General features: G+C 37.4%; 1 pseudogene; it reads right to left on the reverse strand.

Annotated features, from left to right (window-relative positions):
- Positions 1-23,261: 23,261 nt before the first annotated feature.
- Positions 23,262-38,007, reverse strand: LOC122050493 (annotated as a pseudogene).
- Positions 38,008-72,089: the final 34,082 nt, after the last annotated feature.

A 72,089-nucleotide genomic window follows, 5' to 3' on the forward strand; every position in this document is an offset into this window, starting at 1 on the left:
AGATCGTACTGGTTCCACTGTACAAAAATTTTGTACAAGTGTCGAACCTTTCCTAACAACCTATTGTGTTCTTTAGAAATTAAATTCGGAATCGTAAACGCAACTTAACATTATTGATTCCAAATTTAACTTATATGTTCTTAATGGTTTAGACTTAGATCGCAAGAGGAACCTAACACTATTAATCTAAGTCCGACCTATGTTACAAAGTTAATTAAATATTTATTTCTAAAATCGGCTCCTAGGTCAAACATGATGAGGCACTAGGCCTTCTTGGGTATGGGATCATCCACCACTACCTCAACAAAGCCTTTTATAGAAATTCAATATTTAATTTCCTAAAATAACATTAAGTTTAACCGAAAATAATAATTGAATTACAAATCTGAAAAATAAAACAAAAGAAACACAAATCTGAAACTCTAGAATCATATGCCTCTTGTGTTTGGAATTCATACAAAGAAAAACTACTATGATGCGGAAAACAATTACTAGTTATACTTTTCTTTTAAAGCAAATAACGTCTTGATCTTCTACCATATTCCTCTTCTAATCTCAGACGTTGTGTGGGCAACGATCTTCCGAGACGAGAACCACCAAGCTCCTTCTTCTCCAAGCAAGATTCAGCCACCACCAATTCTCCAAGAGATGTAGAGGTCCGGCCACCACCACCTAGCTCCAAGGAATGTTAGAAATAAAGCCTCCTTTCTCTCTTAGCTAGAACCAGCCACCAAGGACTACTCTTGTGTTGATGCCGCTGACCACAAAGGAAGATGAGAAAAGGAGAAGAGCTAGAAGCAATAGGGTTAGCCACCACCAAGGAAGAGAGGGAGGGAAATAGAATAGAGTTATTAGCCATTAAGGCACCCTTACCCTCTCTTTTATAATCCTTGGTCTTGGCAAATACAGAAATTTAAATAAAAACATCCTTAATTCCTTTTGCCATCAAAAGGAAAATCTAATTGATTAAAAATCAATTTCCTTTTCTTTATCTACATGGTCGGCAACCTACAAGCTCCAAACAAGGAAAGTTTTAATACAAGAATTAAAACTTCCTAATTTGTTTCCAGAATTTTTTAATAAAAATTTCTCTAATAATTTATTCCTTCATGGTTGGTTATAAAAGGAAATTTATTTAAATTAAAATCTCTCTTTTAAAACATATGGATGATTTCCAAAAAAGAAAGTTATTTCTAAAATTAAAATCTCCTTTCAATCTACAAATAAGGAAAGATATCTAATCTTTTCTTAATACTTTGTAGAAACTTATAAAAGGAAAAATTTATGATTTTTAAACACTCTTTTAAATCATGAACATTGTTACAAAAAAGGAAAGTTTTCTCAAAATTAAAATCTTCCTTTCAATCTACAAATAAGGAAAGATATCATATCTTTTCTTAATCTTTTGTAGAAAGCTATAAAAAGGAAAGATATAAATTTTAAACTCTCTTTTAAAATCATGGAATCCACATAAGAAAATCTTAAAAAATAAAATCCTTTTAATATGATGTGGCCGGTCACACCAAGCTTTGGTTCAAGCTAGGGTCGGCCACACCATCTTACTCATCCTAATTGCTTTGGCCAGCCCAAGCTTGGGTTCCAAGCTTGCTTGGCTAGCCCCATTAGGATGGGTATAAGGTGGGTTAGAAGTGAGTATGTGGTGGGTATAATTCTCTATATATAAGAGGCTACGATAGAGACCGAGAGGAGGAATTGGATTGGGCCTCCCGATGAAATTAACCTTCCCATGTTCGCCCCAAACACTCAACTAAATTTCATCAATAATAATTCATACCACTAAAGAATTATTATTAAACGACCGCACCAATCCCAAATTACATTTTGGGCTCCTTCTTATTATGAGTGTGTTAGTCTCCCTGTGTTTAAGATGTCGGATGCCCACTAATTAATTGGGTTACTAACAATTCATTTTAATTAATATCTCAGTCCAAGAGTAGTACCACTCAACCTTATCGTCATGTCGGACTAAGTCCACCTGCAGGTTTAACATGACAATCCTTATAAGCTCCTCTTGGAGACATTATCAACCTAGATTACTAGCACACAGTTTCCTTCTATAATCAACAACACACACTATAAGTAATATCATTTCCCAACTTATCAGGCCTTTTGATTTATCGAGCTAAATCTCACCCTTTGACAAGTTAAAGAAATAAATACTAAATATATGTGCTTGTTAATATATTAGGATTAAGAGCACACACTTCCATAATAACTAAGGTCTTGTTCTTTTATTAAGTCAGTATAAAAGAACTTACCTTAAATGGTCCTACTCAATACACTTAGAGTGTACTAGTGTAGTTGATTAGTCAAGATAAACTAATATCTATTTACACTACGACTATTCCAACGATTTGTTCCTTTCCATCTTAGTCGTGAGCAACTGTTTATAATTTATAAAGAACTGATAATATGATCTTCTGTGAGTGACACCACTCACCATGTTATCTACAATATAAATTAATTGAACAACTACACTTAGCAAATAAATATAAACATATGACCAATGTGACTCTTTTATTTCAAAATAGATGTTTACAAAAATCTAGGCTATTAGTATACACTCTAACAATCTCCCACTAATACTAAAAGACTATGCTGCCATATATCCTGTCATACATCTGATTCCCAACCCTTCAACATGTCCATCAAAAGCTCTTGCCTTAAGGGTCTTAGTGAAAAGATTTCTCAGGTTATCATCTGATGCAATCTAGGCAGCAACAACTTCTCCTCGTTATACAATGTCTCGTATTGGGTGGTACTTGCGCTCTATCATGTTTACTTGTCTTATGGGCTCATGGTTCCTTCGAGTTTGCTACTGCACCAAATAATTTTGGGCAAACTAGGAATCACATCTAAGTCCATCATGAGGTTACTGAACCATTCAGCTTCTATGCTGCTTCTGAGGCTGCCACATACTCAGCTTTTATGGTGGAGTCCGAAAAAACATCTATGCTTAACACTCCTCCATTGTTATGGCTTTACCTCCTAAAGTAAACACAAAACCCCGAGGTCGACTTACTATTGTCTCTATTCGATTGGAAATAAAAACCATGTAACATACAGGGATCAAAATATCTGCCTTGTAAACTAACATATAATCTCTAGTCCCTCTGAGGTACTTTAATATATGCTTTATGGCAGTTTAGTGTCCCGGTTTTGGGTTACTTCGATATCTTCTAACTATGCCCTGGGCAAAACAGATATTCAGTCTCATATACAACATTACATACATTAGGCTTCCGATAGCCGAAGCATAAGGAACTGCCTTCATGTCCTCTATCTATTTTGATGTCTTCGGAGACATCTCTTTAGATAAAGATTCTCCATGCACAAAAGGTAGAAAAACCTTTCATGGAGTCTTGTATGCTTAAATGAGCTTAGAACAATATAAAGCTCGGAATAAGCACAACATTCTTTTCTTGTTATCCCTTTGATCTTAAGAATATGTGTGCACTCTCCTGAGTCCTTCATTTTGAATTGTTTGGACAACCATACCCATACTTCCGACAACACTTTGATATTGTTTCCAACTACCAAAATGTCATCTATGTATAGTACAAGAAATACCACTACGTTTCCATCACACTTCTTGTATACACAAAATTCCTCCGGTCACTAAACAAATCCATAGGTCTGGATTACTTTATTAAACCGGATGTTTCCAAGACCTTGAAGCTTTACTTCAGTCCATATACCGATTGAGCTTACATACATGATGCTCTTTTCCCTTTGTAATGAACCCCTCTGGTTGCTTCATATAGATTCTTTCTTCAATACTTCCTTTAAGGAAAGCTATCTTAACATCTACTTGTCAAATCTCATAATCCATATGTGCAACAATAGATAAAAGAATCCGGATAGACTTAAGCATGGCTACCGATAAAAAGTTTCCCTTTTTTCAACAAGCCTTGCTTTGAAAGTTTCAACCTTCCCGTCTGTCCTTCTTTTTCTATTGTGATCCTAATGACTTTTACAGCATTTGATTATTCTATAAGCTCCCAGACTTTATTAGAATACATATATTATAATTCTATATTCATTGCTCTTTGCCAAGATGTTGCATCTTTATCTTGGAGAGCTTCATTATATGTCCGGGGACTAGGTTCATGTTCACCAGGGGTCAAGTTCAAAGACTCTCCCAAAACAAGAATCTTTCAAGTTGCCTAACAATTCTCCCACTACGACGAGGCACTTTGTGCAATTGTGTATCATTTGTGATACATGATGCAGTTTCTTATGGTACTTCATCTTGTACTGTTGATACTAGATTAGACGCGTCCTTTATTATTTCTTTAAGAATAAATTTACTTATGGGCTTGTGGTTCATTACGTAGTCCTTTTCTAAAAATCGGACAGTGGTACATACAATGACCTTCTAATTTTTAAGAAGTGCAACCCTTCTTTCGTTTCTCTAGGATAACCCACAAACGAGTGAACTCTTGTCCAACTTCTCAATGTCTCCCTTCAGCACATGTGCTGGACTTCCCCAAATCCGAATATGCTTCCGATTAGACTTACGCCTATTCTGCAATTCTATGGGAGTAGAGAGTTCTGACTTGGAAGGTACTATGTACACTTCCGTTTCCAGAGTATATCCTTAAAACGAGTTTGGTAATTTTCTGAATAACTTATCATCAATCTACTCATTTTCATAAGAGTCCTATACCTTCTTTCTTCTACACCATTCTTGTAATGCCCGCCCCTCCTGCTAGTGGGTGCGGGGTTACTTTACTTAACCATTACTATTGCGGAAGCATACATGCATATTAAAATTTATTTCAAAAGTAAAAACATTAGAAATATCCTGAAGTCATGCGGGACAATAACATAACACACTTAGTTCATGTCATCATAACAAAATAACATAAGCAGGTCTTTTATTTATCTTAGCCGAGCCACCACCACACACATCTCCTTGCCTCTCCCGCAGCTCCCCTAGGTCATCCATTCTTTGCCTTTATCTGCGGTACAAGGAAAGTAAGTTATAAGAACACAGGCTTAGTAAGATCCTTTCCTACTCACAAAATCCATATAACAAGCATAAATACATAAGCATATAATCATGGAAATATGATCATCTAACATCATATGGTGAATACATAACATCATAACATATTATCTCATAAAGAACATCATGCTATATCACATCATAATCATCATGTCATATGAATCATAAGAGCATAGCATGTTATATCATAAATCATAAAGAACATCATGCTATATCATATCATAAATCATCATGTCATATAAATCATAAGAGCATAGCATGTCATATCATAAATCATAAAGAACATCCTGCTATATCATATCATAAATCATCATGTCATATAAATCATACAAGCATAGCATGTCATATCATAAATCATAAAGAACATCATACTATATCATATCATAAATCATTAATCATATCATGCAAGATGTCTTTTAAAACATGTGTCATGTCATATGCAAGATGTCTTAAAATATATCATATAGTACTTGAACATAATATCATCATGAGGGCCCGGCTTGTACCACATACATACATAAATGCGCGCAATCCCTAGGACAAGGTAGCTAGCCCCGAACCTACTAGGGATCTGGGTCCGTACTACGACAGTCAACCTAGGGGCGTACTAAGGAGCCCATCCCTTTACTAGACCCGTTCATAGTCCGTCAGCCTAGGGGCGCTTATGGAGCCCACCCTTGGTACAAGCCATACAAAGTAAAATAGCATATCATGGTTCATGTCATAACATAGCATATCATATCTTATCATATTATGAAGAGTGCTCTTAGTCCCCAAGGGGAAACAACTCTTAGGCCTTCACTTATCATATCATAAAGAGTTCTCTTAATCCCAACAAAAAGGGAAGCAACTCTTAGGCCTTTGCTTATCATATCATAAAGCATGCATATTTGGGCACATAGCACATCATAAGAGACATTATTATGCATGGATCATAAGCATACATAAACGAGCATGATATTTGTCATATCATAAAGCATGCATATTTGGGCACATAGCACATCATAAGAGACATTATTATGCATGGATCATAAGCATATATAAATGAGCATGTTATTTGTCATATCATAAAGCATGCATACTTGAGCACATAGCACATCATAAGAGACATAATTATGCATGGTTCATAGGTATACGTAAATGAACACAACACCTATCATAGAAAATGCATGATCATGCATGGAATCATTAAAGACATCTAGGCTCCTAAATCCATAATGGCCGAAAGTTCAAGAGTATGAACTAAAGCTCTAACCAACATACAAGCATAAGTATCTCATGTTAACTTCATATCATATCACAAGGAAGGTCATAAGCATGTTAATCAAATTTCTAAGCTTTCCTAGGTTTTGATCCTTATCATGGCCGAAGGTTCATGAAGAAGGAAAATAAATTCCAAATAACATACAAGCATGAATATCAAGCTAACTTCATATCATATCATAAGGAGATACATGAGCATGCTAGATTAAATTTTTAGCTTACTTGAACCCTACAATTGGTTCTTGGCCAAAACCTTCATGAAGAGGAAACCAACTCTAAGCAACATGCAAGCATAAATATCTAGCTAAATTCATATCATATCATAAGGAGATACATGAGCATGCTGGGTTAAATTTTTAACTTCCTTGAACCCTAAAATTGGTTCATGGCCGAAACCTTCATGAAGAGGAAACCAAGCTCTAAGCAACATGCAATCATAAATATCTAGCTAAATTCATATCATATCATAAGGAGATACATGAGCATGCTAGGTTTAATTTTTAAGCTTCCTTGAACCCTAAATTTGGTTCATGGCCGAAACCTTCATGAAGAGGAAACCAAGCTCTAAGCAACATGCATGCATAAATATCTAGCTAAATTCATATCATATCATAAGGAGATACATGAGCATGCTAGGTTTAATTTTTAAGCTTCCTTGAACCCTAAATTTGGATAATGGCCGAAACCTTCAAGAAGAGAAAAACAACTCCAAGCAACATAGAAACATAGGAATCTCATGTTAACTTCATATCATATCATAAGGAAGGTTATAAGCATGTTAATCCAATTTTTTTTAACTTTCCTAGGGCTTCATCTATACTTGGCCGAAAGTTCACAATTATAGATCTAGGTTTTAAGTAAACATACAACATAAGAACATTAACTAGCTTCTTATACTAGGGTACTTATCATAAGAACATAATGAACATACTTATTTAGGTCTTGAACTTCCCTAATCCTTTTTATTCATGACTTGGTTGAACACCTTAGGAGCATGAAATTAAGTTTAAAGCAACATACAAGCATAAGAACACCATACCAATCTCTTATCGTAGCATATATATCATAAGGATATAATAAACATGGTTAGTTTAGGTCTTAAGCTTCCCTAGTTATTTCATCTACACTTGGCCGAAAGTTCAACCTTGTGACCCTAGGTTTTAAGCGTTCTAATCTCATGGAAAACATAAACAACTTGTACCACAGGTGAGGGGATACTTACATCCTTTCGCTTGTTGATCCTAAAGAAAGTGGTACCCTTGTGAGGAGGAAGAAGGAGCTTCTCTTCCTAGTTCTCCCTTTTGTTTTCTCTTTCTTGTAAGGAGTAAACCTTGAGACTCCTTCTTAGGAATTAGTTTTCTTGGAGAGAAAACCTTAGCTTGGATTTTAGAAATGACGGAGAGAGGGCTCTATGTCTCGGTGGAGAAGGAAGGAGGAGAAAGAAGGAGGAGGAAGAAGAAGAAGGAAGGATTAACAACTTTCTTTTCTTCTCTCAATCCTATTTTTTTCTCATGTAAATGAAACATGTCTTCATTCATCCCCTTAACCCCTCTATCTCTACCCTCTCTTAATTCCCATGAAAATAGAGGAAAAGAAAGGAAGGAAAGCAACTTGGCTTTTGCTTTCTTCTTTCCTTAACCAAGAGGAAGAGGAGGTAAGCTACTTGGTTTTCTCTTGTTCCTTTACTTAACTATTTTTTTAGTCTTAACTACAATTTCCATTCTTTTCTATTCATCTATTATTCATTGTCCTAGTGGTTACCATACACCAATTTAACTCTATTATTTGTGGGAGGTTCAAGGTTCAAACCTTAACCTCACTTCCTTTTTATTTTATTTTGGTTTCTATTTCCATTTCTCCTTTTTCTTCTATTCTAAAGGAAAAATACTCATGATGAATTTGCTTTAGAAAAATATTAGTAGAATGTTGAACCAAAAAGAAATAAAAAGAAATAAAATAGGGAGTTGTCAAGGATTGAACCTTGAACCTCTCATGATGTAAATGATAGGATTAATGGGTAATAACCAGTTGGGATAGGAATAATATATTGATAGCAAAGGAGGGAAACTCATGATAAGGGTGAGAGTAAAGGCTAGCCAAAAGAAAACAAGAAAAGAGCAAGAGAAAGGCAACTTGCCTTCCTTCTTTTCTCTCCCTCTTCTTCATCTTTTGCCGTGACTTAAAGAGGGGAATTAAGGGGATTCATTCCCCCTTGTTTCATCATGAATGATGAGAACAAATAAATAAATAAAATAAAAAGGAAATGAAAAAAAAAGGGCTAAGGGAGAAGGAAAGCAAAAACCAATTTTGCTACCTCATCCCCCTTAACATAAAAGAGAGTATGTAAAGAGGAGATTTTATTTTTCTCTCATTTCTCTCATTCTCTCCTCTCCATCACCGGGAACCTCAGCCCCCTCTCCTCCATTTTTCGGCCCCCAAAAACAAGGTTCCTCCTAGAATACAAGGAAGGCTACCAAGGGAAATCAAAGGAGGAGAACAAGAAGAAGAGACCTCTTCTTCCATCACCATACTTTAGAACCACAAGCGAAAAGGATGTAAGCTTCCCCTCACCTGTGGTACAAGGGATTTTAATGTGTTTTTGGATTTTATAAGGATTTTAAAACCTAGAAACAAAGTTGTGAAAACTCGTCCAAAGAAAGGACTTGATGATCCTAGGAATGTTTAATATAAGCTTTGATTCATGATAATTTTTCTATGCTTTGTAAGAAGGTTTTCTCTCATATTTTTATATATATGTGATGTTGGATTAGGGATGTATCTAACCCTAGAGTTTCGGCCAAAAAGGTTTTGTAAGGGCTAGGGAATTTAATTGTTTACCTAACTTGCACAAAACCCTCTAAATAAATGGTTAAGGATCCATTATCGTTTTCATACTTGAAGGTTACTTGGAACCAAAAGTATCCAACTCACAAGTTTCGGCCAAGGAAGGGTTTAGGGTTAGGAATACTTTGAATTTAAACTCACCATGTTTATATGATAGAATATAGAGTTTTCTTAAAGAAGTTGCATGCTTGTATGTTGATAGAAACTCATGAACACCACTCTTAATGTTTCGGCCATGGTAAGGGGGATGGCTTAGAATATCTTAAACAGATTTTTAACATGCTCAAAACCTCCATGACAATAAGATATGAAAGTTGTTTAATGCTCCCATGCTTAATTAGAGTATAGGAAAATTTGTTGCATGATATATGATAATTATGATCACAAGGGTCCTAGCTTGTTGTGGACCAAATTTATATGTATAGTTCTTTGATATTTTTGCCATAAATCATGTTTAGGTTTTCCATACTTTAGGCCACCTAAAACCTAGTTTAAAGACTTGGAAGGTTTCGGCCAAACATATGCTATGAGATAAAGAAAGGAAAAACCTAGGAAACCTAAGACTCAATTTAAATGTATGCTTATAGTGCTTGACTTTTATACATGTTATGAAATGTGTTATGACTTTCTATGCTTTTATGCCATTTGAACAAATTCTATGCTTGATGAGGTTCGGCCATGTAGGGTTTAAAGACCTAGAAACCCTAAAATTTAGACCTCATGTGTTAAAGATGCTTCTTAAGAAATTGAGATAACATGTTGTTTGTGTTCACATGCTTATATATGTTTAACTATGATTCAAATGGACACCTTAAGGTCTCGGCCATGAAGGGATACATGCCCTAGAAACCCTAGAACTTACATTGAACATGCTCATGTCTCTCTCCATGAAATATGAAATGTAGAAAGCTAAAAATTCACATGCTATATGTTGTTAGTGACCTAAAGTGATGCTAAGGGAAGTTTCGGCCATGACCACTTGTATGATGCCATTTATGAATTTATACATGATGTTAGAGTAAGTTCACATGCTTGTATGCTTGCTTGAAAACCTAAATGAGTACTTGTAAGTTTCGGCCAAGACATAAATTTAAGGGCTTAAAGAATTTAGGAACTAACTCAATGGTGCTTACCATATTTCTTGAAATGAATGCTATAAATATGGTAAAAGTTTCCATGCTTTATGTCTTTTAGAACCTTGTTTCACACTTGTTAAGATTCGGCCAAATGAGGTTTAAGGACTTGGAGAACTTAGAGTCCAAGTAAATCTTGGTTATGATACTTCCTATGAAAATGATATGTGAATGAATTAGGTTCTACATACTTGGATGTGTTTAAAACCTAAATGGGCACCTAAGAGGGTTTCGGCCATGATTAGAACCCAAAGGATTAGGAAGCTTAGTACCCAAATTAATCATGTTACATTGTTCCTTATGATTGGATGAACACATGATACACTTTTATGCTTAGACATGTATGCTTGTGAACTATACAAGATGAGAAATTCTACGATATGCTATGAGTTCAAAATATGCATGTTTTATGTTATGATATGTGGGAAAATTTTACATGCTTTGATGATATGATATGAGCTTAAAATATGCATGCTTTCATGATATGCTATGTGGTTAAATTATGCATGCTTGATGATATGCTTTATGCTTAAGATATGCATGTTTTTATGATCTATGCCTAAGTGATGCATATTGATATGATATGATGTATGCCTAAGTGATGCATACTTTTATGGTATGATGTATGCCTAAGTGATGCATGCTTATGTTATGATATGTGATTAAATTATGCATGCTTTGATGCTATGTTTAGTGCTTAAAATATGCATGCTTTCATGATATGCTATGTGGTTAAATTATGCATGCTTGATGATATGCTTTATGCTTAAGATATGCATGTTTTTATGATCTATGCCTAAGTGATGTATATTGTTATGATATGATGTATGCCTAAGTGATGCATACTTTTATGGTATGATGTATGCCTAAGTGATGCATACCTTTATGACAAGATGTATGCCTAAGTGATGCATACTTTTATGATATGATGTATGCCTAAGTGATGCATACTTTTATGATATGATGTGTGCCTAAGTGATGCATGCTTTTATGTTGTATGATATGTATAAGTATGACATGTACTTTACTTTATATGGCTTGTACCAAGGGTGGGCTCCATAAGCGCCCCGGGGTCGATGGAATAAGACTCGGGCCTCGTTAGGGATGGGCTCCTAAGTGCCCCTAGGTCGATGGAGTAAGACTCGGGCCTAGTATGTTTGCCTTGTAGGGTTCAAGACTTGCTACCTTGGACCTACATAGGTTGCGCGCAATATGTAAGTGTTACATAGCCGGGATCCCCTTTAAGATGAGATTATGTTCAAGTATATATGTAAGAAGAAATGGTTTTAAAGGTCATGAGACATACACATGTTTTTCGGATACATGTTTTCCAAAATCATATTGCATATACCTTATGATGATTTATGATATGCCATGGTTAGATATGATTATCTTATGTTCCATGATATGTCCATGTGTATGATATGCCATGACTCCTTATGATGATATCCCATGATTAGATAAGATTATGTTATGCTTCATGCTATGCTTACGCAATGATATGCCATGACTAGTTATGATTTCTTCATGTTGCATGATATGCTTAAAAGAGTATGTTACATTATGTCATGACTAATTGAAATGATGCCATGTTGAGACATTCTTTGATTATATTATGATTTTCGGTTTTAGTGAGTAGGAAAGGAACTTACTGAGCCATGAGTGCTCACAGCTTACTGTCCTTGTACCACAGATAAAGGAAAAAGCTGGATGAGCTAGAGGAGTAGCAGGAGAGGCAAGGAGATGTGTGTGGCGGTGGCTAGGCAACCAAATAAGAACCTGCTTTAAAACTTTTAAAGAACTACGCTTCGGTATCATGAATTGTAGTACCATATGTGTGACTTGATGTTATGTTTCTACTAAATTTGTTATCATGCTATTGAGGCACTGATAGTGTAGTTCTGATTTGATAAAAAGGAAAACAAAAGAAAAGTTTTTTATTAAACTAAGAAAATTATTTTAAGTCTTCCGCTGTTATTTGTACATAGAGTATCGTAGCCCTGACCCTTAGAGTTAGCAGGGAGGGCGGGCGTTACATATAGCTTATCATTTCATGGGTGTTACAGTACCCCATACCTCATAGAAAGTTCATCCTCGAACTTAAAATAGCTCCGGATACTTCCGTTTCATATCATCTTCTCGTTCCCAAGTGGCTTCTTCGAACCGTTGATTTTGCCACAGGACCTTTACTAAGGGTACTTCTTTGTTCCTTAGTCTTTTGACATCTCGATCCAATATCTGAACCGGGTCGGCTCTCGTAAGTTAGGTCCTCTTGCACTTGTACTGTCCGTGGGTCAATCACTTGGTCCGTGCTCGGAATATATTTCTTTAGCATCGAAACGTGGAACACGTTGTGGATGGTTGACATCTCTTGAGGCAGCTCTATTTCATAAGTGTTGGTTGCTACTCGGAAAACCCAATGGCTTCACTGTACAAAAATTTTGTACGTGATCTGAACCTTTCCTAGCTACCTTATGTTCTTTTAAGTTAAACTTATATCTCCTGTGGAACTTAACACGTTTGATTCCAAGTTTAACTTATATGTTCTTTTAGGTTTAGATTTGGATCTCCTGCGGAACTTAATACGTTTGATCAAAATCACCTAGGTTATAAATTCAATTAAATATTAGTTTCGAAAATTAGCTTCCAGTACTGCATGGCGAGGCACTTGGCCTTCTTGGATATGGGAGCAACCACCACCGACTAGAGAAAGCTTTTTAAGGAAAGTTAATATTTAATTTCCTTATATAACTCTAGGTTAACCAAAAGGAACAATCAAATCACAAGGAAAAAAGAAAAAGAACACAACATCGAAATTAAATTCGAAAAACAAGAATCGAATGCCTCTTGTATTTGGTATTTATACAAAGAAAAATTAACTAGTATGATGCGGAAATTAAATACTAGTTATACCTCTTCCTTGTATGCTAAAAACCACGAGATCTTCTGCCATATCCCTCGCCTCCTCTTAGACGTCGTGTGGGCGACGATCCTCCAAGACGAACACCACACGGAAAGCTTCTCCTACTTCTCTAGAATTCGGCCACCACCACCACAAAGGTGTAAAAGAGAGCAAAGGGAAGAGAGGGAGAGGGGCCGGCCACTTGATGATCTCCAACAACACAATATCAATTGTTATTTTTTTCAAGGCCTCCCGTTCCCCCTTTTTATATTAGTTTCCCAACGAAAAATTATGGAAAGAGTTTTATAAAAAATTAGACTCATTCCTATTTCCTTTTATTTTTTTTTCCTTTTAATTAATCAATTCTAGATTGATTTATTAATTAAACAACTATTTGTTGATGTTTAATTATTTGACCGGCCCCTTGCTTGGAAATTTTTTTTTATAAAATTTAAAAGAAGAAAACTTCTAATAAAATTTTACAAACTCTCTTTTTTTCAATGTGGATATTAAAAGGAAAGTTTTAAAATTTAAAACATCTCTAATAATATTTCTTTTTAAAAGAAAGTTTTATAAATTTTACAACTCTCTTTTAAAACCTTATGGCAAAATTTAAATTAGAAAAATTTTATAAATTTTTAAATTCTCACTTTTTACAAATTGTAAATATCTGAGGAAATTTAAAAATTCAAAAACAACCTTCCTAATTTAAATATTGCGGCCGCCCCCCTTGCCCAAGGCAATGGCCGACAACTTCTAGAGAATATGTGGCCGACCATTGCATGGTCACCAAGCAATGAACCGACCCCTTCTTGGACACCAAGATAGGATTTTCTTTGGATGGACTTGAGGCTTTATTGACGCTACAACAGGGACCTAGAGGAGAAATTGGTTTTGGCCTTCCGATGAGCTTGAGTATCCCGTGCTCGCCCCGAACACACAACTCAAGTTCATCGAGAATAACTCATTCCACTAGAGAGTTATTACCGCACTACCGCACCAATCCCAAATTACATTATGTGCTCCTTCTTATCATGAGTGTGTTAGTCTTCCTGTGTTTAAGATTACGAATGACCACTAATTAAGTGAGTTACTAACAACTCATTTAATTAATATATAGCTCCAAGAGTAGTACCACCCAACTTTATTGTCATGTTGGATTAGGTCCACCTGCAGGGTTTAACTTGACAATCCTAATGAGCTCCACTTGGAGACATTCTCAACCTAAATAACTAGGACACATATTCCTTCTATAATCAACAACTCATACTATAAGTAATATTATTTCCCAACTTATCGGGCATATTGATTTAAAGAGCTAAACCTCACCCTTAGATATGTCAAAGAAATAAATATTAAATATACATGCTTGTTATTATATTAGGATTAAGAGCACACACTTCCATAATAACTAAGGTCTAGTTCTTTTACTAAGTCAGTACAAAAAGAACTTACCTAAATATTCCTACTCAATACACTTAAAGTGCATCAGTGTAATTTATTAGTCAAGATAAACTAATACTTAATTACACTATGTCTATTCTGATGGTTTGTTCCTTTCCATCGTAGTCGTGAGCAACTGTTTATAATTTATAGAGAACCGACAATATGATCTTCTAAGTGTGACTCCGCACTCCATGTTATCTACTATATAAATTAATTGAACAATTACATTTAATAAATGTAAACATTTGACCAATGTGATTCTTTATTTCAAAATAAATGTGTACAAAAGTTAAACTTTTAAGTATACACTCCAACAATCTCCCACTTATACTAAAAGTCTAAGCTGCCATATCTGTTGCCATACATCTGATTCTCATCCCCTCTACTTGCCGATCAAAATCTTTCGCCGGATGGGCCTTAGTGAAAGGATCTGACAGGTTATCTGCTGATGCTATCTTGGCGACAACAACTTCTCCTCGCTTGACGATGTCTCGTATCAGGTGGTACTTGCGCTCTATATGTTTACTTGCCTTATGGGCTCGTGGTTCCTTCGAGTTTGCAACTGCTCTACTATTATCACAATAAATTGTGACGATCTTGGGCAAAACCAAGAATCACATCTAAGTCCATTAGAAAGTTCCTGAGCCATACAACTTCTATAGCTGCCTCAGAGGCTGCCACATACTCAGCTTCCATGGTTGAGTCTGAGACGCATTTCTGCTTAACACTCCTCCATGCAATGGCTCCACCTCCTAAAGTAAACACATAGCCTGATGTAGACTTACTGTTGTCCCTATCTGATTAGAAGTCTGAATCCGTGAAACCCACAGGGAGTAAATATAATCTCTAGTCCTTCTCAGGTACTTTAATATATGTTTTACTGCAGTCCAATGTCCTTGTCCGGGGTTACTTTGATATCTGCTAACCATGCCCACGGTAAAACAGATATCAGGTCTCGTACACAATATTGCATACATAAGGCTTCCTACAGCCGAAGCATAAGGAACTGCCTTCATGTCCTCAATCTCCTTTGATGTTTTTGGAGACATCTCTTAAGATAAGGCTACTCCATGCCTAAAAGGTAAGAAAACCTTTCTTGGAGTTTTGCATGCTAAAACGAGCAAGGATTGTATCTATATATAAAGCTTGGGATAGACACAACATTCTTTTCTTGCAATCCCTTATAACTTTGATCCCAAGGATGTGTGCACATTCTCCTAAGTCCTTCATATCAAATTGTTTGGACAACCATACCCTTACGTCTGATAATAGCTTGACATTGTTGCCAATTAACAAAATATCATCTACGTATAGTACAAGAAATACCACCATATTTCCGTTACACTTCTTGTTTACACAAGACTCATCCGGAAACTGAATAAATTCATATGACTGGATTACTTCATTAAACCGGATGTTCCAAGATCTTGAAGCTTGCTTCAGTCCATAAATGGACCGATTAAGTTTGCACACTAGATGCTCTTTGCCCTTTTCAATGAACCCTTCTGGTTGCTTCATATGGATGTTTTCTTCAAGACTTTCATTAAGGAAAGCTGTCATGACATCCATTTGCCAAATCTCATAATCCATATGAGCGGCAATGGATAAGAGTATCCGGATAGACTAAAGAATAGCTACCGACGAAAAGGTCTCCTCATAATCGATTCCCTCTTTCTGAGTGTACCCCTTCGCAACAAGCCTTGTTTTGAAGGTTTCTACCTTCCCATCTGTCTCTCTTTTCCTTTTATAGATCCACTTGCATCCAATGGCTTTTACATCGTCAGGTGGTTCTACAAGCTCCCAGACCTTATTAGAATACATAGATTCTATTTCGAAATTCATTGCCTTTTGCCAAGATACTGCATCTATATCTTGGAGTGCTTCATCATATGTCCGGGGATCTGGTTAATGTTTGCCTGGGATCAAGTCCGAAGACTCACCCAAAAACATGAATCTCTCGGGCTACCTTACAACCCTCCCACTACGACGAGGCACCGTCTGTGGTTGTGTATCATGTGTGACACGTGTTGCAGTCTCTTGTGGTACTTCATCTTGTACTGTTGGTACTGAAGTGGATGTGTCCTCTCTAAGTTCTTCATTTTGGTGCTAACAATGACCTTCTGGTCTTTACGACTATAAAATAAACCGCCTTTCGTTCCTCTGGGATACCCCACAAACATACGAACTTCTGTACGAGATTCTAACTTATCAACATCTCGTTTCAGCAAATGTGCTGGACTACCCCAAATCCGAATATGTCTTAGACTGGGCTTCCGCCCATTCCATAATTCTGTGGGATTAGAAGATACTGATTTAGAAGGTACTATGTTCAGAATGTGCGCTGCTGTTTTCAGAGCTAATCCCCAAAACGAATTTAGTAATTCTGAATAACTCATCATCGATCTAACCATCTCCATAAGAGTCCTATTCCTTCATTCTGCCACACCATTCTATTGGGGTGTACCAGGTTCGGATAATTGGGATTGAATCTCGGCCTCTGATAAGTAATTCCTAAACTCTCCTAAGAGGTATTCGCCACCACGATCATGTTAGGATGTATACTAAAAGTCTAGTTTTTGGTATAAACATTTATCTAGAAATAAGAATCACATTGGTCAAATGTCTACATTTGCGATAAATGTAGTTGCTCATTTAATTTATATTGTAGATAACATGGTGTGTGGTGTCACACACAGAAGATCATATTATCGGTTCCTTATAAATTATAAACAGTAGCTCACGACCAAGATGGAAAGGAACAAACCATTGGAAGGTCATAGTGCAATTAGGTATTAGTTTATCTTAACTATATAATTACACTAGTACAGTTAGAGTGTATTGAGTAGGACCATTAGAGGTCGTTACTTTTATACTGACTTTATGAAGGAACAAAGACCTCAATTATTATGGAAGTGTGTGCTCTTAATCCTAATATAATAAAAAACACATATATTTGATATTTATTTCTTTAATTTATCAATGGGTGAGATTTAGTTCGATAAATCAATAAGCCCGATAAGTTGGGAAATGATATCACTTATAGTGTGTGTTCTTGATTATAGAAGGAAACTGTGTCCTAGTGATCTAGGTTGAGAATGTCCCCAAGAGGAGCTCATAAGGATTGTCATGTTAAACCCTGCAGGTGGACTTAGTCCGACATGACGATGAAGTTGAGTGGTACTAATCTTGGAGCTAGATATTAATTAAGTGAGTTGTCAGTAACTTACTTAATTAGTGGACATTTGTTATCTTAAACACAGGGAGACTAACACACTTATAATAAGAAGGAGCCCAAAATGTAATTTGGGATTGGTGCGGTAGTTCAATAATAGTTCTCTAGTGATAAAATTAAGTTGTGTGTTCGGGGCGAACACGGGATGCTTAATTTTATCGGGAGACCAAAACCAATTCCTCCTCTCGGTCCCTATCGTAGCCTCTTAATTATAGAGTACTATACCCACCTATACCCACCTTCTTACCCATCTGATAGGTGTCGGCCAAGCTAGCTTGGAGACCAAGCTAGGGCCGGCCAAAGTTTGGTTCATGGGTGCTTCAAGGTGGCCGGCCCTAGCTTGGGTTCAAGCTTGGTGTGGCTGGCCCAAATTAAAATAAAAGGATTTTTATTTTTAAATTTTTCTTATGTGGATAACATGATTTAAAAGAGAGTTTAAAAATTTAAATCTTTCCTTTTATAAGATTCTACAAAAGATTAAGAGAAGAGCTAAATCTCTTTCCTTATTTGTGGATTAAAAGGTTGATTTTAATTTTGGTGAAAACTTTTCTTTTAACCATGTTCATGAATTAAAAGTTTAAAAAAAATTAATAATTCTTTTTTATTAGTTTCTACAAAAGATTAAGAAAAGATTTGATATCTTTCCTTATTTGTAGATTGAAAGGAGATTTTAATTTTAAGAGATAACTTTCCAGAAATTATCCACATGTTTAAAGAATGATTTAATTTATAAAATTTCCTTTTAACCAATCATGAAGGGATAAAAATTATTGGAGAAATTTTTTATAAAATTTCCGGAAGCAAATAAGGAAGTTTTAATTTGTGTTTAAAATTTTTATTTGCTTGGAGATTTTGTTTGGCCGGCCATTATAATAATGAGAAGAAAAATTATTTTTAATTAAATAAAATTTTCCTCTTCATGGAAAAAGAATTAAGGAAGTTTTTATTAAAATTTCCTTATTTGCCAAGACCAAGGATTATAAAAGGGGAGGTGGAGGAGCCTTCATGGAAGAACAACCTCTATTATTCTCTCCCTCCTTTCCTTGGTGTTGTGACCGGCCAACCTCTCTCCCTCTCTTCCTCTTTGTGGTGGTCGAAACTCAACCTTGCTTGGAGCTTTTGTGGTGGCCGGTACTACTTGGAGAAGAAGAAGAAGAAGGAGAGAAAGCTGGCATCCCTTGGAGCTTAGTTGGTGGAAAAAGTTCTTCATCCTTGGATTTTGGTGCTTGGCCGAAACTTGAAGGAAGAAGAAGAAGGTGCTAGGTGGTCCTCATCTTGGAAGATCGTTGCCCACACAATGTTCGAGGTTAGAAGAGGAATACGATAGAACACTACAACAAAAACCCTCATAGACATCGATTTTCCACCGGTGTCTATTTCATTTTCGACCGATGTCTATGAAGCCGAGGTTAAAATTCTACCATTTTAGACATCGGGTTAAAACCGGTGTAGTATCACTTAACGACACCGATCTTCGAATATGTTATTAACCGGTGTAGTATCACTTAACGACATCGTTTCATCAACGGTGTAAAACCGATGTAATATTGTATGTTAATAACACCAGTTTTGGCAGCGGTATACGACCGATGTAATAGTAGTTAATAACACCGGTTTTGCGGCGGTGGAAAACCGATGTAATATCAGTATTTTTTAACAGTACAAAATTGATTTCCGAAACAGTAACAAAAAAAATACACAAATATTCTTCATTCAACAGTATATATAAAATACACAAATATTCACAAATTACATAAATATTCTTCTTACAACAGTATCCATAAAATACACAAACATTCTTTTTACATCAAAAGCTAATAGATATCAGAATCAAGATAGAACATTCTTTTAACAACACATCAAGGTAGAACCGCACTTCAAATGTAATCTAGCATGCATTCAATCCACTCGAACCGCACTTCATCAATTTCAACTCTAGAGTACTTGAGATTTGTAAACTGTAAAAACACATAAATAATATATTAGTAAACCAAGACTAAAAATTATAGTTGAAAAAGCAGTAAGAGCACCAGGTAACAAGATGACTAATTGGAATGCTTAAAAAGAGAAACATTCATCAATACTATGCTTTGTCCCAGTGGGCGATTGTAGTACCAAATTCCTAGCTATCCATTCTCCGAATCTTGATCAGGACTGAAGAAGCCAAGCTGGAATATGCCTCCCGCTGATATCAAGGTCTGGCCATCGATAAGTGAGTTGTTCGATGTCATTGAATCTCCTACACAAAAGGTTAGGCTATGAGCAGTCTAATGATAGATCCTGTCATTGCTATAGTTTAATTATGGAATAATTAATATTTCTTTCCGATACTTACCAGATGAAGACTGACCAAGAACAACCAGAGTTGTTGCTGATATGATTTCCAACGAGAGGAAAAGAAAGAACTACGGCTTGGCCATGGAAGTTTATTGATTTGCGTGGCTTGCACCAGCAATCTACTACTGCGTTTGTTTCTCAAAGTTGCTCAAGGAGTCTCTATAATCCACAAACTTATCTCTGCTCTACGTACCAAATGTGGAAACAGAATTCTTAAGTCGTGCATTTTTCTTTTTCACGCATGTTGTTGACTTCACTGCATATAGTGTGAGGGCTTAAAAGCCTTTAAAGAGATACAACACGGTAGAAGAACTGTAAGAAGAAATTTAACATCAAAATAGTAACTAACTTAAATCAAAATACAATATTATTTTGACAAGAAACCCGGAAAATATATAATAACAGTAGTCCTTCAAAGACAATGAAAATCAAGTAACTAACTTAAATCTGAAGGTGATGCGTAAGTTCAAAAATCTTAATAAAATACTTTGAGTGAGGCCATATTGATAACAGGTAGTCGAAGATTGTAAACCTCAAATTTCATTCCCATGCTCTGATGAATCAAGATATAGCAAGATTTTAAGATTTACGAACTACTAAACAAAAATATCATGAGGAAGAATCTATAGAAGTACCTGGACAACATGGGAAAATTCATTAAGAAGTACCTTAAGGCATTTATAAAAAAACACATAAAGCTTATAAATTATCAGAACGTTTGTTCAAGTTTGCAGACACACTAGCCTCATTAAATTTGCAAATGCACAACACTTGTACATACAGTGAGAAAGGAACTGCAAATTCTATGGGTACATGATTAGAGTGTTGACTGCCATCAATAAATTATTGTTAACTTCAAATGAGTTAAATGCAGGTCAAACTAAACTAAATACAAATAGAGAAAATGGTTTGCTGTATTTGCCAAGTTAATTGCAGAAAACAATAATTGCTTGTGGGGCAAGCGAATTCACACAAAAAGTCAAAAATGTCTCAGTAATAGCTCAATTTGGATGCTTTCTGAACCATCAATCCAGTACATGAGCTTTCAAGAGCATTCTCAATGTCAGGGATCACACAAGTCGCCTTAACATGAACCAAGTAAGAAGATGTTGAAAGAGAGAAATTATGAAAATTCAAGCAAAAGAGATACTGATTAGATGGGTATGCACCATTCTCATAAAAACATCAATTACCTAAGTCTCAAATCTACCATGAACCAAGTAAGAAGATGTTGAAAGAGATATTATGAAAATTCAGGCAAAAGAGATACTGATTAGATAGGCATGCACCATTCTCATAAAAACATCAATTACCTCAGTCTCAAATCTACCATGAACCAAGTAAGAAGATGTTGAAAGAGAAATTATGAAAATTCAGGCAAAAGAGATACTGATTAGATGGGCATGCGCCATTCTCATAAAAACACCAATTACCTCAGTCTCAAATCTACCATTAACCAACTGGACTGCATCCTTCTGCATTGAGACATCCACATCTCCGTTTGGAAGAGGAACCACCATATTATCCAGCATAATCCGAGTCAAGGATGTTCTATTCTGACTAGAAAATTCCAATAACTCTTCCAACTCTTCCAAAGTCCTTGTCTCCACCTGTTTCAACATCCACTATTATGGTAGAAGGATTGGCATGATACTGTGAGGCATATATATTGCATACAGATGACAGGGTAAAAGAGCAAAACAGATTTAGCACATCTTCAATTTTTTTGCCTTGTAGGATATATTTGAATGTTTGCACTATATTTGCATCATGGCACTGCATTTGACATAACTATCACAAGAAGCAAAGGGTTTTAACATGATGGATCTTGGAAACCAGAAATCTTAGATGGAATCATTGGAAAAAGTATTTCATGAAAGTTTACTACTAAGCAAATATTGTTCTGTAAAAGGAAATTTGAAAAACAAAGGCTAAGAATTTAGTTGCATTGACTAGAAAAAGTGCCAATTACATTGTCATCCCCTTGACTAGGTAGTTCTACCCTACCAGCTCCAAAGAAACTAGTACTGCTTCCGCTTCATATCCTAATCAGAATAAAATACTCGGAAGCCAGATCGAACCCAAATCGAGCAGGGTCGATTTGTTCGGCTTGTATAACTTGCTTCAAAGCTGTCAAAAACAGGCATGGAGTATATCTGAAAACTGCTGAGGTAGTTAAACACAACCAAGAGGAATGTTGTTGCTAGAAGACCTCTTGAGATATCATGGTTGTGATATATATCATGTATATCTATGTTTTTACAATAGACAAACTATAAAAAGATAAATGGAATTGAGCAGTTTCATATAGTTTTATCCACCAATATTCTTAATTTCTAGATGAAAAAAAAGTTGGCTTTAGATTTCATATTTATTGAAGTAATAAAAGAGAGAAACATTTGCACTGTTGTATGGACAAAGACCAAGCTATGAACAGCATATACTATAATTTGAAGCTAGGGAAGTCAATAACTCACATTGCTTTACAAGCCCCAGGAACATGGTACTTAAAGTGCATCCTGGCCAACCAGTATTGTGCATGAGTATTCATGTTGTCAATCTCAAGAGCCAATTCAAAGTTCTCCTTTGCACCCTATTGGCAACAAGAACATACCACTGAAATGAACCTATCTCAGTTGTTCAGGTGTTCTCTTCAATTTTTTTTTTAAAAAAAAAATCTGCTTTCTATTGAAAATTCAATAGGAAATAAGAGGAAAGCGATTGTATGCTCGTGAAGGATACAAGAAAAACATTCGATTAGAGAGAAAAAAAGATTATTCAGTTAGTTTCTGAGTCCATACTCTGAGTTGTAGGATGAGGCGAGTGTCATTCCGATCGGCATAGTCGATAACCCTATCTACTTCCTGTAGAGCACTCCACCCTTTTGCCACTAGTTCCATTGCCTTTTTGTTACGACTATGAATCCCTCTCTGTAGGGAGAAATAGAAAATCAACATATGCAGCGTGTTAAACCAAAGGCAAAGCGAAAGAAGAAATGACCTTGTGCATAAAAGAGGGCAGTGGCTTCCAGACTTGTTTGGCAACTCTAGAGCATTGTTGCTGAATCATTTTTCAGATATCTCGGTTGCACAACCTGCCAATTTTGTCACTGCGAAACACCTAAAATCAACCCTCAAACTGTTAATGTCCAAACTCTGATCGGGTACACCATGTGAGGAGAGGAATCGAGCGAAGGGATCGGGAATCACGTCACCTGCTAGTCTAATTCCCAAATTTTAAATTAGTTAGTTTTTCTATAATTTGTAAATACACATTTACATGGATTGTATTCTTATTTCATATAACAAACAAACAAAAAAAAATTCCAGATTTTCATTGAGATGATGAAAAACTTGGTAATTTTTTTAGGTTATGTGAAAAAATAGAATTCTCGAGTGGAAACTCTCTTTTACTGCTGTGCCAGTCACTAGTATGTAAAAGTCTATGGGTGCTTCGTTCTGCAAGATCACATCTTCCCTGGGTGGATAATACTCGGCTTTCATCTCAGATACCTTCAAATATACAAAAGATGAGATACTGAGGTGAGAGCACTATGTTGTGATATTCTGTCTGGCAAAATCTAGAGTTAGAAAATTTTAATAATTACCAGTTGGAATAGTAGGTCATTAGATACTCCATGGAACAAGTAGACACTTTGAACCGGTGAGTAAAATAGATAGTGAGTAATGTTGGATCTGATGGCTTTGGGAAGAGCATCCAGTGTCTCTTGCTGTTGGAGGCCTTCTGAGTCAGTCCTGAACTTCAAACTGAGATGTGAGATCATTTGTTCTTGTAAGCGTTCTGGAAGCTAATTTCTTTGTGCAAAACCCGTGGCTGCTTGGATTGTATCCCTCTGCAATGATCAGTACATATCTTTAATGCTATAAAAGTAAAACAAGAGTAAATATTGGTTGCAAGTACAAATTGCTGCCATCTGAATGGATTGATCAAGTTTTGCATTGTGAAACTTACATATCTTCTAGTTCTGCTAGTTCCATGAACTACCAAATTGGTTATATTTCTGATTAAATAGGTTGTTAGTCCAACGTTAAAGAGCATGTAGAAAATGTCAAAAATCATTTCTCCTATATTTTCAGCATGCAAGTCTCCATAACCAACGGTTGTAAGGGTGGTGATTGACCAGTACATCGAGGTCACATAGTGGATCCACAAGCCTCGCTCGTGGAAATCTGGCATAGAAGCACCGATCCAAGTACTGCTTGGATTATGATACCTTGCAGAGAAGATAATAGAAGCCCCCAGCACAGTGCACAGCAAATAGAGTCACTTATGAGATTGTTATGAAATGACAGTATCAGTCGAAGTATCAACTGCAAAAGGTAAGTGAATGCACGAATTGATGGTAAAGAATAAAGATCCTTACACAAATAAGTTTTGCACATCGAACCCAAAAGTAGTTGAAGTGCCTATCTTTCTCTAGTCTGGTAAATGAAAAATGAAGTGTGTGGAATTAGTTGGAAGGCAATAATATCTCCCCTCAGGGAACACAAAAAGCATTCACATAGTTATTTAAGAAGCATACCTGCAAATAGTGCACTAACTCTTCTGAGACGCCAGAGACGGAGCATGTTGAAGAATCCATAAGAGCGGAGCTTATGAGGCAACAATTTGCGTGCAAGTTTGGAAGGGATAGTGGAAGAAACATCAAGTACAAACCAACTGGTCAAATATTTCCATGCTATTAGCTTAGGATCGTCAACGAGCAGATAAGTTGTTCTATCAAGGTAGGCTAAAAAGAAGGTTAAAATGATGTCAATGGCAAAGAAGGCATTGACGATATTGTCCACTAGGTCAAGAGTTCCCTTCGCATGCCCAAGGATGTAACGCCCGCCCTCCCTGCTACCCTAAGGGACAGGGCTACGATACTCTACGTATAAATTTTTCTTTTTAAAACAGCGGAAGACTTAAAATAATTTTCATAGTTTTAATAAAACTTTTCTTTTAAATTTCTTTTGAACTATACTATCACATGGCATCAAAAATCATAACATCAAATCCAGTGGAACCATAATGTCAAGCCACACATGTTTAGGTATCACAAGTCATAAAATACCAATGCATAGTTCTTTAAAGAAACTTTAAGCAGGTTCTTATTTATTTGGTTGTCTAGCCACCGCCACACACATCTTCGTTGCCCCTCCTGCTGCTCCTCTAACTCATCCAGCTTTTTCCTTTATCTGTGGTACAAGGAAAGTAAGCTATGAGCACTCATGGCTCAGTAAGTTCCTTTCCTACTCACTAAAACCAACAATCAGCACATAATCAAGAATGCATCAACAAGTCATAATCTAAACTAATCATAGCATAACATAGCATTCTATTCAAGCATATCATGCATCATAATATAATCTCAACTAGTCATAGCATATCAAGCATCACCATGGCCGAAACATATACATAGTGCATTGCATAAAACATAGCTAGACATGGCATAACAACAAGTATCATGGTATATCAAAGCATGGCCGAAACATGTATATCAAAGCATCATACTATGGCCGAAACATGTACATCAAGGCATCATCATATCCTTGGCCGAAATCTATATATCAATCATCAACCACTCAATGGCCGAAACATGTCTATAAGGTATAGCATGAACATAACGTAATCATACCTTATCATGGCATATCATAATCAAGAGCATAACATGAAACATAGCATAATCATAAGGTGTATGCAATATGATTTTGGAAAACATGTATCCGCAAAACATGTGTATGTCTCATGATCCTTTAAACCATTTTCTTTTACATATATATACTTGAAAATAATATCAACATATTTAGGGCCCCGGCTTGTACCATACATACATAACATAGATGCGCGCGTCCTAAGTATATCCAAGGTAGCAAGTCTTGAATCATACTAGGAACTAGGTCAAGATCACAAAGCATGGCCTAGGGGCGTATTTAAAGAGTCCATCCCTTATTAGCCCAGATCACAAAGCAAGGCTTAGCCTAGATCACACAGCAAGGCTTAGGGGTGTACTAAGGAGCCCATCCCTTATTAGCCCAGATCACAAAGCAAGGCTTGGCCTAGATCACAAAGCAAGGCCTAGGGACTGATTAGGAGTCCACCCTTGGTACAAGCCACTCACATATAAAGTAAAATACATGTCATACATATCATGTATCATAAAAGCATGCATCACTTAGGCACACATCATATCATAAAAGTATGCATCACTTAGGCATACATCATGTCATAAAAGTATGCATCACTTAGGCATACATCATATCATAAAGGTATGCATCACTTAGGCATACATCATGTCATAAAGGTATGCATCACTTAGGCATACATCATATCATAAAGGTATGCATCACTTAGGCATACATCATGTCATATCAATATGCATCACTTAGGCATAGATCATAAAAACATGCATGTCTTAAGCATAAAGCATATCATCAAGCATGCATGATTTAACCACATATCATATCATGAAAGCATGCATATTTAAAGCACTAAACATAGCATCAAGCATGCATAATTTAACCACATATCATAACATAAGCATGCATAATTTAAGCACAAAGCATATCATATCATAAAAGCATGCATATCATATCATAAGTCATAAATCACTAGCATACATATTAAGCATAAGGGTGTATCTTGTGATTATCCTATCATAGGAAACATGGTATCATATTTATCTTGGTTTTAAGCTTCCTAAACCCTTGTGGCCGAAACCCTTTAAAGCTCAATTTAGGTTAAACACAACATCCAAGCATGTGGCACCTAAGTTATCATCATAGCATTTTCATAGGAAGCATTATAAACATGATTAACTTAGTTTCTAAGTTCCTCAAGTCCCTAATTTCATATGGCCGAAACCTTAAGGTGTGGAACAAGGTTCCATATGACATAAAAGCATGGACAACTTTAAATCATATTTATAACATTTTTACCAAGGAACAAGGTAAACACATTTGACACATTTGAATTAGTTCCTAAGTTCTTTAAGCCCTTAACATATATCATGGCCGAAATTTAACAAGTTCTCATTAGGGCTACAAACAAGCATACAAGAATGTGAACTTGGACTAACATTATGTATAAATTCATACAAGGCATCATCCAATAGTTATGGACGAAACAAACCCTAGCATCATTTTAGGTCATAAAACAACCTATAGCATTTGAACCTTGGCTTTCTACTTATCATATGTCATGTAGAGTGACATGAGCATATTTAATTTAGGTCCTAGGGTTTCTAGGGCATCTAAACCTTCATGGCCGAGACTTACAATGGTCCATTTAGGTCATGGAAGAATCATACAAGCATGTGACACAATCAATAGGTTATCATATTTTCATAAGAAGCATTTTAACACCTTTGGTTTAAATTCTAGAGCCTCTAGGTCATTTAAATCCTTTTTGGCATAAACTCATAAGTGTTTAAACTTGCTTCAAGTAACATAAAAACATATGAAGTCATACAAGTTTCATAGCATGTGTAAAGACAAACATAATGAGCATACATATGAATTGTGTCTTTGGCTTTCTAGGTTTCTTTTTCTCTTTTTCTTTTATTTTTTTCTCATGGCCGAAACCAACCATTCTTTAGCTAGGTTTTTAAGTGGCCTAAAGCATGAAAAACCTAAGTAAATTTCATGGTAAAATTTACTAAGAAACATATATATATATTTGATTCATGAACAAACTTGGACTCTTGTGATCATACATGTCATATGTCATATAACCAATTTTTCTACACCCTAATCAAGCATGAGGGCATTAGACAAATTTCATATCTAAACATCACAGAGGTATTGAGCATATTAAAGTTTTGTTTAAGCTTTTCTAAGCTATTCATCTCATCATGGCCGAAAACCCTAAGAAAGAGTTCATGCAGTTCTAGCAATATTCAAACATACAACTCTTTTAGGATATTTGTATTCTATCACATGAGCATGTTTATTTAAATTTAAGGGTCTTCCTAACCCTAAACCCTTTCTTGGCCGAAACATATGAGTGGGTTTTCTTTTAGTTCAAATATCTTCTAAGCAAGAAAACTAATACATGATCCTTAATATTTCATAGGAAAAACCTTGTACTAGTTGGGTAAAACAATAAATTTCCCTAGCCTCTTAAAAATATTTTTGGCCGAAATTCTAGGGTCAAGTACTTCTCTGATAAAGCATCATATAGGTATAAAAACATGAAGAAGAACCCTTTTCCATGGCATAGAAAATCTATCATGTAGTGAAGACTAGTTAAACATCACTAGATTTTTGAAAGCTCTTCTTAGCCGAATTTTCTCAAACTTGTTTCTAGGTTTTAAAATCTTCATAAAATCCGAAAAACACATAAAAGCCTTGTACCACAGGTGAGGGGAAGCTTACATCCTTTTTCTCTTGTGGATCTAAGGTATGGTGAAGAAGAAGTAGCCTCTTCTTCTAGTTCCTTTCCCTTGATTCCCTTGCTAAGTCCTCCTTGTATCTTAGGTTTTCTTAGGAGAAAACCTTGGCTTGGGGCCAAAAATGGAGGAGAGGGGAACTGAGGTTTCGGTGAGGGAGAGGAGAGAATGAGAAAAATGAGAGAAAATAGAATTTTCCCTTTACATATTCTCTTTTATGTTAAGGGGGAAGAGGTAGCAAACTTAGTTTTTGCTTTCCTTCTCCCTTAGCCTTTTTTTTCTATTTTATTTTTATTTTTATTTATTTATTTATCCCCATCATTCATGGTGAAATAAGGGGGAATGAATCCCCTTAATGGTCTCTTTTATTTTCGGCAAGAGAAGAGAGAAAGAGGGAGAGGAAGGGAGGAAGGCAAATTGCCTTTCTCTTGTTCTTTACTTGTTTTCTTTTGGCTATCTTTTATTCTCACCTTTATCATGAGTTTCCCTCCTTTGCTATCAATATCTTCTCTCTATCCCAACTGGTTATTTCCCATTAACTCTATGAAATATAATATAAGAGGTTCAAGGTTCAATCCTTGACCATTACTTCTTTTTATTTCATTTTATTTCTTTTTACTTCAACTCACTTCTTATTATTTTTCTAAGACAAAATTCATCATTCTCATATTTATTCTTAAAAGCTTAGTGGGTGTTACAGTACCCCGTACCTCATAAAAGTTCGTCCTCGAACTTTAAAATAGTTGCATCAGGTGGCACTGAACTTTCGGCTGAGTGCATCGGCCACTTTGTTCGCCTTTCCTGGGTGATAAAGGATCTCACAATCATAATCTTTAACTAATTCGAGCCATCGGCGTTGCCTCATATTCAAGTCTTTCTGCGTGAATAAATATTTCAGACTCTGATGGTCGGTATAAATCTTACACTGAGCTCCATATAGATAATGGCTCCATATTTTTAGAGCGAAGACCACGGCTGCTAGTTCTAAGTCGTGAATAGGATAATTCTTCTCATGTTCTTTATGTTGTCTAGAAGCGTAGGCAATGACTTTGCCATCTTGCATGAGTACAGCTCCAAGTCCTGTGATGGAAGCATCGCTGTACATATCGAAGCCTCTGTTGGTTTCCGGAAGAGTAAGAATCGGAGCACTGGTCAGTCTCCTTTTTAATTCCGCGAAACTCTTCTCGCAAGCTTCTGTCCATTCATACTTTGTATTTTTCTTGGTGAGGGCTGTCATAGGAGCTGCGATTTTGGAGAAATTCTCTACAAATTTCCTGTAATAACCTGCTAGTCCGAGAAAACTTCTGACTTCGTTGGTATTCTTTGGTCGGTTCCAGTTATTTACAGCTTCGATTTTACTTGGATCCACCATAACTCCATCTTTGGAGATGACATGACCTAGAAATATTACCCGGTCAAGCCAAAACTCGCATTTGGAAAATTTTGCATATAATTGTTTCTCTTGAAGGATCTGTAGTACAGTATTAAGGTGTTCGGCATGTTCTTCTGGAATTCTCGAGTAGATAAGTATATCATCAATGAAGACGATCACAAATTTATCAAGGTATGCCGTAAATACTCGATTCATCAGGTCCATAAATACTGCAGGAGCGTTGGTTACTCCGAAAGGCATAACTATGAACTCATAGTGTCCATATCGGGTTCGAAATGTTGTTTTAGGTATATCATCTGGTTTCACTTTCACTTGATGATATCCGGATCGTAGATCTATCTTTGAGAAAACAGTCGCACCCTTCAGTTGATCGAACAGATCATCGATCCGCGGGAGTGGGTACCGATTCTTGATCATCACATTATTCAGCGCTCGGTTGTCTATACACATTCGCATAGACCCATCCTTCTTCTTTACGAATAGCACTGGAGCTTCCCATGGAGAGTGACTAGGACGAATAAGTCCCTTGCCGAGTAATTCGGATAACTGTTCCTGAAGCTCCTTTAATTCAGCCGAAGCCATACGATAAGGTGCTTTCGAGATCGGCTGAGTACCAGGAATCAATTCGATTCCGAATTCTATCTCCCTGTCAGGGGCCAACCCTGGTAGTTCATCAGGAAATACCTTTGGATAGTTGCATACTATTCTGACATCTTCTAATTTCGGGTCTTTGACTTGATTGGTATCAACCACGTGTGCTAGAAACCCCATACATCCTTTATCTAACATCTTTTGTGCTTTAATAGATGACAATAACTTCTCCGTTCCTTTTGATTCCCTGTAAAATTCAAACTCTGGTTCATCTTCGGGTCGGAAAATCACTTTTCTTTTGCGGCACTCGATTGAAGCGCCGTACTTGCTAAGGAAATCCATACCCAAAATTATATCATAGTCCTGCATATCAAGTACTATTAGATTGCAGTAGAGTTCTCTGTTTGCAATCCGAATGAGTACTGCTTGCAGCATATAGTCTGATGGCATAATCTCTCCGGATGGTAAGGTTGTTAAGAATGTGTCCTCTAGAGTTCGGAGTGGTATGTCTAGCTTCTTCATGAAAGGAATTGAGACAAACGAGTGCGTTGCCCCGGTATCAAATAATCCTGCAGCATACTGATTGTAGATAAATAGCTGACCTGTGACAACGGTAGAGGCATTCGCCACGTCTTCCTTGGTAAGAGAGTAGACTCTGGCATTGGTCATAGTGGGAGGGGCCTCCAATCTTCCATGGCTGATTGAAGTCCCTTCTATGGCAGCTTGCATCTGGTGAAGCTGTGCGGGGGCACTCATGTTCTGGAAGTTCTGCGGAGGTGGTGCTTGAATCCGAGTAGGGCAATCTCTTATTAAATGACCTTCCTTTCCGCAATTGTAGCACTTTCTGGTGCTCAGGCGACATACTCCAGAATGCATCTTCCCACATGTGGCACACTGAGGGTACTTGGTCTGCTTATTGGCCGGACCACCTTTTGTTTTATTCCACTGTTTCCTCTTTCCACTTGAGTTTCCTTTCCAGTCAGTTCTGGTACTGTGCGATTTTTGTCCTCCGGTCAGTGCTTGGTTCTTGCCCTTATTCATTGCTTCCTGATAGTGCTCGGTAATCAGGGCGCTGCTGACTAGTTCCTCTGCAGTCTGCGGTCTATTAACTCCGCTGACTACATTCAGAGCTATCTCGGGTCGGAGCATCTTTAACATTAACCAGACCCTTTCTTTTTCAGTTCGGACCAGTTCTGGGCACAATCGAGCTAGGCGGTTGAACCTCTTGACGGCTTCATTGACTGACATGTCACCTTGCCGGAACTCAGTGAACTCGTCATAGTGCTTGTTAGTCACTCGCATATGGAAGAATTCCTCTAAGAATTCTGTCTCAAAATCTGTCCACTGCATTTGGTTGATTTGTCTTTTTGCCTTTACTCTGTCCCACCACATCCGGGCATCTCCGGTAAGACAGAACGATGCGCATTTGACCTTCTCGTGTTCAGGCCAATCCAATAATTCCATTATGTTCTCCACGGTTTTGAGCCAGGCTTGCGCATCCCATGGTTCACAGTTTCCCGAGAATGCTTCCGGCTTAAGCCTTTGCCACTGAATCAGATAGGCCTCTTGTCGGACCATCGGAGTAGGGGCTGCCAGGGGCACTGGTGCAGCTGTAGGTACAACAGGTAGTGGTGACCCATCAAGGTAGTGATCAGCTGCTGTTACTCTGCGATCTGATGCTGGAGGTCTGCGACTACCTGTGTCAGATCTGGTGGAGTCACTGTTCCTCCGGTTCGGGCATTGCGTGTCCTAACCATGTTTATCTAAATACGAACAAACAGACTAGTGTAAGTGGTTATCGTTTTTAGCCAATCTAACCTATTGTTTTTGTTTCTATCTATTTTTTCTGGTATTATTCCTAACCTACCAATATGTAATCCTAATCTAAATTATAACTAAAAGCATAGAATAAAGCATCAAACATAAGCAAGTAAAACATTAAATTAAAGCATAAACAACATAAGGAAAAATAAGGAATATAATGACAACAACGTGACATAAAGAAATAAAGCATAAGCAATGTAGTAAAGAAATAAAGCATAGGCAATATAACAAGAAAGAAAATAAAGCATAAGCATATGACAAGAAAATCAAACATAAGAATATAACAAGCAAATTTAGCATAAACATTCTTACTTGGAGCGGCAGGTAGGAGGCTTGATGTGTGTGTAGTGAGCTGGCAATAAACTTTGGCTCTGATACCAACCTGTAACGCCCGCCCTCCCTGCTACCCTAAGGGACGGGGCTACGATACTCTACGTATAAATTTTTCTTTTTAAAACAGCGGAAGACTTAAAATAATTTTCATAGTTTTAATAAAACTTTTCTTTTAAATTTCTTTTGAACTATACTATCACATGGCATCAAAATCATAACATCAAATCCAGTGGAACCATAATGTCAAGCCACACATGTTTAGGTATCACAAGTCATAAAATACCAATGCATAGTTCTTTAAAGAAACTTTAAGCAGGTTCTTATTTATTTGGTTGCCTAGCCACCGCCACACACATCTTCGTTGCCCCTCCTGCTGCTCCTCTAACTCATCCAGCTTTTTCCTTTATCTGTGGTACAAGGAAAGTAAGCTATGAGCACTCATGGCTCAGTAAGTTCCTTTCCTACTCACTAAAACCAACAATCAGCACATAATCAAGAATGCATCAACAAGTCATAATCTAAACTAATCATGGCATAACATAGCATTCTATTCAAGCATATCATGCATCATAATATAATCTCAACTAGTCATAGCATATCAAGCATCACCATGGCCGAAACATATACATAGTGCATTGCATAAAACATAGCTAGACATGGCATAACAACAAGTATCATGGTATATCAAAGCATGGCCGAAACATGTATATCAAAGCATCATACTATGGCCGAAACATGTACATCAAGGCATCATCATATCCTTGGCCGAAATCTATATATCAAGCATCAACAACTCAATGGCCGAAACATGTCTATAAGGTATAGCATGAACATAACGTAATCATACCTTATCATGGCATATCATAATCAAGAGCATAACATGAAACATAGCATAATCATAAGGTGTATGCAATATGATTTTGGAAAACATGTATCCGCAAAACATGTGTATGTCTCATGATCCTTTAAACCATTTTCTTTTACATATATATACTTGAAAATAATATCAACATATTTAGGGCCCCGGCTTGTACCATACATACATAACATAGATGCGCGCGTCCTAAGTATATCCAAGGTAGCAAGTCTTGAATCATACTAGGAACTAGGTCAAGATCACAAAGCATGGCCTAGGGGCGTATTTAAAGAGTCCATCCCTTATTAGCCCAGATCACAAAGCAAGGCTTAGCCTAGATCACACAGCAAGGCTTAGGGGTGTACTAAGGAGCTCATCCCTTATTAGCCCAGATCACAAAGCAAGGCTTGGCCTAGATCACAAAGCAAGGCCTAGGGACTGATTAGGAGTCCACCTTTGGTACAAGCCACTCACATATAAAGTAAAATACATGTCATACATATCATGTATCATAAAAGCATGCATCACTTAGGCACACATCATATCATAAAAGTATGCATCACTTAGGCATACATCATGTCATAAAAGTATGCATCACTTAGGCATACATCATATCATAAAGGTATGCATCACTTAGGCATACATCATGTCATAAAGGTATGCATCACTTAGGCATACATCATATCATAAAGGTATGCATCACTTAGGCATACATCATGTCATATCAATATGCATCACTTAGGCATAGATCATAAAAACATGCATGTCTTAAGCATAAAGCATATCATCAAGCATGCATGATTTAACCACATATCATATCATGAAAGCATGCATATTTTAAGCACTAAACATAGCATCAAGCATGCATAATTTAACCACATATCATAACATAAACATGCATAATTTAAGCACAAAGCATATCATATCATAAAAGCATGCATATCATATCATAAGTCATAAATCATAAGCATACATATTAAGCATAAGGGTGTATCTTGTGATTATCCTATCATAGGAAACATGGTATCATATTTATCTTGGTTTTAAGCTTCCTAAACTCTTGTGGCCGAAACCCTTTAAAGCTCAATTTAGGTTAAACACAACATCCAAGCATGTGGCACCTAAGTTATCATCATAGCATTTTCATAGGAAGCATTATAAACATGATTAACTTAGTTTCTAAGTTCCTCAAGTCCCTAATTTCATATGGCCGAAACCTTAAGGTGTGGAACAAGGTTCCATATGACATAAAGCTTGGACAACTTTAAATCATATTTATAACATTTTTACCAAGGAACAAGGTAAACACATTTGACACATTTGAATTAGTTCCTAAGTTCTTTAAGCCCTTAACATATATCATGGCCGAAATTTAACAAGTTCTCATTAGGACTACAAACAAGCATACAAGCATGTGAACTTGGACTAACATTATGTATAAATTCATACAAGGCATCATCCAATAGTTATGGCCGAAACAAACCCTAGCATCATTTTAGGTCATAAAACAACATATAGCATTTGAACCTTGGCTTTCTACTTATCATATGTCATGTAGAGTGACATGAGCATATTTAATTTTGGACCTAGGGTTTCTAGGGCATCTAAACCTTCATGGCCATGACTTACAATGGTCCATTTAGGTCATGGAAGAATCATACAAGCATGTGACACAATCAATAGGTTATCATATTTTCATAAGAAGCATTTTAACACCTTTGGTTTAAATTCTAGAGCCTCTAGGTCATTTAAATCCTTTTTGGCAGAAACTCATCAGTGTTTAAACTTGCTTCAAGTAACATAAAAACATATGAAGTCATACAAGTTTCATAGCATGTGTAAAGACAAACATAATGAGCAGACATATGAATTGTGTCTTAGGCTTTCTAGGTTTCTTTTTCTCTTTTTCTTTTAATTTTTTCTCATGGCCGAAACCTACCATTCTTTTGCTAGGTTTTTAAGTGGCCTAAAGCATGAAAAACCTAAGTAAATTTCATGGTAAAATTTACTAAGAAACATATATATATATTTGGTTCATGAACAAACTTGGACTCTTGTGATCATACATGTCATATGTCATATAACCAATTTTTCTACACCCTAATCAAGCATGAGGGCATTAGACAAATTTCATATCTAAACATCACAGAGGTATTGAGCATATTAAAGTTTTGTTTAAGCTTTTCTAAGCTATTCATCTCATCATGGCCGAAAACCCTAAGAAAGAGTCCATGAAGTTCTAGCAATATTCAAACATACAACTCTTTTAGGATATTTGTATTCTATCACATGAGCATGTTTATTTAAATTTAAGGGTCTTCCTAACCCTAAACCCTTTCTTGGCCGAAACATATGAGTGGGTTTTCTTTTAGTTCAAATATCTTCTAAGCAAGAAAACTAATACATGATCCTTAATATTTCATAGGAAGAACCTTGTACTAGTTGGGTAAAACAATAAATTTCCCTAGCCTCTTAAAAATATTTTTGGCCGAAATTCTAGGGTTAAGTACTTCTCTGATCAAGCATCATATAGGTATAAAAACATGAAGAAGAACCCTTTTCCATGGCATAGAAAATCTATCATGTAGTGAAGACTAGTTAAACATCACCAGATTTTTGAAAGCTCTTCTTAGCCGAATTTTCTCAAACTTGTTTCTAGGTTTTAAAATCTTCATAAAATCCGAAAAACACATAAAAGCCTTGTACCACAGGTGAGGGGAAGCTTACATCCTTTTTCGCTTGTGGATCTAAGGTATGGTGAAGAAGAAGTAGCCTCTTCTTCTAGTTCCTTTACCTTGATTCCCTTGCTAAGTCCTCCTTGTATCTTAGGTTTTATTAGGAGAAAACCTTGTCTTGGGGCCAAAAATGGAGGAGAGGGGAACTGAGGTTTCGGTGAGGGAGAGGAGAGAATGAGAAAAATGAGAGAAAATAGAATTTTCCCTTTACATATTCTCTTTTATGTTAAGGGGGAAGAGGTAGCAAACTTAGTTTTTGCTTTCCTTCTCCCTTAGCCTTTTTTTTCTATTTTATTTTTATTTTTATTTATTTATTTATCCCCATCATTCATGGTGAAATAAGGGGGAATGAATCCCCTTAATGGTCTCTTTTATTTTCGGCAAGAGAAGAGAGAAAGAGGGAGAGGAAGGGAGGAAGGCAAATTGCCTTTCTCTTGTTCTTTACTTGTTTTCTTTTGGCTATCTTTTATTCTCACCTTTATCATGAGTTTCCCTCCTTTGCTATCAATATCTTCTCTCTATCCCAACTGGTTATTTCCCATTAACTCTATGAAATATAATATAAGAGGTTCAAGGTTCAATCCTTGACCATTACTTCTTTTTATTTCATTTTATTTCTTTTTACTTCAACTCACTTCTTATTATTTTTCTAAGACAAAATTCATCATTCTCATATTTATTCTTAAAAGCTTAGTGGGTGTTACAAAGGAATCCAAATTCGAATGGAGAAACCCAAGCAGAATAGACAACAAGAACAATCAAGAAAATCTCCCACGCCCTGTGACAGAAATTCAAACATCAAAAATGTCTGCAATACAAAAGTCTCCAATCAATTATCTCTTGGATGTAGTATTCATGAATAGGACGGCTGAGGGTTTCTTATTTCCAGTCAAGGATAATAAATTGTCATGAAAGAAAGAAAAGTAAAAGAAAAATTACCCCAACAAAAGATTTAGACAACGTAAACCCTGATGCTTTTATATATGAAAAACAAAAAAAAACCTTTTAGAACCGAGAAAAAAAATAGAGATGGAGATTAAAGAAGTTTATATGCAATGAAAGAGTAGAAAATCAATATTTACGCATCTGAAAAATTGCACCTTGAAGACTAGGATCCTTAGCTCGAAGTCCTAAATCTTTCTCACAATATCTTCACTAAATTATACAAATTAGGAGTTAGGAGAGAATACAACTCTTTTCAAAAAAATAATAATCAAAATAATAATAAAGGGTAAAAAGTTATTCAAAGAGAATCCCACATCAAATTTATCACCGAAGTTCCACAAGAAATATCGATCCAGAAGAAAGTTCGGATTTTTCAAGGGTTCATGACCAAGAAAAAAAGGGTTTACATGCAAGAGGGAAAAAATCTGAACAAAAAGAAGGCAAAGAACAAGAGAAAAAACCCCACAAGCTTTCCATCCAGAGCAAATCCCACAGCTCACAATCTCCAACAGAAAAAAAGGAGTTCGCCCTAGTTACAACAGAGGGAATAGAACACCAGACCTGTATCGCCGATCGTAAGGGGAAACGATGAACCTCCGGAGCTTGACCCTGCGGTTGCTCCTGGCCCCGAGGGAGGGGAGAATCCCGATGGAGAGGCTGTAATAGATGCCGTCCCGCGAGATCTCCTTCTCCGCCTTGATGCCGCACATCATTGCCAACGGCATGTTGAACACCTTCGCCGTATCCGCCATAGTCGGCAGATCACATTATCTACACCCACACTCCCTCTCTCCAACTGCACCCTTTCCGGATTCAAAGCATCACAGCTCACAAGAATCTCGATTAGCGATGGCGGCCGCCGAGGCGTGAGCAAGAGCGGAGAAAGCGACAACAGCAAGATAGCCCGTTGTAAAAGGGAGGAGTTGGAGGAGATGCGGCGTCGTAAAAGGGAGGAGTTGGAGGAGATGCAGTGTGGTTGGACGGAAAAGCAAGAGCGTCGTGTCTTGATCCTGATCGGGAGAGGAAGGGGAGTCGATCTAGGAAGGGGAAGAGGGAGATGTGGTTGAGAGAGATGGTTGGAGGTTTAGGTTTAGGCTGAGGCAGATGGTCGGAGGAAGGGACGCGATATAGGGTTAGGTTTGGAGGGAACTTCACAGTGTTGCAAATTTTGGCTGGTGGAATATTAAAATATTTTATTTTGGTTCATTAACACCGGGTTTTAAAAACCTCTATTAAAATCAGTGTCTATTAATGAAAAAAAGGTGCTCATAGACATCGCCTAAAAAGCTGATGTCTATGAGCGAAAATCTGCGCTCATAGACACCGATTTTTAGAAAAACCGGTATAAAATACTCAAAGACATCGGTTTTTGCTTAAAACTGTTGTTGTTCCACTAATGTCTATGAGGGTTTTTGTTGTAGTGGAAGATCAAGAGGTCTTTCTAAAAGGTATAACTAGTATTTTTTCTTTCCGCATCATACTAGTTATTTTTGGAAATAATACCAAATACAAGAGGCATACGATTCTAGTATTTCTAATTTGTTTTCGATGTTGTGTTCTTTTGTTTTTTCTTTTCCTTGTGATTTGATTGTTCTTTTCGGTTGACCTAAAGTTATTTAAGGAAATTAAATATTAACTTTCCTTAAAAGGCTTTGTCTAGTCGGTGGTGGTTGTTCCCATATCCAAGAAGGTCATGTGCCTCGCCACGTCAGTACTGGGAGCCAATTTTGGAAACTAATATTTAATGAAATTAATAACCTAGGTGATTCGGATCGAATGTGTTAAGTTCCGCAGGAGATCCGAGTCTAAACCTAAAAGAACAAATAGATTAAACTTTGGATCAAACGTGTTAAGTTCCGCAGGCGATCCAAGTTTAATTTAAAAGAACACATGGTAGCTAGGAAAAGGTTCAGACCATTATACAAAATTTTTGTACAGTGGAACCATTAGGTTTTCCGAGTAGCAACCAACAATTAGTATCAGAGCTTGGGTTTTGCCTCTGTGTATTTAGTTTTAGTTTAATTATGCACATGTCATACATAATTTAGGCTGGTTAATAGTAGGATGTGCTAACTTTGTAGATGTATGATCCAACTATTATGGCTTATAGTTATTATGTGTGTGATTGGACCCTTGGACATGTCAAGGGCATTTAATTATGTGTGGATGATTGTATTATAAAATACAGCAGGAGCTGTATTTAGTTTTATTAGGATTTTATTTTTTGATCTAGTTACATGTACATTCCTTTTATGGAATATAGGATCGATGGATGTAAATTTTATTTTATGTTCGATCTAGTTTACATGTGCATTCCTTCGAGGAATATAGGATCGAAAAATGTAAAATTCTATTTATGTCGCGGATCGAATCTTGCAAGGAGTGGAACCTTTTGAGGATCAGAGGCACAGCGGAACAAGGAGCAAGATGAATGCGACAACTAGACCCGGTGGCGGTGGCCAAAAATGGCAGCAGCTAGGGTTGGCGACACACGGAGGACAACAATAGATAAAAACCATAATAGTTGAAAATTAGTTTTTCTATTTATTGCTTTTTATGCTGTGTTGTGTGTGCTTGTTAGTATGAATGCTAAGTATGCTAGCATAGTCAAAATTCCTCACTTTAAATAACTAAGTGGGAGAGGGATTTATTTTTAAATAAATTCTACGGTCTCCATTACTGGTTTATAAGTGATGCAACAAGCTTGCGCGTTGGCTCTGAGTGCCTTCCTCCATATCGGATGAGCTTGTTTGCGGATCACTAGCTTAAACTTCCATTTTGGATGACTATAGGAAGTTAATTAAGAGCGTGTGATCTTCCCCATCGGAAGGGACACAATCTTATTAATGTACTGAGTGTCAAGTAATGATATACACTTAAGCACGTCTAATAGTATCCTCCCCATCGGAGTCACTGTTATTATTTGTGTGACCGAAGAAAATCAACTATTGATTTTTCAAATAAATAAGTTGACAAGATAATAAAATAAAAAACCCCTCTTACAAATGTTTGATTTTGTTTATGTCCACACTATCGTGGCATACAAAATTCATGGTGTTTGAGGTAATTTTATTTGTCATAAAGATTTATTGATAAGATAATTAATGGGTAAACCCCTCCTCTTACAAATGTTTAATTTTGTATACGTCCACACTATCGTGGCATGCCAAATTCACGGTGTTTGAGGTGTTGGTGAATTTAAATAATATTGTTTGAGGAATCAATGTTATTTTAAATTCAAAAGTTTTGACCAAATATTTGATCAAAGAAAGATCAACTATTAATCTTATTCGTCATAAAGTAAAGTTGACGAGATAATAAAATTAATGGATAAAATCTCTTCTTTGATTTTGTATACTTCCACACTATCGTGGCATACAAAATTCATGGGGATTTTAAGGAATTGATCTTGACCAAATATTTTTGTGATTCTTAGGATTTAAAATGTTTGTCATTTCCTTAGTTGTTATACTATAGAAAAGACTTAGTAGTCCCGATTGTAAAAAATGGAAATAGGACTTGGACATTAAGGTAGTCTGTCTTTTTAGAACTAAAGAACAATATAGGTGTATTTAATTCATTAGTTGAAACATGTTTAGTGGTGTTATCTACCAGAACTTGGAGTGTAGATACAGATGTCATTAATCATGTCCGCAATTCATTGCAGGGTTCCAAGAAACCCGACAACTAAATGAAAATAAAAACACCGTCCACATGGACACTGTTGTAAAAGTAGCAGCTGTTGCAGTGGGAGATGTTTATCCTTTAATATGGATTATTAGAAATTGTCTTTACGTACTAAGTTTAGAAAGAACCTGATTTCAGTTTCTAAACTATTATAGAATAGATATTGTGTCTATTTTGACAACAAAGATGTTATCAAGAAAAATAGAGAAGTTATCTATTCTGGTATGTTGGTTGACAATTTATAATCCAATAACTCCCACGATGCAATAAATGAAAATTATAACACATCTTCTAACTTTAAGAGAAAGCAACCTTCGAAAATGAACCAATTATATCTTTGGCATCTAAGGCTAGGTTATATTAACTTGAGTAGGATTCATTAGTAGTTGATGAACTTTTGGGTTCATTGGTAGTGGAAATCTTTCCAACCTGCGAGTCTTACTTGGAAGGAAAACTAACCAAGGAGCTTTTAAGTCTAAGGGGTATGGAGCCAAAGATATGTTGGAATTGTTTCATTCTGATTTGTGTGATCCTATGACTATCCAGACAAGAGGTAGTATCGAATATTTCATCTATTTTATAGACAACTATTCAAGATACAAATACATTTACTTAATGTGCCTCAAGACTAAGTGCTTTGATTAGTTCAAAGAGTACAAGGCTGATGCGGAGAAACGCCAAAGTAAAAGTATCAAGACACTACGGTGAGATCGTAGTAGCAAGTACCTCTTGGGAGAATTTAGGAGTCACTTATCAAAAGTAGGGATTCAATCCCAACTAACTGCTCCAGGTACACCCCTACAGAATGGTGTAGAAAGAGGAAGGTATAGGACTCTTATGGAAATAAGTAGATTGATGATGAGTTATTTGGAAAATTACCAAATTCATTTTAAGGATATACTCTGGAAATGGAAGTGAACATAGTACCTTCCAAAGTCAGAACTCTCTACTCATATAGAATTGCTAAATAGGCATAAGCCTATTTTGAAGCATATTCGGATTCGGGTAGTCTAGCACATATGCTGAAGAGAGACAATGATAAGTTGGAAGGAATTCACTTGTTTGTAAGTTATCCTAGAGAAATTAAAGTAGGTTTATAGTCTTAAAAATCAGAAGGTCATTGTTAGCATCAATGATCGATTTTTAGAAAAGGACTATGTAATAAACCACAAGCCCATAAGTAAATTTGTTCTTAAAGAAATTATAAAGGACATGTCTAACCTAGTACCAACTGTACAAGATGAAATATCACAAGAAACTGCAACACGTATCACAATTGATACACAATTATAGACAGTACGTCATCGTAGTGGGAGGGTTGTCAAACAACCAAAAGGATTCATGTTTTGGGAAAGTTTTTGGACTTGATCCCAAATGAACATGAGTCTGATCCCGGAAATATGATGAAACACTCCAAAATAAAGATGCAGCATCTTGGCAAAGAGCAATGAATACAGAATTAGAATATATGTATTCTAATCAAATCTGGAAGCTTGTAGAACCACCAGATGGTGTAAAAGCCATTAGGTGAAAATATGTCTACAATAGGAAAAGATGGATAGATAGGAAGGTGGAAACTTTCAAAGCAAGGCTTGATGAAAAAGGAAACTTTTTCACTGATAGTCATGCTTAAGTCTATCCGGATTCTTTTATCTATTTAGCAAGTGGATGTCAAGATAGCATTTCTTAATGGAAGTCTTGAAAAAAGCATCCATACAAAGCAACCAGAAGGGTTCATTGCAAAGGGCAAAGAGCATTTTGTGTGCAACCTCAATCAGTCTATGGACTGAGGCAAAGCTTCAAGGTCTTGGAACATCCGATTTATCAAAGGAATCCAGACCTATGGATTTATTTAGTAACCGGATAAGTCTTGTGCATACAAAAGGTGTGATGGAAACGTGGTGATATTTCTTGTACTATACGTAGATAACATTTTTGATAGTTGGAAACAATATCAAAATATTGTCAGAAGTAAGGGTATGGTTGTCCAAACAATTCGATATGAAGGACTTGGGAGAATGAATATATTCTTGGGATCAAAGTAATAAGGGATCGCAAGAAAAGAATATTTTAATTATCTCAAGCTTCATATATCGAAAAAAAAATCCTTGCTCATTTTAAGCATGCAAAAATCCAAGAAAGGTTTCTTACCTTTTTAGCATGGAATAACTTTATCTAAAGAAATGTCTCCGTAGACATCAAAGGAGATAAAGGACATGAAGGCAGTTCGTTATACTTCGGCTGTGGGAAGCCTAATGTATACAATGCTGTGTACGTGACTGGATATCTATTTTGTCGTGGGCATAGTTAGTAGATATCAAAGAAACTCTGGACAAGGACATTGATCTGTGATAAAGCATATATTGAAGTACCTTAGAGGCACTAGAGATTATATGCTAGCTAATAAGGCAGATAATTTGTTCCCTGTGGGTTGCATGGATTTTAACATCCAATCGGAAACGGACAATAGTAAGTCAACCTCGGGGTTTTGTGTTTACTTTAGGAGGTAAAGTCATAACTATGGAAGAGTGATAAGCATAGGTGTTTTTCTGGACTCTACCAAAGAAGTTTAGTATATGGCAAGCCTCTGAGGTAGCCATAAAAGCTGAATGACTCAATAACCTCAAGATAGACTTAGATATGATTTCTGGTTTGTCCAAAGATTATTACAATTTATTGTAATGATATTGGTGCAGGAACAAACTCGAAGAAACCATAAGTCTATATGGCAGGTAAACACAATAGAGCGCAAGTACCACCCAATACGAAAAATCGTATAAACGAGGAGAAGTTGTTGTTGCCTAGATTACATTAGATAATGACCTATAGATTTTTTCACTAAGGCCTTTAAGGAAAGAGCTTTTGATGAGCATGTTGAAGAGTTGGGAATCAGATGTATGGCAGCAGATATAGCAGCTTAGTCTTTTAGTATAAGTGGGAGATTGTTAGGATGTATACTAAAAGCCTAGCTTTTGGTATAAACATTTATCTAGAAATAAGAATCACATTGGTCAAATGTCTACATTTACGATAAATGTAGTTGCTCAATTAATTTATATTGTAGATAACATGGTGTGTGGTGTCACACACAGAAGATCATGTTATCGGTTCCTTATAAATTATAAACAGTAGCTCACAACCAAGATGGAATGGAAAAAACCATTGGAAGGTCGTAGTGTAATTAGGTATTAGTTTATCTTAACTATATAATTACACTAGTACACTGATGTGCGAAGATTATATACTCTTTTATGCATGTTTTTATGCACATTTACATACTTTGAGCATGCTTGATCTATGCATTTTTATACTTCCAGCTTTCCTTTTAGCATATTTACTCTTTTGGTTCGGAGATCTGCTTTTTGTGCATTTTCTGTACACAGGAGTCGATTTGGTGAAGAATCTACATCTTTGAGCATCCATTGGACGAAACGAAGGGAGAAAGCACCGGGCCGAGTACCTCACACGGCCCTGCACTGGTATGGAGCCCGGGCCGTGTGGAGTTTGGCACCAACAGAAGAGGAAGATGACATGGCCGTGTGAACCTCGGACGACCGTGTCAAGATTTGAAGCCAACCAGAGCAGAAGCCTTACAAGGCCGTGTGGGTCTACACGGCCGTGTGAGATTTCCAGAGACCAAGCAGGCTGCGGCCGTGTGCACCACACGGCCGTGTAGCGTTTCCAGAGACTAAGCGGCCGTGGCGTGTGCACCACACGCCGTGTAGCATTTCGAGAGCGAGGGTTCGGCGTGTGGAGTCACACGAGTGCGGCTTTGGCGAGAGGAACTGGACATGGCGTGTGAATCTCACACGGCCGTGTCACGGGCCGTGTGGCGCGATTTCCTCCTCTATTTAAACCCTTCTTCATGAATTGAAAGGGATCTCCCCCTTTGGGAGAAAGCAAGATTTGGTGGTTTCCTCCCATTCTTGGGAGGATTTCTGGGCGATTCTAAGGGAGATCTCGACGATTCCGGCTCCGGAGCGAGGATTGGATCCGAAGACAAGGCTTCTTCATAGATAAGTTTTCTCTTTTCCCCTCTTCTTATTTTCTTGGATTGGGGATTCAAGGAATGCTTGTAATCTCTATTCTTTCGGGTTTTCTTCCTCGATTCATGGAGTAGATCTTGTATTCTAGGATTAAGGGAGTATTTGTATGATGGATTGATGTAATATCTTATGGATTTGCCATTTTCTTGTTTCAATGACATTATCTTGCTTGTATCAATTAGATCTTGAATGATTGATGATGGTTTGTGCTTAATTCTCATTCTTGATTGATTGTTTGGATTTCTTATGGACTTTGTAAAGATAAACTCTCACTCGATCATCCGAGGGATCCACGTGACAGGTGCAAGCCCATGTAAGGACGTTTGAGAGATAATCTTGATGAGGAAATAAGAATATTCAAGAGAGTAGGATGGATTTTATGATTAGCTTCTTGTATCTTGATAGATTAATAAGTTGTGGGCTTCTATGTTGATATCCGAGGAAGGCATAGTAATAGGTGCGCTTCTGTGTAAGGACAACGTAGGTTCATGTCTAATTAATCCTATTTAGATACATTTCTCAGTCCTTAGCCAGTTGTCTATTGCAAGAGGGAACCATCAACTTTCTACATGTTTGGCAATTGAGGGATAAGAATTGGTGAACCATTTACATTCAATAAATCTTACAAAGAAACCGAAACTCCTAGAATCTCCCTTTATCATAACCCAAAACACTAAACTCTTGTTTGTTGATCTTTAATATTAGATTTGTTTACCTTTACTTTGCTTTTGAAACGATTGGATAGTTGTTTAGCTAATTCGCATTGAGACATTTCTAGTGCTTATTCCAGTCCCTATGGATACGATAATCTTTTATATTACTTGCGACATTTCCGTACACTTGCGGAGCGGAACAAGTTTTTGGCGCCGTTGCCGGGGACTGCGCTATAACATTAGGAATTATCAATTGAGTTAAACTAAAACATAACATTTGTTTTCCTTTCATATTGCATAGTTGTAACTAATCATTAGATTTCTGTTTTTTTAGGTTTCTTGTATAACTTTCACTTCTTGTTAATTCTTTTGTGCAAACTCAATTCTGCATTTTTGATTCTTTTATTTTCCTTTTTGTGTCGAATTGTTATCTGTAATCTTGTTCTTGTGTATGCGAAGATCTAACTTTGCAAGGGAATTCTTTCCTTTTGACCCTGAGATTGATAGAACTTTCCATAAAAGAAGAATTCCGCAAAGGCAATCGAAGAACAAGAATATCTAAACATGGTGTGCAAGTCACTAGGAGATTATGGAGCTCCGAAGTCTGCAAAACAAATGGGAGCAATTGTTTACCCTAACATACAAGCAAGAAATTTTATACTAAAACCATCTTTTGTTTCCATGGTTCAGAAAACTCAGTTTGGAGGATTAGAGATTGAAAATCCTTATTCCCATTTGATGGAGTTTTATAGATATTGTTGTACTTTGAAATATGAAGAAGTTTCATCTGATATTATTCAGCTTCTTGCTTTTCCTTTTAGTCTGAAGGGTGCTGCAAAAAGATGGTACAATTCTCTAAAGTCTCAAAGTATCAGAACATGGGATGAGTTGGAGCAAAAATTCCTTGACCAATATTTCCCTCCAAGGAAAACTACTTATTTGAGAAGTCAAATTTTAAATTTTAAGCAATTGGATGGAGAAAAATTGTACCAAGCCTGGGAAAGATATTCTTCTCTTCTGTAGTTATGTCCACATCATGGAATTGAGAAATGGTTAATTATGCATTTGTTCTATGTTGGGCTTTCTTTCTCAAATAAGAATCAACTGGATTTAGCATCTGAAGGATCATTTTTGAAAAAAAGTCTAGAAGAAACTTTTGAGATAGTTGGCAGAATCACGCAAAATTCCAATGATTGGGCAGAGCAAGATAGTTCATTCTTGACAATGGATATCATTGGAGGAAAGGATGATGTTGAAAAAGGGCTTATCTTGAATCAAAGTGATTTCCAAACATTATTTCCTTGGTGTTGTGCATCATTATCAAAAACATTTGGTGAAAAAGCATTTTCAACAGAAAAGAGGGTATGTCTTGGTGATCATAAGGAGGAAGATCTGTCTTTAGACAATGAAGAGTTGTTAGAAGAAAGCTTGGCTGAGGAGGAGACTATGTTGATACAACAAGAGCCAGTTTTTCCAGAGATAGTACCACTTCAACTTGAACTTAAACCATTACCCCCAAATCTTAGGTATGAATTTCTTGGGCCGAATTCTACTTATCCAGTTATAATTAGTGCTCAGTTAAATGAGTTTGAAACAAAGAGACTGTTGGATGAGTTAAGGTTGCATAGAAAGGCCATTGGATATACAATAGAAGATATAAAAGGGATTAGTCCATCTCTCTGTATGCATAGAATTTTACTTGAAGAGGGGTACAAGAACTCAATTGAGCATCAAAGGAGACTAAATCCAAATTTAAAAGAGGTAGTAAAGAAGGAAGTGATTAAACTACTTGATGCGGGGATTATTTACCCAATTTCGGATAGTGCATGGGTGAGTCCAGTCCACGTGATTCCAAAAAAGGGAGGAATGACTGTTATCAAGAATGAAGAAGATAAGCTAATTTCAACACGAACAGTGACGGGGTGGCGAATGTGCATTGATTATCGGAAGTTGAATAAAGAAACAAGGAAGGATCATTTCCCCTTACCATTTATTGATGAAATGCTTGAAAGATTGGCTAAACATTCTTATTTTTGTTACTTGGACGGATATTCTGGTTTTTTCAAATTCCAATTCATCCTCAAGACCAGGAGAAGACTACTTTTACTTGCCCTTATGGTACCTTTGCCTATCGTCGGATGCCATTTGGGCTTTGTAATGCTCCAGCCACTTTTCAGAGGTGCATGATGGCAGTTTTTTTAGATTTAATAGAGAAAATTATGGAGGTTTTCATGGATGACTTCTCAGTTTATGGGAATGACTTTGATTCTTGTTTGTCAAATCTTTCTACTGTTCTAAAAAGGTGTGAAGATACAAACCTAGTGTTGAACTGGGAAAAAATGTCATTTTATGGTTAAGGAAGGGATAGTTTTGGGGCATAAAATTTCAGAGCGTGGTATTGAGGTAGATCCAGCAAAAGTGGAAGTAATAGACAAATTACTCCCACCCATCAATATAAAAGGAGTTAGGAGTTTTTTAGGACATGCTGGCTTCTATAGACGCTTTATTAAGGACTTTTCAAAGATTTCCAAGCCATTGACTAATCTGTTGATTAAAGATGTTGAGTTTTGTTTTGATAGCGAATGTATTGAAGCCTTCAATAAAATTAAGAGTGCTCTTACAACAGCTCCCGTCATTCAAGCACCTGATTGGGATCTTCCTTTTGAAATAATGTGTGATGCTAGTGATTTTGCTGTAGGAGCAGTTTTGGGACAGCGAAGAAATAAGATTTTGCATGCGATCCATTATGCAAGTAAAACACTTGGTGCAGCCCAAGTAAACTACTCTACTACAGAAAAAGAATTATTGGCAGTGGTATTTGCAATTGATAAATTTAGATCTTATCTAGTGGGATCAAGAGTAATAGTATATACTGATCATGCAGCTATCCGGTATCTACTTGGAAAGAAGGACGCTAAACCTAGATTAATCAGGTGGATTTTACTTTTGCAAGAGTTCAACCTTGAGATTAGGGATAAGAAAGGAGCTGAAAATGTAGTAGCGGATCATTTGTCTAGAATATCTCAAAAGTCAGAAAATGAGGTGGATGTTGATTTGCCTATTGATGACATATTCCCGGATGAACACTTGCTAGCCTTATCAAGTGTGAAAACTCCTTGGTATGCAGATTTTGTGAATTTCCTTGCTAGTGGAGTGTTACCTCCGGATTTTTCTCATTAACAAAGGAAAAAGTTTTTTTCAGAAGTTAAGAATTATGTGTGGGATGAACCTCTCCTGTACAAGAAATGCAATGATGTGATTTATCGAAGATGTATACCTGAAGAAGAGGTTAGAGATATCTTGTTTCATTGCCATTCTTCGTCCTATGGAGGACATCTGGGTAGTTCAAAAATGATTACGAAGATTCTTCAAGCAGGATTTTATTGGCAGACCATATTCAAGGATGCTAAGTTGTTTGTTCAATCCTGTGACCAATGTCAGAGAACTGGGAATATAACTAGAAGAAATGAAACAATGTTAAATTACATTCTTGAGGTTGAGTTATTTGATGTTTGGGGAATTGATTTCATGGGACCTTTCCCTCTTTCATATGGGAATAGGTATATTCTTGTGGCAGTAGATTATGTGTCCAAATGGGTAGAAGCTGTGGCATCTCCTACGTGCGATGCGAGAACAGTTATCAAATTATTTAGGAGTATTATCTTTCCAAGATTTGGGGTGCCAAGGGCAGTCATTAGTGATGGAGGATCACATTTTATAGAGAAACAGTTTGAAAACTTACTTAGAAGATATGGAGTGAAGCATAAAGTAGCAACACCTTATCATCCTCAGACTAATGGGCAAGCTGAGATATCTAACCGAGAAATTAAGTCCATATTGGAAAAGACCGTATCTACTTCAAGGAAGGATTGGGCGTTGAAACTAGATGATGCTTTATGGGCTTATCGAACTGCTTATAAAACTCCTATAGGGATGACCCCATTTCGATTAGTTTATGGTAAGCCTTGCCATCTTCCAGTTGAACTAGAACATAAGGCTTATTGGGCAATTGCAAATTTGAATATGGATTTAAAAGGAGCAGGGGAGAAAAGGAAGCTTCAGTTGAACGAACTTGATGAATTAAGGATGGACGCATATGAGCATGCTAAATCTTACAAAGAAAGGACAAAGAAATGGCACGATCAACACATTCTTCGTAAAGACTTTAATGTGGGAGATTTGGTTTTGTTGTTCAATTCAAAATTAAAACTCTTTCCTGGGAAGCTTAAGTCAAGGTGGACGGGTCCATATGAGGTAAAGAAGGTTTATCCTTTTGGAGCTGTAGATATTTGGAACAAAGATTTTGGGATAATTAAGGTAAATGGTCAACGACTGAAAAAATATATTCATGGCACGAAAATAGAAGAGGTACAAAGGTTGTATTTTTCTGAACCTCGCCCTCCAGATTGAATTCTTTTAGCTAGTGTAAATTCATTTTGTTGGTTTTTACTTGTTTTTGATTTTTGTTTTCAGGTTAGGTGCAAAACAGAGTCAGGCCGTGTGCTATACACGGCTAGGCAAAGGTTGCAGAGAAGGGAAGTGTTTGGGCCGTGTCATCCAGACACGGCCGTGTGGTATCTCCCGAGGAGAAAAAGGTATAGGCCGTGTCATAGACACGGCCGTGCAGAGAATCCCGAGGGGAAAGACGAATTGGCCGTGTCCCAGACATGGCCGTGCGAAGAAACCCGTGAAAGAAGATGTTTGGGCCGTGTCACAGACACGGCCGTGCGATGAGAAATGATCATGGCCGTGTGATATCACACGGCCTGATCCACATCTTCTTAAGGAATTAGGGCACGGGGTGGGGGCGGCGCACGGCCGTGTACCGCCGCTTGCTCCTTTTCCCTATCTCCCCATTTCTAAAGGATTGAATTACTTCTTCCAATTTTTCCTTCTCATTCTTCTTTAGGAGATTAGATTTTCTTCCATGGAAAACGTGATTGAGGAGACTTCGGCCACAAGAAAATGGAAGGAGAAGGTGGTTGCAAGAAAGGAGGGGAATGTTTGCTTTAAAGGTATTTCTAATGACTTTGGTATTGTTTTCTCTAGTGATGAGCAACGGTATAGATATTGGTCTTTATGTAAACGACCTCTTTTAGGTACTAGGTTTCTTGATGTTGAAACTTTAGAAACTTTGGGGTTTAAGGATGATTTAGTTTGGCTATTTGAAAGGATAGGATGGAGTGGTTTAGTGAACATGAGATATCCTACTTATCCTAGAATTGTTCTTGAATTTTTAAGCTCAATAGAAGTTGATAATGTTCAAGGAGGGGGGAAGTGTAAATTCCGGTTGTTTAATGAAAATTATGAATGGACGTTGGGAGATTTTAATACTTGTTATGAGTTGCCAAAGAATGATGTGTGTGTGATTTTGTCCCAATTTGAGAATTCACATTTTTGGCAACAAATCTCTGAACAACCGTTATTTGATCCTCATAATTCCAGAGTTTGCCAAATTATCAATCCTATTTTTAAATATGCTTATTTGGTCATGAAAAACACTATATTTGGAAGGGAGGACAAAGAGGGATCGGTAAGACTTGTAGACTTGTATTGTTTGTGGGCAATGGTCGAAAATGTTCCAATTAATTCTGGTTATTTCTTTCTTAGACATTTGGCAAAATTAGGGAAATCAAATTCTACCACACCTATTATTTTGGGGGGATTACTTACTCAATTGGCCTTAATATTAGGATGTGATTTGAGTGAATTAGAGGTGGTGGAGAGTTTTTGTACGTTGGATTTCAATTCATGTTTAGCAATGAAAATGATTAAGCATGAAGAGCATGGATTTAGTTTAGTCATTAAAAATGGTTTTCCTTTAAAATTGTCTAATCATGATTTTACTACAATTCATAATAAAGAGAATTGGTGTTTAAAGTTAGCTAGGCAACAATCTAGAGCCTTGTCAACTTTTACTCAAAAAAATGTTTCTAAGGGTAACCAAGAGATTCATAGTTTTATGTTTCAAGAACTTAATTCTGCTTTAAAGAATATTCATAGTGATTTAGATTCAACTAATGAATTTCTTGAAGATAAGAAGTTTATGGAGGAGGAACTATTTAAAAAGCTACAAGATTGTTTCAAGAGCGAAAGAGAATTGTGTGATAAGATTTCTAAAATGATGAATGCTTATAGGGCTAAAATGGAATTTCATGAAGATCTTAGAGGTTGTATGAGATTTGTGCAGGATGATATTGATAAATTGTTTGAATATCATAATTTTTTCAGAAACGAAGTTAAATGGTTTGTTAAGGATTTTGCATCTTCCTTCCCTGATTTTCCTGATCTTCCACCTCCTCCACCATACTGATTTCATCGGGACGATGAAAAGTTTAAGTCTGGGGGGGTGTCATGTATTGTTTAGTTTGGTTTTCAGTTTTTAGTTTTTGATTAGTTTTTCATGTTGGTTCTTATTTTCTTTGCTTGTTGCTTTATTTTGCTTGTTTTTGAAATAATCATGGCAAAAAAATTTTGAGAACATCAAATCTTCACTTATATGCTTTCTTGGATTCAAGTGAAATGTTAGCACGATTATTGTCTCGATTCATGATGTTCGCATGATACTACTAGTAACTTTGTGTAGTTCTTTTTTCTATCTTGGGTAGCATGAAACAAGCTAAGAATCTTATGGTGATGAGTTTTAGTTTTGGTTCAACCTTAAGGATTTTATCTTCACTACACTTGTGCTTAATGCTTGAATAGTTGATGTCATTGAAATAGTCATGATTCATCTTGTTTGCTTAGTACTTGGTTTCCATGGTGATCTCTCAACTTTCATTTTGGTTACTGGATGAGGCTCAAATCATTAAAGCTCATTTGGAAAAATCAAAATATCCCAACATGTGTGCTAAAAGTACAATTGTGAATAAGTTTTGCACAATGCAAACACTTAAAAAAAAAAACAATAAGGGATATAAAAAACAGTTGTCGTGAGTGGAATCTAGCAAGTCACCCCTTTGAGACCGAGTTAGGTTACTGGGGAAATAACTGTTTAGCTTATCTTGAGATTGAGCACACCTTTGAGACCTTGGGTTAGTTGAGAAATATGAACCAAGTGAACGGTAAGTAAGTGCCTATCACTGGTTACTTGTCTTTCACTGGAAACATTAGGAATTCAAATTTGATGACGACTTGACTAGGACATGGATTGAAACTTGAAGGGTGTTGAGTTACTTTTACACTGCGCACAAGATTCTTATGCTTGAACCATACTTTACTTGTTTCCATGATCAAGCTTGTTAATGAAACTTTTTGATAGAGTTAGGAAAGTGCACTGGGTTTTATGAATGTGTTGTAGAACATATGAATTTAGACTGCAGCATTTTGCTTGAGGACAAGCAAAGGTTTAAGTCTGGGGGTGTGATGTGCGTAGATTATATACTCTTTTATGCATGTTTTTACGCACATTTACATACTTTGAGCATGCTTGATCTATGCATTTTTATACTTCCAGCTTTCCTTTTAGCATATTTACTCTTTTGGTTCGGAGATCTGCTTTTTGTGCATTTTCTGTACACAGGAGTCGATTTGGTGAAGAATCTACATCTTTGAGCATCCATTGGAGGAAACGAAGGGAGAAAGCACCGGGCCGTGTAAGCTCGGGCCGTGTGGAGTTTGGCACCAACAGAAGAGGAAGATGACATGGCCATGTGAACCTCGCACGGCCGTGTCAAGATTTGAAGCCAACCAGAAGCCTTACAGGCCGTGTGGGTCTACAGCACTACGTGTGAGATTTCCAGAGACCAAGTAGGCTGCAGTGTGCACCACGACCGTGTAGCGTTCCGAGACTAAGCAAGCTGTGGCGTGTGCACCACACTGGCTATTCAGGAGCGAGAGGGTTACGGCCGTGTGGAGTCACACCGTGCAGCTTTGGCAGAGAGGGAACTGGACATGGCCGTGTGAATCTCACACGGCCGTGTCACGGGGCCGTGTGGCGCCCGATTCCCTCCTCTATTTAAACCCTTCTTCATGAATTGAAAGGGGATCTCTTCCCCTTTGGGAGAAAGCAAGATTTGGTGGTTTCCTCCCATTCTTGGGAGGATTTCTGGGCGATTCTAAGGGAGATCTCGACGATTCCGGCTCCGGAGCGAGGATTGGATCCGAAGACAAGGCTTCTTCATAGATAAGTTTTCTCTTTTCCCCTCTTCTTATTTTCTTGGATTGGGGATTCAAGGAATGCTTGTAATCTCTATTCTTTCGGGTTTTCTTCCTCGATTCATGGAGTAGATCTTGTATTCTAGGATTAAGGGAGTATTTGTATGATGGATTGATGTAATCTCTTATGGATTTGCCATTTTCTTGTTTTAATGACATTATCTTGCTTGTATCAATTAGATCTTGAATGATTGATGATGGTTTGTGCTTAATTCTCATTCTTGATTGATTGTTTGGATTTCTTATGGACTTTGTAAAGATAAACTCTCACTCGATCATCCGAGGGATCCACGTGACAGGTACAAGCCCGTGTAAGGACGTTTGAGAGATAATCTTGAAGAGGAAATAGGAATATTCAAGAGAGTAGGATGGATTTTATGATTAGCTTCTTGTATCTTGATAGATTAATAAGTTGTGGGCTTCTATATTGATATCCGAGGAAGGCATAGTAATAGGTGCGCTTCTGTGTAAGGACAACGTAGGTTCATGTCTAATTAATCCTATTTAGATACATTTCTCAGTCCTTAGCCGGTTGTCTATTGCAAGAGGGAACCGGAAACTTTCTACATGTTTGGCAATTGAGGGATAAGAATTGGTGAACCATTTACATTCAATAAGTCTTACAAAGAAACCGAAACTCCTAGAATCTCCCTTTATCATAACCCAAAACACTAAACTCTTGTTTGTTGATCTTTAATATTAGATTTGTTTACCTTTACTTTGCTTTTGAAACGATTGGATAGTTGTTTAGCTAATTCGCATTGAGACATTTCTAGTGCTTATTCCAGTCCCTGTGGATACGATAATCTTTTATTTTACTTGCGACATTTCCGTACACTTGCGGAACGTAACATACACTTAGAGTGTATTGAATAGGACCATTAGAGGTCGTTCCTTTTATACTGACTTTATGAAGGAACAAAGACCTCAGTTATTATGGAAGTGTGTGCTCTTAATCCTAATATAATAACAAGCACATATATTTGATATTTATTTCTTTAATTTATCAATGGGTGAGATTTAGTTCGATAAATCAATAAGCCCGATAAGTTGGGAAATGATATCACTTATAGTGTGTGTTGTTGATTATAGAAGGAAACTGTGTCCTAGTGATCTAAGTTGAGAATGTCCCCAAGAGGAGCTCATAAGGATTGCCATGTTAAACCCTGCAGGTGGACTTAGTCCGACATGACGATGAAGTTGAGTGGTACTACTCTTGGAGGTTGATATTAATTAAGTGAGTTGTCAGTAACTTACTTAATTAGTGGACATTTGTTATCTTAAACACAGGGAGACTAACACACTTATAATAAGAAGGAGCCAAAATGTAATTTGGGATTGGTGCGGTAGTTCAATAATAGTTCTCTAGTGGAATGAATTATTATTGATAAAATTAAGTTGTGTGTTCGAGGCGAACACAGGATGCTTAATTTTATCGGGAGACCAAAACCAATTCCTCCTCTCGGTCCCTATCGTAGCCTCTTAATTATAGAGTACTATACCCACCTTCTTACCCATCCCATAGGGGGCGGCCAAACTAGCTTGGAGACCAAGCTAGGACTGGCCAAAGTTTGGTTCATGGGTGCTTCAAGGTGGCCAGCCCTAGCTTGGGTTCAAGCTTGGTGTGGCCGGCCCAAATTAAAATAAAAGGATTTTTATTTTTAAATTTTTCTTATGTGGATAACATGATTTAAAAGAGAGTTTAAAAATTTAAATATTTCCTTTTATAAGATTCTACAAAAGATTAAGAGAAGAGCTAAATCTCTTTCCTTATTTTTGGATTAAAAGGTTGATTTTAATTTTGGTGAAAACTTTTCTTTTAACCATGTTCATGAATTAAAAGTTTAAAAAAAATTTAATAATTCTTTTTTATTAGTTTCTACAAAAGATTAAGAAAAGATTTGATATCTTTCCTTATTTGTAGATTGAAAGGAGATTTTAATTTTTAGAGATAACTTTCCGGAAATTATCCACATGTTTAAAGAATGATTTAATTTATAAAATTTCCTTTTAACCAATCATGAAGGGATAAAAATTATTGGAGAAATTTTTTATAAAATTTCCGGAAGCAAATAAGGAAGTTTTAATTTGTGTTTAAAATTTTTATTTGCTTGAAGATTTTGTTTGGCCGGCCATTATAATAATGAGAAGAAAAATTATTTTTAATTAAATAAAATTTTCATCTTCATGGCAAAAGAATTAAGGAAGTTTTTATTAAAATTTCTTTATTTGCCCAGACCAAGGATTATAAAAGAGGAGCTAGAGGAGCCTTCATGAAAGAACAACCTCTATTATTCTCTCCCTCCTTTCCTCGGTGTTGTGACCGGCCATCCTCTCTTCCTCTCTTCCTCTTTGTGGTGGTCGAAACTCAACCTTGCTTGGAGCTTTTGTGGTGGCCGGATACTACTTGGAGAAGAAGAAGGAGAGAAAGTTTGCATCCCTTGGAGCTTAGTTCGTGGAAAAAGTTCTTCATCCTAGGATTTTGGTGCTTGGCAGAAACTTGAAGGAAGAAGAAGAAGGTGCTAGGTGGTCCTCATCTTGGAAGATCGTTGCCCACAGAACGTCCGAGGTTAGAAGAGGAATATGGTAGAAGATCAAGAGGTCTTTCTAAAAGGTATAACTAGTATTTTTCCTTTCCGCATCATACTAGTTATTTTTGGAAATAATACCAAATACAAGAGGCATACGATTCTAGTATTTCGAATTTGTTTTCGATGTTGTGTTCTTTTGTTTTTTCTTTTCCTTGTGATTTGATTGTTCTTTTCGGTTGAGCTAAAGTTGTTTAAGGATATTAAATATTAACTTTCCTTAAAAGGCTTTGTCTAGTAGGTGGTGGTTGTTCCCATATCCAAGAAGGCCATGTGCCTCGCCACGTCAGTACTGGGAGCCAATTTTGGAAACTAATATTTAATGAAATTAATAACCTAGGTGATTAGGATCGAACATGTTAAGTTCCGCAGGAGATCCAAGTCTAAACCTAAAAGAACAAATAGGTTAAACTTTGGATCAAACGAGTTAAGTTCCGCCGGCGATCCAAGTTTAATTTAAAACAACACATGGTAGCTAGGAAAAGGTTCAGACCTTTGTACAATATTTTTGTACAGTGGAACCATTAAATTTTCCGAGTAGCAACCAACAGATCAGACCGTAGTGTCTTGCTACTTTTACCTAGACGTTTCTCCACATCAACCTTGTACTCTTTGAACTTATCAAAGCACTCAGACTTGCGGCGGATTAGGTAAATGTATCCATATCTTGAATAATCGTCTATAAAAGAGACAAAATATTCAAAGCCACCTTTAGTCTGGATAGACATAGGACCACACAAATCAGAATGAACCAATTCTAACGCTTCTTTGGCTCTATACCCCTTGGCCTTAAAAGGTCTCTTGGTCATCTTACCTTCCATGCAGGATTCACACGTTGGAAAGTTTTCCAACTCTAATAGACCCAAGAGTCCATCGGCTACAAGCCTTTGAATCCTACTTAAGTTAATATGACCAAGCCTTAGATGCCAAAGATGTGTTTGGTTCATTTCCGAAGGTTCTTTTCTCTTATTAGAGTTAGAAGATGTGTTATTAATTTCCATATTTTGCTTTGTGGGAGAAATTGGATTTAAAGTATATAAATATCCAACCAATGCACCATAATAGATAATCACTTTATTTCTCTTTATAGCCACATTGTAACTAAAGGAAACTGAATATCATCCAAATACAGTTTAGAAACTGAAATTAAATTTTTTTCTAAAACTGGGTACATAAAGACAATTCCTTAAAACTAATTTCCTATTCCTATCAAATGATAAGTAGACGTCTCCCACTGTAACAGCTGCCACCTTAGTAGCATTGCCTAAGTAGACAGTTATCTCTCTATCAAATAGTCGCAGGGTTTCCTGGAACCCCTGCAAAGAATTGCAGACATGATCAGTGGCTCCTGTATCTACACACCAGGTGCTGGTAGATAACACCGCTAAACATGTTTCAACTACTAGAGTATGAGATATACCTTTATTGTTCTATTTCCCATGAGGGCAGTCCGCCTTCCAATGTCCAGTCCGCTTGCAAATAAAGCACTTGCCCTTCGGCTTCTTTATTCCAGCTTTTTGTCTTACACCTTGAGGTTTATTCACCTTCTTTGCTGAGCCATTTTATTTCTTCTTATTCTTGCCTTTCGGCTTAGAAGTAGAACCATTTTCAGCATAGTGAATTTGAGAATGTTGACGAAACAACCCTTCGGCTGCCTGAAGTTCTGTCAGAAGTTCCGCCAATGAATACATCCTTTTATTCATATTATAGTTCAGGCGAAAGTGCTCAAAACTTCAGGGCAGCGTTTGGAGGATGATATCGACCTGGGTTTCCCCATCAATTTCCCCTCCAAGAACATGTATTTCGTTTAAGTAAGCCATCATCTTGAGAATATGATCCCTCACGGGAGTCCCCTCAGTCATGGTGGCTGTCATCAGTTTTCTCATTGCCTCTTGCCTAGCAGCCCTATTCTAATGTCCGAAGAGTTCCTTGAGATTGTTCATTATATCATAGGTTGTTGGTAAGTCCTGATGCTGATGTTGCAATACATTTGACATCGAAGCCAAGATGTAACATCGCACCATCTCATCAGCTTTTACCCATTAACTATGATGCTGAATCTCCTCTGGGGTAGAATCATTGCTAGGTGTTTCTGGGCATTCCTCTGACAGTACAAACTTATAGCCCTCAGCAGTTAAAATAATGTCCAGGTTTCTTTTCCAATCTATATAGTTGGGACCAGTAAGTCTGTTTTCTTTTAGAATAATGGACAGTGGGTTGAAAGTCATCCTAAGAATCACAAAATAAATTTTGGTCAGAAATTTAAATTTAGAATAATATTGAATCCTCAAACAATATAATTTTAAATTAACCAACACCTTAAAACACCGTGAATTTTGTATGCCACGATAGTGTGGACGTATACAAATTCAACATTTGTAAAAGGAGGGTTTATCCCATTAATTTTATTATCATGTCAACCTAACTTTTTGACAAATAAAATTAATAGTTGGTTTCCTTCGGTCACACAAATAATAGCAGTGACTCCGACGGGGAGGATACTATTAGACGTGCCTAAGTGTATACCATTACTTGACACTAAGTCCATTAATAAGATTGTGCCCCTTCCGATGGGGAAGATCACACGCTCTTAATTAATTTCCTATAGTCATCCGAAATGGATGTTTGGTCTAGTGATCCGCAAACAAACTCATCCGATATGGAGGAAGGCACTCAGAGTCAACGAGCAAGTTTGTTTGCATCACATACAAACCAGTAATGGAGACCGTGGAATTCACTAAAATAAATTACTCTCCCACTTAGTTATTTAAAGTGAGGAATTTTGATGATGCTAGTGTTGGGTTTTTCGGGCCGCGAAAACCGCTTTTCGCGTCGCGGAAACCCCGAATCACCCAAAGCCGTAGATCCGTGCAAGAAAAACCGAATGAAATAAAAGTACGAGTTTCAAAAACATTAGATCTACTCCTAGATCTATGTGTTGAGAGCTTTTACCTTTGAAGCGTGCCCTCGCAAAATTCCCGCTCGTCCAAGGTACGTATCGGATCTCCAAAGTATCAAGGTAGATACTTCTCTAGTGACATCCACACGAACAAGGAGTGCTCTCTAGCACTCAAGGATGGAGAAGAGAGCCCCAAGTGTGCTAGCACTTGCTAGAGCTCTCGGATAGAATTTGAAAAGGGAGAAAAGTGAGAAAAAATAAGAAGACTCTCACATACTCAACTAGTAGTATCCTCTTCTTGTGTCCTTCACACTCTCTTATCTTTTCTTGGATGAAACTCAACACCTTCTCCTCACCATGGAAGTCACGGCAACAGCAAGAGGGAGAGGAGGAAGAAGCATCCAAGGAAGAAGAAACTAGAATGAATGCAAATCAATTGCATTCACACACCATCAAGTGTGTGGCCGGCCACACAAATGTAACCCCCTCATTTAATGTGGCCGACCACATTAAAAGGAATGGGTGTGTAACCTCCATGAGGTGGCACACCGTTATGAGGTGGTGATGATGTGGTAAGGATGTGTCATGCCATGTAGGATGAGGCAACCTACATGATGTGGCAATGCATCAAGTCAAACTTGATGTTTCAACTTCCATTTGGTCAAGTCAAAATTGACCAATTTCTTCCTTGTTGAGTTAAATCCAACATTTGATTTAAGTCAATTTCAATTTAATGAATCTCAATTCATTAATATAAATTGACTCAATGAATCAAATTTAAATTAGACTCATTCAACAATTGAATCTAATTGAGTCTAACTCAATAAGTCTAATTTGAATCCAATCTTTGGTGCATCAAATGAACCCAATCCAATTGGTTCATCATATGAACCTAATCTCCATCCACATGTTCTTTGTGTGTGACCCAATAGATTCTTGTAACGTTGGCAATGCCCCTAAACTCATTTAGAAGCATAAGTAATGAGCGGTATCTAGCAACACATCATTACTACCCAAGTTACAAGAATGTTGAGATCCAACATCACCTTGTGACTATTAATTGTGACTCCTCACAATATATGACAAGTGTCCTTCTATCCTAGACATCTAGATTGATCAATGTGAGGCATAGACCGTGTCATCCTCTGACCAATCTAAATCTTGAACTCCAAGTAGACTCACTCAATCAAATGAGCTCAATATCTCATATTGACTCATTTGGGTATGGCCATACACTTCGTGGTCTTACTCTATCAATAATATCGATGTCACTCCCGTCATATAGGAGGGATAGATCCCATCTACATCACTCACATTCCTCTGCATAATTCGTTACATACCCAGTAATTGCCTTTATAGTCCACCCAGTTACGGGTGACGTTTGACGAAACCAAAGTACATAACTCCTTATGTAGGGATCCATGGTGACTTCAGGTCCAAGGACTAATAGTCATACTAATAGCCACATGAGAAAGTATATGACACTCATATAACGATCCATGATACTTTCTCATGGTGGGTCATTCAGTATACATTCTCCAATGCATACCCATGTGTCAACTTGATATCTCCATATCCATGACTTGTGAGATCAAGTCATCGAGTTGACCTACATGCTAGTCTTATTGCATTAACATTGTCCCTGAATGTTAATACTCGACTAGGAATGATTTAGAGTAGTGTTCCCTATATCATCTCACTATCGATTCTACTAATCGATTGATATAGGTATGAACCTTCTACTCAAGGACGCTATTATACTTAGTCTATTTGGCATTAATACAAATAAGTATAATAACCAAACAAATGCCTTTATTTATATACAAGAATATGATACAATGAGTCCATACAATCATCAAATGATTGGCTCTAGGGCTCTAACTAACAATCTCCCACGAGCACTAGTGCCAATCAGTATAGGCTCTAAGGCCTAATGACCTAGTGTGACCATCATGCTTTCTCTGTGCCAAAGCCTTGGTCAAGGGATCTGCGATGTTAGCCTCTGTAGGTACTCTGCAAATCTTCACATCTCCTCTATCGATAATCTCTCGAATGAGATGGAAGCGCCGTAGTATGTGCTTGGTCCGCTGGTGTGAGCGAGGTTCCTTCGTCTGTGCTATAGCTCCATTGTTGTCACAATAGAGCTCAATGGGGTCAGTAATGCTAGGAACCACCCCAAGTTCAGTGATGAACTTACGGATCTAAACTGCCTCCTTTGCTGCCTCCGATGCAGCAATGTACTCGGCTTCTGTTGTAGAATCAGATACTGTATCCTGCTTCGAACTCTTCCAGCTGACAGCACCACCATTAATCCAAATACGAACCCCGACTACGATCTATAGTCATCCTGGTCGGTCTGGAAGCTAGCTTCACTGTAACCCTTTACAGCTAGCTCATCACTGCCTCCATATATCAAGAAATATTCTTTAGTCCTTCTTAAGTACTTATAAATATTCTTGACCGCTATCCAGTGACTTTCACCGGGATCTGACTGGTATCTGCTCATCATGCTCAAAGCATACGAGACATCAGGTCGAGTACATAGCATGGCGTACATGATCGATCCTATGGCTGAGGCATAAGGGATCTGATCCATGCGGTCTCTCTCCTCTCTAGAAGAGGGACCTTGAGTCTTCGAAAGACTCACGCCATGTGACATCGGCAGAAATCCCTTCTTGGAGTTCTGCATAGCAAACCGTAGGAGTACCTTGTCAATGTATGTACTCTGACTTAGGCCAAGCAATCTCTTAGATCTATCTCTATAGATCTGTATCCCTAGAATATGAGATGCCTCACCTAAGTCCTTCATTGAGAAGCAACTCCCTAGCCAGGTCTTGACAGACTGAAGCATAGGGATGTCCTTCCCAATGAGTAGTATGTCATCCACATACAATATGAGGAAGACAACTATATCCCCTACAACCTTCTTGTAGACACAAGGCTCATCTTCGTTCTTGATGAAACCAAACTGTTTGATTGCATCATCGAAATGAAGATTCCAGCTCCGAGAAGCTTGCTTTAGTCCATAAATGGACCTATGCAGCTTGCATACTCTGCTAGTATGCTGTGGATCTACGAAACCCTCAGGTTGTGTCATGTACACATCCTCGAGCAGGTTTCCATTCAGAAACGCGGTTTCGACATCCATCTGCCATATCTCATAGTCATGGTAGGCTGCAATAGCAAGCATGATCCGAATGGACTTAAACATCGCTACTGGAGAAAAGGTTTCATCATAGTCAATACCATGAATCTGCTTGAAACCTTTAGCTACCAAGTGACCCTTATAGATAAGTCCATCCATGTCAGTCTTTTTCTTAAAGACCCACTTGCACTCTATGGGTTTTACCCCTTCAGGTGGATCAACCAAAGTCCATACTTGGTTGGTGTACATGAATTCCATCTCGGATCTCATGGCTTCTAGCCATTTCTCAGAATCTGGTTTCATCACAGCTTCCTGATAGGTGGTAGTCTCATCCTCTATGAGCATAACGTCATCATGGTTAGACAAGAGAAATGAGTATCTCTCAGGCTGACGTCGTACCCTATCAGACTTGCGAAGAGGTATGTCTACTTGAACCGGTTGTTGTTCCTCAACTCCTTGTGGAACAACATCATCCACAACACTTTGTGGTTCCAGTTCAATTTCCATCGAGGCATCAGTGCTATTGTTCGCATCTCGAACTTCTTCAAGATCGAACGCGCTCCCACTAGTCTTTCTAGAAACAAAGTCCCTTTCTAGAAAGACCCCAGTCTTTGCCACAACTACCTTGTGCTAACTGGGAATGTAGAAGTAATATCCCTTAGTTTCCTTGGGATATCCGATGAAATAGCACTTGTCGGATTTGGGTCCTAATTTGTCCGAGACTTGACGTCGTACGTAAGCCTCACAGCCCCAAATCATCATGAAAGACACCTGGGCATCTCTCCCAGTCCATATCCTATATGGTATCTTTATCACGGCCTTGGATGGAACTCGGTTGAGAATGAAAGTTGCCGTGTCTAGAGCATATCCCCATAGATTTTTCGGAAGATCTGTGTGACTCATCATAGATCGTACCATATCTAATAGGGTACAATTCCTCCTTTCGGATAAACCATTCCACTGTGGTGTTCCAGGAGGAGTGAGTTGGGATAGAATCCCACACTCAGCTAAATAGTCACGAAACTCATGGCTTAAGTATTCACCACCTCGATCTGATCGAAGTACCTTAATACTCTTGCCAAGATGGTTCTGTACTTCATTCTTGAATTCTTTGAACTTTTCAAAGGATTCAGATTTATTTGTCATTAAATACACATAACCATATCTACTGAAGTCATCAGTAAATGTGATGAAGTACCTATATCCGCCTCTAGTAGCGACATTGAAAGGGCCACATACATCACTATGTATGAGTCCTAACAAATCAATCGCTCTCTCGCTGTGCCCACTAAAGGGAGTCTTGGTCATCTTGCCTCGTAGCCATGACTCGCATATCTCATATGATTCAAAATCAAATGAGTCCAGCAAACCATCCTTATGGAGCTGGGATAAGCGCTTGTCATTTATATGACCTAAGCGACAGTGCCAGAGATAGGTGTGGTTCATATCGTTCGATTTGAACCTCTTGGTACTAACGTTATAGATAGAGCTCTCAAGGTCTAGAATATAGAGTCCGTTCATCAGAGGTGCACTACAATAGAACATATCGTTTAAATAGACAGAACAACATTTGTTCTTTATTATAAACGAGAATCCTTTCTTGTCCAAACAAGAAACTGATATAATGTTCTTAGTCAATGCAGGCACATAACAACAATCGTCTAACTCTAGTATAAGCCCAGAGGGCAGAGATAGAAAATAAGTCCCTACAACAACAGCAGCAACCCGTGCTCCATTGCCTACTTGTGGGTCTATCTCGCCCTTTGTCAATGCTCTGCTATTTCTCAGTGCTTGTACATTAGTACAAATGTGCGAAGCACATCCGGTATCTAATACCCACGACGAAGAAATAGAGAGGTTGACTTCTATAACATTTATACCTGAAGTAGAAATCTTATTTCTCTTCCTTTTAAGATCTTCAAGGTATCCTGTGAAGTTCCTCTTCCATTTGCTTGTCCTTGATATAGTTGACGAAATGTTCAACCATATCATAAGCACACATCAACTCATGTAGCTTAAGCTCAGAGTTCATGGTTGCGAGCATTAGACAGGACACATCTAATGCGTCATCTTGATGCTTCTTGTAAGCATCCCGGCCATCAGCGTGGTAGTGGCGGAGGAGCCTCGAATGGGATGCTCGAGCGCATGCTTCACGTTCTCCGAGTGAGAACTATTCTCGGTTCTGCATCCCAGAAATTTGCTTCGTTGAGCTTGTCCTTGTTAAGGACAGCGCAAGGAGAAAGAGTTCGTATTCGACGTCATGGTTATCTACAACAGAAAATTTGCAGAAATAAATATCATATTCTTTTAAAATCATTTAATTAGGCCTTTAATTAAATGATGCTCCCACTGAATTCTATAATTCTTGTGGGACAAGATCCACATCATACTAACCCTTGAGTTAGCTTTGGCTAATACGCCCAAGGCTTAGTATGATCGGTAGGTAACGATTACCAATTACATCTCTATGCAACTCTTGTTTATAAAATCAATATCCGCATTTATATTAAAACTCGAGTTAGCTTTGGCTAATACACCCGAGAGTTAATATAGATGTGATTTTGACCTATCTTTTCCAACCGTTGGAAGAATGCCTATAGTTGACTCGATCTAACCGAGCAACTAGGAATACTCAATCTAATTGAGTTTGTATTTACCCATGCGTTGATAGGCGGGACCAAGATTGTCCCTCCGTACCCTACCAAGATAATATGTATTGCTCTGCTTTGGCAGATTCAACAATACATATGATCGAGGTAGTGATAGGTATAACGGCACGGTTAGGCATTTAGAGTTGGTTCGATCGAGATCTAATCTAATCGAAAAGGATGCATCTTGTGCACGACTTAGATCTAATCTATTCGCAAGGGTGCATCATGTGCATGACTTAGATCTAATCTAATCGTAAGGCACTAATTAATTAATTACTTATTAAACATGCATCATATACATAAGCAATTAACTAATTAATCTATTTGTGATTTAGTCATGGCCCCACTATGATGTTCTCAAGCCAATGAGAAGATGGAATGGTCAACCTAGGGTCAACAACTTCTCCAAGCTCCTCCCTTTGACCACCTTGTGTTGCTCGTGCCCGCCTCGGAACTCCGTCTCGTGTGGACCCTCCACCGCTCCAATTTGCACATTACAATTTGAAACTCGAGTTACATTCGAGTCTAAATCTAATTTACAACCAGAATATATGAGAAAGGCACGACGCGCAGGTCGCGGAAAAATAAAAACATACAACACGCGCAAACACACAACGGCACGCAGGCCGTATTATGAATTACAACACAATCCAATCATATTGGGTTTTTGGGCCATGACTATCACAAAATTAATATATAATTCAAAATTATATATCTTCATAATTTTCTATAATTTTAAAATTAATTTTTACAATTTTTACGAGTAAAATTTCCCGGCGGTCCCGGATATAGGTATGAACCTTCTACTCAAGGACGCTATTATACTTAGTCTATTTGGCACTAATACAAATAAGTATAATAACCAAACAAATGCCTTTGTTTATATACAAGAATATGATACAATGAGTACATACAATCATCAAATGATTGGCTCTAGGGCTCTAACTAACAGCTAGCCTACTAAACATATACACTAACATTCACACACAGCACAATACAAAAACAATAAATAGAAAAACTAATTTTCAACTATTATGACTTTTATCTATTGTTGTCCTCCGTGTGTCGTCATCCTTAGCTGCTGCCATCTTTGGCCACCGCCACCGGATCTAGTTGTCACATCCATCTTGCTCCTTGTTCCGCTGCGCTACTCTGATCCTCAAAAGGTTCCATGCCTTGCAAGATTTGATCCGCGACATAACTAGAATTTTATATTTTTCGATCCTATATTCCTCGAAGGAATGTACATGTAAACTAGATCGAACATAAAATAAAATTTACATCCATCGATCCTATATTCCATAAAAGGAATGTACATGTATCTAGATCAAAAAATAAAATCCTAATAAAATTAAATACAGCTCCTGCTGTATTTTATAATACAATCATGCACACATAATAAATGCCCTTGACATGTCCAAGGGTCCAATCACACACATAATAACTATAAGCCATAATAGTTGGATCCTGCATCCACAAAGTTAGCACATCCAACTATTAACCTGCCTAAATTATGTATGACATGTGCATAATTAAACTAATACCAAATATACAGAGGCAAAACCCTAGCTCTGATACCAATTGTTGGTTGCTACTCGGAAAACCCAATGGCTCCACTGTATAAAAATTCTGTACGTGATATGAACCTTTCCTAGCTACCATGTGCTCTTTTAAGTTAAACTTGTATCTCCTGCGGAACTTAACACGTTTGATTCCAAGTTTAACTTATATGTTCTTTTAGGTTTAGATTTGGATCTCCTGTGGAACTTAACACGTTTGATCAAAATCACCTCGGTTATAAATTCAATTAAATATTAGTTGTCAAAATTGGCTTCCAGTACTGCATGGCGAGGCACTTGGCCTTCTTGGATATGGGAGCAACCACCACCGACTAGACAAAGCTTTTTAAGGAAAGTTAATATTTAGTTTCCATATATAACTCTAGGTTAACTAAAAGGAACAATCAAATCACAAGGAAAAAAGAAAAAGAACACAACATCGAAATTAAATTCGAAAAACAAGAATCGAATGCCTCTTGTATTTGGTATTTATACAAAGAAAAATTAACTAGTATGATGCGGAAATTAAACCCTAGTTATACCTCTTCCTTGTATGCTAAAAACCTCGAGATCTTCTGCCGTATCCCTCGCCTCCTCTTAGACGTCGTGTGGGCGACGATCCTTCAAGATGAACACCACCCGGAAAGCTTCTCCTCCTTCACTAGAATTCGGCCACCACCACCACAAAGGAGCAAAAGAGAGCAAAGGGAAGAGAGGGAGAGGGGCCGACCACTTGATGATCTCCGACAACACAATATCAATTGTTATTTTTTTCAAGGCCTCCCCTTTCCCCTTTTTATATTAGTTTCCCAACGGAAAATTATGGAAAGAGTTTTATAAAAAATTAGACTTATTCCTATTTTCTTTTAATTTTTTCTTTTTCTTTCCTTTTAATTAATCAATCCTAGATTGATTTATTAATTAAACAACTATTTGTTGATGTTTAATTATTTGACCGGCCCCTTGCTTGGGCACCAAGCAAGGTGGCCGACAACTTATTAAAAGGTAAAAAAGAAAAAAAAATTATAAAATTTAAAAGAAGAAAACTTCTTATAAAATTTTACAAACTCTCTTTTTTTTCAATGTGGATATTAAAAAGAAAGTTTTAAATTTAAAACCAAGTTTTAAAATTTAAAACATCTCTAATAATATTTCTTTTTAAAAGAAAGTTTTATATATTTTACAACTCTCTTTTAAAACCTTGTGGCCAAATTTAAATTAGGAAAATTTTATAAATTTTTAAAATATCTCTTTTTACAAATTGTAAATATCTGAGGAAATTTAATAATTCAAAAACAACCTTCCTAATTTAAATATTGCCGCCGGCCCCCTTGCCCAAGGTAAGGGCCGGCCACTTCTAGAGAATATGTGGCCGGCCATTCCTTGGTCACCAAGCAATGAACCGTCCCCTTCTTGGACACCATGATAGACTTTTATTTGGATGGACTTGAGGCTTTATTGAGACTACAACAGGGACCTAAAGGAGAAATTGGTTTTGGCCTTCCGATGAGATTGAGTATCCCGTGCTCGCCCCGAACACACAACTCAAGTTCATCGATAATAACTCATTCCACTAGAGAGTTATTACCGTACTACCGCACCAATCCCAAATTACATTATGGGCTCCTTCTTATCATGAGTGTGTTAGTCTCCCTGTGTTTAAGATTACGAATGTTCACTAATTAAGTGAGTTACTGACAACTCATTTAATTAATATCTAGCTACAAGAGTAGTACCACCCAACTTTATTGTCATGTTGGACTAGGTCCACCTGCAGGGTTTAACATGGCAATCCTTATGAGCTCATCTTGGGGGCATTCTCAACCTAGATAACTAGGACACAGATTCCTTCTATAATCAACAACACATACTATATGTAATATCATTTCCCAACTTATCGGGCATATTGATTTATCGAGCTAAACCTCGCCCTTTGATAAGTCAAAGAAATAAATATTAAATATACATACTTGTTATTATATTAGGATTAAGAGCACATACTTCCATAATAACTAAGGTCTAGTTCTTTTACTAAGTCAGTACAAAAAGAACTTACCTAAATATCCTACTCAATACACTTAAAGTACATCAGTATAATTTATTAGTCAAGATAAACTAATACTTAATTACACTACGTCTATTCTGATGGTTTGTTCCTTTCCATCTTAGTTGTGAGCAACTGTTTATAATTTATAGAGAACCGACAACATGATCTTCTAAATGTGACTCCGCACTCTATGTTATCTACTATATAAATTAATTGAACAATTACATTTAATAAATGTAAATATTTGACCAATATGATTCTTTATTTCAAAATAAATGTGTCCAAGCTAAACTTTTAAGTATACACTCCAACAATAAGCTACCTTGCCAATTCTTTTCAGAACTTGATATGGCCCCATATAGCGCGGGCTTAGCTTTCTCTTCTTACCAAACCTCATTACTCCTTTCATAGGAGTTACCTTGAGGAATACTGGGTCTCCGACACTTAATTCCAATGGCCATCGTCGCTTATCTGCGTAATTCTTTTGTCGACTCTAAGCAGTTTCTATTCTTTGACGGATGTTTTGTATAGCACGGGTGGTGTTCTTGATGAACTCTGTTTGGAATCTCATCTCTTTCTTTTTGCCGCCTTCGTACCAACATATAGGGGATCTACATTTCCTCCCGTATAGAGCCTCGTAGGGCGCCATTCCAATAGTAGCTTGGTAACTATTGTTGTAGGTGAATTCTGCTAGGCTTAAATATCGGCACCAGCTTCCTTTGAAGTCTAAGGCGCAAGCCCATAACATGTCTTCTAGTACATGGTTCACCCTTTCTGTTTTTCCATCGGTCTGAGGGTGGAAGGCAGTACTGAATAATAGCTTTGTGCCAAGAGCATTCTGAACACATTCCCAAAAATGAGAAACAAAGCGACCATCTCTGTCAGAAATGATGGTCTTAGGATTCCCATGTAACCTAATAATTTCCTTGACATATAATTGAGCCAGTTGCTCAATTGAATAAGTCATCTTGATTGCTAGAAAATGGGCGGACTTGGTTAATCTATCCACGATTACCCATATATCATCATAGTCATTTGTTGTCTTAGGTAATCTTGAAATAAAGTCCATAGAGATATCTTCCCATTTCAATTCTGGAATTTGGATAGGCTGCAGTAATCCTCCAGGCCTCTGGTGTTCTTCTTTAACCCTTTAACAGGTCAGGCAGGTACTGACGTACTGAGCCACTGCTCTTTTCGTACCGGACCACTAGAATTTCTTTTTCAAATCTTGGTACATTTTGGTGGATCCCGGATGCATTGCATAGGGCGTTGAGTGGGCTTCTTCTAGTATCTTCTTTCGCAACTCCGGGTCGTCGGGAACACATAAACGATCCTTGAGGTATAATATTCCACTGTCAGCGATACGGAATCCGTCATTCTTTCCCTCTAATACTTCTTGCTTTATCCGCTGGATGCTTAGGTCACGAGTTTGCTTCTCCAATACATCATCGAACAGCGTCGGTGCTATAGTCAGGGTAGAGAGTTGTCCGGTCACATCTTCAGCCCCGTAGTACAAATTTTTCGTGGGTTCCCCAACAAATTCGAACATCGGCTCATCTCCAGGTTGGAAAATCACTTTTCTTTGACGGCACTCGATTGAAGAGCTGTACTTGCTCAGGAAATCCATGCCCAATATACTGTCATAATCTTGCATGTCAAGCACTATCAGATCACAGTAGAGTTCTCTGTCCGCGATTCTGATGGGTGCGGCTCGCAGCATATGAGTAGATGGCATTACTTCTCCCGAAGGCAGGGTTGTAAAGAATTTGCCATTTAAGGCTTGTGGTGGTATCTCTAACTTCTCCATGAAAGGTGTAGAGACGAACGAGTGCGTCGCCCCAGTATCAAATACACATTAGCATATTGACTAAAAATAGGCAGCTGACCTGTGACAACTATAGAGGCACTCGCCACACATCTTTGGTAAGAGAGAAAACCTTGGCGTTCGTCGTAGCTGGCGGGGCTTCCAATCTCCCTTGGCTGATCGGAGTTCCTTCAATGGCAGCCTGCATCAGGTGTAACTATGAGGGGGCACTCCTGTTCTGGTTATTCTGCTGGGATGGTGTCTGGGACTGGGTAGGGCAGTCTCTGGCCATATGTCCTTCTCGTCCGTAGTTGTAACACTTCCTCGTACCCTTGTGGCATACTCCGGAATGCTGCTTCCCACAAATGGTACACTGAGGGTACTTAGGTTGCTTATTTGCTAGTCCTCCTTTGGTGTTGTTCCATTGTTTCCTTTTTCCATTAGAGTTTCCTTTCCAACTGGCTTTGGTACCCTGAGATTTATGTCATTCCGTTTGTGCCTGATTCTTATTCTTGTTCATTGCCTTTTGATAATGTTCAGTGATCAGGGCACTGCTGACCAATTCTTCTGTAGTTGCAGTCTATTAATTCCACCGGCCACATTCAATGCTATCTCGGGTCGAAGCATTCTCAGCATCAGCCTAACCCTTTCTCTTTCTGTGCTGACTAACTCTGGGCAGAGGCGTGCAAGACGGTTGAAGCGCTTCACTGCCTCGTTCACTGATAAGTCACCTTGCCGGAACTCGGTGAACTCGTCATAATGCCGGTTCGTTACTTGCATATGGAAGAATTCCTCGAAGAACTCTGTCTCGAAATCCATCCAGTTCATCAGATTAATTTGTCTCTTAGCCTTAACTCTTTCCCACCAAATTCTTGGGTCTCCGGAAAAACAGAATGACACGCATTTGATCTTTTCTGATACAGGCCAGTCCAACAATTCCACAATACTTTCCATTGTCTTGAACCCGGCTTGGGCGTCCCATGGCTCACAAGTACCCGAGAAGTTCTCCGGCTTCAGCCTTAGCCACTATATCAAGTAGGTCTCCTGTCGGGCCACTGGGCAGGGGCTACTGGTGGTACTGGTGCAGCTATTGGTATGACGGGCACTGCATTCTGATTTGTTGGTGGGGTGACAGGGTTTCCTTGCTGATTCATCAGAGCAATGATTACTTGTTGTTGTTCCGTGATCTGACGCTGGAGATCTGTGACTACCTGGGTCAGATATGGTGTGGGGTCACTGTCAGATCGACCCTGTTACCGCGTCTCCTAGCCATATCTATTTTCATAAATAACAATAAGGCTAGCATAAGTCTAGAGTCATCCTACTTCTATTCGTGCATATTAAATATCGCTTATCATGCATGAAGGAAAATCCATATCAGTCACACTTAGGTTCATGGATACTAAAACATTTCCCATTATGCATAAATAAAATAGAGTAAGTACAGAAAGTCTTATTTGGAACGGCAGGATGGAGGCTTGAAGTGTGTGTAGCGGGAAGTCTAACTTGGCTCTGATACCAACCTATAACGCACGCCCCTCCTGCTAGTGGGTGCGGGGTTACTTTACTTAACCATTACTATTGCGGAAGCATACATG

Source organism: Zingiber officinale, chromosome 3A, assembly GCF_018446385.1.
Source record: "Zingiber officinale cultivar Zhangliang chromosome 3A, Zo_v1.1, whole genome shotgun sequence".
Taxonomy (NCBI): Eukaryota; Viridiplantae; Streptophyta; class Magnoliopsida; order Zingiberales; family Zingiberaceae; genus Zingiber; species Zingiber officinale.